This window comes from Protomyctophum bolini (genome assembly GCF_963924005.1).
Source record: "Protomyctophum bolini genome assembly, chromosome: 16".
Lineage (NCBI taxonomy): Eukaryota > Metazoa > Chordata > Actinopteri > Myctophiformes > Myctophidae > Protomyctophum > Protomyctophum bolini.
The window spans coordinates 18,846,575-18,917,988 of record NC_137877.1 but is presented as its reverse complement, the minus strand read 5'-3'; the positions used below and the strand labels follow the sequence as shown (position 1 = coordinate 18,917,988).

The 71,414-nt window shown below is 41.9% G+C and overlaps 5 protein-coding genes and 1 long non-coding RNA gene across 8 annotated transcripts in view; 3 read left to right on the top strand and 3 right to left on the bottom strand.

Moving 5' to 3' along the window:
• Window positions 1-4,288: 4,288 nt before the first annotated feature.
• On the top strand, window positions 4,289-5,148 carry LOC308330664. The gene is made up of 3 exons (XR_013965513.1): window positions 4,289-4,403; window positions 4,698-4,741; window positions 5,039-5,148. It is a non-coding gene; the product is annotated as an uncharacterized lncRNA (long non-coding RNA).
• A 7,042-nt stretch (window positions 5,149-12,190) lies between these two features.
• Window positions 12,191-12,562, bottom strand: LOC308330801 (microtubule-associated protein 1 light chain 3 alpha-like; the record flags this gene model as incomplete). Its single annotated transcript, XM_080785852.1, has 1 exon — window positions 12,191-12,562. The coding sequence occupies one exon, from the start codon at window positions 12,560-12,562 to the stop codon at window positions 12,191-12,193; it is 372 nt and encodes a 123-aa protein (XP_080641978.1).
• A 3,257-nt stretch (window positions 12,563-15,819) lies between these two features.
• On the top strand, window positions 15,820-43,319 carry LOC308330262 (glycerol kinase-like). Of its 2 annotated transcripts, XM_080785077.1 has the most exons (21): window positions 15,820-15,964; window positions 21,526-21,599; window positions 22,846-22,952; window positions 23,276-23,353; window positions 23,683-23,762; window positions 23,890-24,027; window positions 24,598-24,707; window positions 25,473-25,539; window positions 27,638-27,673; window positions 29,222-29,289; window positions 30,966-31,008; window positions 31,991-32,071; window positions 32,659-32,737; window positions 33,198-33,294; window positions 34,014-34,098; window positions 35,236-35,286; window positions 35,793-35,862; window positions 36,151-36,294; window positions 37,786-37,875; window positions 38,990-39,064; window positions 42,874-43,319. In XM_080785077.1, exons 1-20 carry the CDS (start codon window positions 15,908-15,910, stop codon window positions 39,061-39,063), a joined length of 1,629 nt encoding a protein of 542 aa, XP_080641203.1. In that variant the 5' UTR covers window positions 15,820-15,907; the 3' UTR covers window position 39,064; window positions 42,874-43,319. The 2 variants fall into 2 exon arrangements, with proteins under 2 accessions (XP_080641203.1, XP_080641204.1); XM_080785078.1 differs by lacking the exon at window positions 38,990-39,064.
• Window positions 43,320-48,594: 5,275 nt separating this feature from the next.
• LOC308330246 (uncharacterized protein) lies at window positions 48,595-53,842 on the bottom strand. Its single transcript, XM_080785048.1, has 5 exons — window positions 53,527-53,842; window positions 52,293-52,444; window positions 51,293-51,484; window positions 50,164-50,550; window positions 48,595-49,574 (listed from the first exon to the last, which is right to left on the bottom strand). The coding sequence occupies exons 1-5, from the start codon at window positions 53,711-53,713 to the stop codon at window positions 49,287-49,289; spliced, it is 1,206 nt and encodes a 401-aa protein (XP_080641174.1). The 5' UTR covers window positions 53,714-53,842; the 3' UTR covers window positions 48,595-49,286.
• A 1,910-nt stretch (window positions 53,843-55,752) lies between these two features.
• Window positions 55,753-68,058, top strand: ddx18 (DEAD (Asp-Glu-Ala-Asp) box polypeptide 18). 2 transcript variants are annotated; one of them, XM_080785414.1, is made up of 14 exons: window positions 55,753-55,917; window positions 56,766-56,921; window positions 58,420-58,572; window positions 59,158-59,293; window positions 59,728-59,828; window positions 60,952-61,151; window positions 62,795-62,909; window positions 63,843-63,982; window positions 64,199-64,360; window positions 64,727-64,879; window positions 65,108-65,221; window positions 65,745-65,801; window positions 65,894-66,071; window positions 66,600-68,058. In XM_080785414.1, the coding sequence occupies exons 1-14, from the start codon at window positions 55,800-55,802 to the stop codon at window positions 66,743-66,745; spliced, it is 1,929 nt and encodes a 642-aa protein (XP_080641540.1). In that variant the 5' UTR covers window positions 55,753-55,799; the 3' UTR covers window positions 66,746-68,058. The 2 variants fall into 2 exon arrangements, with proteins under 2 accessions (XP_080641540.1, XP_080641539.1); XM_080785413.1 differs by having other exon boundaries at window positions 56,763-56,921.
• Window positions 68,059-70,904: 2,846 nt separating this feature from the next.
• Window positions 70,905-71,414, bottom strand: part of LOC308330607 (uncharacterized protein) — a 3,852-nt gene continuing 3,342 nt past the window's right edge. Inside the window, exon 6 of the mRNA XM_080785547.1 lies at window positions 70,905-71,411. The gene's annotated coding sequence lies outside the window, so the exon portion shown is untranslated. The remainder of the gene's footprint in view (window positions 71,412-71,414) is intronic.

Below are 71,414 nucleotides of genomic sequence, written 5' to 3'. Positions count from 1 at the left end.
TTTACTGTGCCAATGTGAATCACAATTAGGATGTGTTTCACATTGGTGTTAGGATTATATAGGATTAGGCAATTATATAGGTCGTACATTTTATACCTTTGAAAGCATGCAATGGGAACATTCTGCATGCCAATGTGTTTATATGTTTAATTACTAAAGTACATTTTAAATATCGGACTTGTACTTGTAACAGACAATTTCTACAAGAGGGTATTGATACTTTGACTTGAACACTTCTTACATCCCTGATAAAAGGCCACTTTCCCCCATGTCTCCTGAAATAATTTTATCACTGCTAGATGGTTGCACACTTTTACGTCTCCTCAGCAGAAAATTGCTCACGTCTCCTCCAACTTCCAGAATCTGTCATTTAAATAGCAATGCGCCCAAATTCAAGCATATAGCTGCTGTAGTTCTTCAAAGGTATGGGAGAAGTCGCTCTGAATAATGTATTTGTAAGGAAGCCCACAGTGTTGCATTTAAATGGTAGCCTTTTGGGGGTGCTGTTCTCATTGCTTGCAGGTAGATTTTTGTACCCCTTTTTTTTCACCCAGTGTCAATTGTCTATGTAAACCTGGGCGCTACACTCCCTCTGCCAACCTGGGGAGAGCAACGGACTGACCCTCATCTAAAATGTAGATGATCTACTTCTTTATGGCACACAGTGTGCATGGTGAATAATCTCCTTCTATCGTACAATATGTCCTTAGACCTTCAGCTCCGTTGCAGCGAGCCAGTCCAGTGTGTCATTGTCTAGGCCAATTAAGCCTTGATCACCATTTGGTGGCCGGTATATGGGTCAGCTGGTCAGCACGTGTTCCACAGTCTGTAATGGATCCCCACATTCACAGTGGGCACTTTCTGTGAAACCCCACTTCTGCATGCATGCACCAAAGCGTCCCACACCTGTCCTCAGGCGATTGAGGGTTGCCCACTCCCTGCGGGGGAAATGCTGACCAGGAATATCTGTGGGATCCTCGATTTAGTGGTGAAGCCTGGAAGGATCTGCTGGGGCGATTCCAGCAAGGACCGGCAGTTGGTTGGTTGGCGTGGCTCGTAGGCATCCAGAGACAGTCCGTAGTGCGCTGTTGAGGGCAGCGTCCAGCTTTTGGACATGGGGGCTACGGCTTCAGACTGGGCCACAGTATTCAGCGGCGGGGAAAACTAGGGCCTCGGTGGATATGCGCAGTGTCTTTGTGGTGGATGTGGTGCCAGCTAGACGCCATGTGACAAGCACATGGTGAAGAATCTAAATCACTGCTTCTTAACCTGCGTTAGTGTTCCGTGAGGATATTCTAGCCGGATGCACCACGGTGGATTCAAACCCGCAGACTGGTGGGCAAGTACTTTTCCCACTACGCCGTTTTATATAAGGATGCCAGGTTATATGGAGTATTTACTATTTCATGATTCAAGTGAACATACTTATTTCACATGAGGACTGGCATATTTATGGTATGACCAAAACCACTTTAAAAACATGCAACCTCTGACTGAGCACTATTGCATTATAAATTATGTAACATCTGTGTGACTATACACTTTTGCAATGTAAAACATATCCCTTCCACTTTCAGATATATGCCAGCGTACAGTATTATGCCAGATATACTGCATGCCAGATATGCCGGCATGACTATGTCCATAGTGACACACTACAGATAATTATCTGTTCAAATTTTAAGAAGATATACACACAGAGTGAAATAAACACTGTGGGATTTTCCCTGCATGTTTATATACCCATCAACATGGCTGTTGAAAAGGGTCTATATGGCCTTTTAATCCAATTCAATTCCTTTTACAGCCCCCTTTATGCATTATTTTAACACCTGTGGCACTGGTGTGTGTGTGTGTGTGTGTGTGTGTGTGTGTGTGTGTGTGTGTGTGTGTGTGTGTGTGTGTGTGTGTGTGTGTGTGTGTGTGTGTGTGTGTGTGTGTGTGTGTGTGTGTGTGTGTGTGTGTGTGTGTGTGTGTGTGTGTGTGTGTGTGTGTGTGTGTGTGTGTGTGTGTGTGTGTGTGTGTGTGTGTGTGCGCGCACGCACGCACGTGAATCATGTGCCCCGCACAACCTAATATAAATCATGCATAACTCAACAGTACTTCTGTGGTGAAGAGGGAATTATTTTGAGGCCTTATAATCATTGTCTGCACTCCCAGACTTTGATGTGTGTTCCCAGCATACAGTAGAATCAACATATTCATGACGGTGTCTCTCTCGCAGACTTTTGTAGCCCTCTGTGCCCCCTCTCCTATGCTCAATTTATGTAAGTATGCATCGATGAAAACTTTGCTTGAGGCAATAGCCCACAATTCACAACGTTGTGATGTTGCCTCATGTTCTGTGTGGGGAAGTATACATTTATAGGCTATATAACAAATAAAACATGGAAGGAGCAGGAAAGAAGAAGTTCAGAAGAAAGAAATAACACCACGATACTGACATGATACTGATTTGATACTGACCATGATACTGACATGATACTACTGACATGACACTGATTATGATACTGACATTATACTGAAAATAGTTCAGAAGAAAGAAAAAACACTGCGATAATGATATGATGATGATACTGACTTGATACTGACCATAATACTGACATACTGAGATGATATACTGATATGATACATTACTGACATAGACATTATACTGAAAATAGCAGAATATAAAATAGCACAATATTATCATGATAGTGATTTGATAATATCATGACTTACTGTAAATTGCTCTGGATAAGAGCGTCTGCTACAGTATATGCCTAAATTGTAATGATACAGACATGATACTACTTACTTACTGACATTCTGACATGATACTGGCATGACACTGACCATGATACTGACATTGACCTTGATAGTAGCCGATCTACAAGCTATGTTGTGAGCTTGTAGATATTTTTTGACAAAACTCTGATTTTGAGGCACCTTTGCAAGTTGTTCCACGCACACAGAACATGCAGGTGATGTTAATGATTAAAGTGTTGTGTTTCAGTGTCCTGGGTAGACATCTGGGCTCATGTTTGCACTGAAACAGCCCAAACATGATTCTGTGTCAACTGAGTTTCTGTCAAAGGTTTTTATTTATTATTTTAATTTAGCTTACAATGTTACATTCATAATGATTAATAATTACAATCAACTTTATATTTGAGCAAATCTACAATAAACATTTGCATAAAAATTATGATCACACCATGGTTAAAAAAATAAAAAACATGAGGGCATAAGCCTTCCCTGACATTGACTGATCTAAGAGCGCCCTCTGGTGATAGTGAGAGAGAACACCTGCATGGAAGAAAATGTTGCAAATGACAGTATATTTTACTCAATCTCAAGTAGCCTAATGTACTGTAGTATAATTTCATTCAATATAGTAGCAAATGAGGGTAGTGTCACGGGGCAGCCCGTGTCCTGGCTATACACATACTATACACTGAGGACAATGTACGCTTCGAAGTACACAGCTTAGCTTCCATTTGACTAACATTGCCGGCCGGCTTTGGAAATGACTGTGTGGAAGTGTTCGTCATGGACAGTGGTACATCCTGATATTTCCCAATGCATTTTAATGTTTGAAGTGTTCTGTTTCTTGATTGATTGGTAACCTCACCTCATCAGTGCAGGTACGCCTCTCTAAATTGGAGGGTGCCAAGTATTGTAGAGGAGCAGGGGTGTGTTGTCTGTCTGTATTTAAGAGCAATATTTTGTACAATGTTGGGTGAGAAATGTAACTTATATTTATGTTGTACAACATCCTTTAAAGGTGAGGTTAGTCATAGGCTATAAGAATGTATAGCTTGGTTAATGACTGTTGATTGATTGCATGCCATGTGGTAGGATCCACTCCCTATAAGAGGGAGACTGCAGGGGCAGCCAGTTAGTTGTGCTTGGAGCAGCCAGCTGTAAGCACCTAGGGGAGAGCTGCCAGGGCCCTTGTATTGTAAGGGTGTTTATGTTAAACACTCAAGTTCCTATGTTTTCAGTATAGTTTAGTTTGCTGTCAAGTATTTGTTATTTTGGTAAAGTCATATTTTGATTTGTTATTTAAGGCCTTCACTATTTATACTGCACTGTAATTGTTGTTGCTTTATTTTCCATTGAAATGGCAATAACATTCTGTGATGCATTTATGCACTCTCCCTTTCTCTTGCAAACAGCACGTTATGTGATGGAGCACAGGGCACGGTTGACTCAAGATGTGTCTGCAGTCATGCCTATAGTAGACAGTCTAGGGAACAGGGTCTATTCTGAACTCTACACCGAGATTCTAGGTGAGAAGACAAGACAGCAGCAGATGAGGATACTGTATGTCCAGCTGCTACAACCAGGAACATCAACAATCCGTGCAGAATTTTACAATGCAGTAAAAGAACACCAACCCTTCCTGCTGGAGAAAAATGGTAAGATGTTCTACTATATTACTTTTTATTTTTAGAATAGGTATATAACTTTATTCTTTAATAAATAAATACATTTTGAAAAGCCTATCGAAATATTGTTATATGTAACATATAGTAGTTGGGGTCCATAAATGTCAAAATGTGTGGTTTGCAGAAACATACAATGCCAATTGCCAACGTTTCACGCCATGGCTTTGTTTGGAGGCTAGCCTAGCCACCAATAAGATAAGAGGGTCTTTTTGTCTGTCTATGTAGGCTACTGTATGTATAAGAAATGCCCACCTCTTTCAACAGCAGTGTCAAGAGAAGAGACCATGGACCGTGTGTCCTCGCAGCAGGTACAGTAAATGGCTTCAACCTACAGTAGTGCTGTCCAAAGATATTTTACATTATAAAATCGCACACCTTCACAAACATGTCAAAACTTGTTAACTTTTCTGTTAGTTATTTTTGCTTTTTCACATTGGCCCTTAGATATTTTTGCTTTAAATAGGGTACATAACATAACAGAAATGCACATTAATTTGTATTCCCTGCATATTTATTTCAACTGAAGCTTGAGTTCAGTCTCTTCACAAGGATGCATGCATTAAGTGAACAAAGCAGAGACATTAACCTTCATCTATTTGTACCAGGATTCAACCCTGCAGGGGACTCTCGAGGAACGTATCTTTGATGCTCTGAGCGAGCTGACTGAGAAGGAGTTTGATGATTTCCGCTGGTGGCTGCGAAAACCAGGACCTCTGGAAGGCCTGCAGCCGATCCAGACAGACCACCTGGAGAAAGCCAACAAGACAAGGACCGCCGATCTGATCGTGCAGACGTACACCAATAAAGGAGAGAAGATAATGGTGAATGTACTGGGGAAGATTAAACGCTATGATCTGCAGGGGTTTGGAAGCATACCCTAAAGGTAAGTGAAGAAGATCTGCTTCACATGTTCATGTTGATGTCTGCCTGCCTGCCTGCCTCTCCAGCTCTTTAGTAAACATGGTTTGAGAGATCTCATACAGGATACAGCATAAACAAGTACAATTGGACGTGAAGAAATGGGATTTTTTTTAACGAGCAGACAAAATTGAAACTGGAACACTATAAAATTGAAGCTGATGAATGGGTTCTTGGTTCAGATTGGATGGAATTGGCAACCCACCTGTATTTTATGTTTATTAAGAGCTGGAGAGACGGGGGTCACAGTGTGATCCCTTGTTGAGTCTAGTCAATAGCAATGATTACTATCACATTTACAAAGTATCAGCTGCTACACCTGACTTTAATTGTAACTGAAAACAACGCATTGACAATGAATGGATAATTTTACGTCAGTGTCTGAGCAAATCGGCTTAGTGTCTAATTTTGTCCTACACAAAGGCTGAGATTTGAAAGTTCGTAGCGGTCGACAGGCACTCGACAGAGTGCAGTTCTAGTTATTATTATTATGGGCACGGCTGGTGACGTAACCGCACGTCATGGAAGATCTGCATATAGCAGCCACCGACCTCACAGCACTCCATAACAAAGAAGAGGAAATAATTGAAAAAAAGAGAGGTGGAAATTTCCGGGGTTAAATGATGATCACTGAGAACACCACGGTCCACGTGGAGGTACGTGAGTTGGAGAACAACAAGGTCGATGAAGAGGAGGAGAGCCTGCTGGAAGGGGACGACACGTGGGGAAACAACCTGGTGGACGAGAGGGACAAGGCACTGAGGGAGATGGAGGTGAAGTTTGCTGCTGAGAGGGAGGAGAAAGGTAAGATGATGATGATATTGGAGCTGGAGAAGCTGAAGGTGGAGGAGAGAGAGAACACTACAGTTTGGGAGAAAGTCAGCCCCCTGGACACCATCCCTGTACCCGAAACACAGAGTCCCGGAGACCGTCAGCCCGTGGTACACAGTGGACCCGGGCCGGTGGGGGAAGAGAAGCAGGGGGAGGCAGCGCAGGTCAGCAAACCCACCACCCACCAGCTGTTTGTGGGGAACATCCCTCACGACGTGGACAAGGCCCAGCTCACGGACTTCCTGGAGCAATTTGGCACGGTCGTGGAGCTCACCATCAAAAAGTGCGGGAAGCTCCCCAACTACGGCTTTGTGGTGTTCGACAACCCAGAGACGGTGCAGCACATCCTCAGCAAGAAGCCCATAAAGTTCCGCGACAACTGCCACCTCAACGTGGTGGAGAGAGAGACCAAAGCGAAGGAGAAGGACACCGCAGACACCCCCGTGCCCGACAGAGACCAGAGACAAGGCGGCCGCCCGCCCGTGCACAGGGGACCCAGGCCGGTGTGGGAGGGGAAGCCCGGGGAGGTGCAGGTCAGGAAACCCACTACCCACCAGCTGTTTGTGGGAAACATCCACCACGATGTGGACAAGGCCGAGCTCACTGAGTTCTTTGAGCAGTATGGCAAGGTCCTGGAGCTCACTATCAAGAAAGGCGGGAAGAGCCCCAATTACGGCTTTGTGGTGTTTGACGACTCGGAAACCGTGCAGCAGATTCTCAGCAAGAGGCCCATAAAGTTCCGTGGCAACAGGCCTCTCAACGTGGAGGAGATGAAAACCAAGTCGCCGAGGAAGGGTGTTCCACGGGGCTTACTGACCAATTCACAGAAGGCGATCTTCGACAGCAGGCAGGGCGCACGCCAGGAGGAAGAGAAGTCTGTGGCACCTGCCAGCCCTGGGCCCTCGGTGGAAGGTCCAGGCCTCCACACAGCTGTGGCGCCCACAGACAAGAGCCCCAACCCTGACCCCACCACCATCGCTGCTGCCTACGAACAGACACCCCGTTCAGAGCCAGGGGTCCCTGCCGAGGGGCATGAATCTGCAGCGCCTGCCAGCTCTGAACCCTCTGCGAAAGCCAAGGACGAGGTTGTCGTGAAACTCAAATGTTCGTCAGTCCCCAAGGTGAGGATTTTTGATCAGTTTTGCAGGGAGCGACCCAGAGAGAATTCGACATTGGCACGGGTAACATATGATCGCAACACACTTTTGGATATCGAATTACGTCAAACTCACCGCTTCGCTGACTTGCTATCCACTACTTCTTCATGGCCGGCAGAGATTCTACGAGACGAGTACAAACCACAGCATTGTGCCTCGAGGGAAGTGAAAACAGTAACGGGGGAAAACGTGCCCGAGCAAGAACAAGGCTGATAATCCAGGTTCATCCACTTCCTTAACCCGGTAACCTGCATATAAACAGATCAATGTTTTCAAGCAGGATATCAGGTAAACATGGATGAATCTTTGGAGAATAAATTGGCTAAACATGGGAGCCCGGATTAAATACCGTCATCCTTTTTGCTTGGCTCACCACCTGGTGTCCGACCAAGGAAAAATGACGGATATTTGTCGGCCAGTAGGCTGTGTTGTTTTTTACACCGTGTCTCCTAGTAGACGGTGAACAGTCTACAAGAGGGGTCTGTCTCTGTGTCTTGTCTGTCTGTGCGCAGGCGGCTAATCTCGCAAACCACTGGAACGAAGTAAATCCCCAAATATTTTTCATATCATTTTTTCACTATGTCAAAAGTACACCGCAAGATGCCAGTGAGGGCAAGTTACATAATTTGACCAGTCACCAAATATGGTGTAATATTGCACCGGCGGCTGTGACATTTACTGATCTAAAGTACCATTATTGGAGTAAATTTCCTTGCAATGCCACGACCTGTATACAGTACATGAATCAGAATGCCAGAAAAGAAGAAATAGAGAGAGCTAATATTAGCGAAGAGTATAGCTACAGCCTAACTAAGCCTTGAGGATATTTTTCATGTTCATCAGTAGTGGCAGGATAGAGATCCTTTAGTAAAATGAAAATAATAATTAACTATTTTCTCTCCACAATGGACCAGGATAGGCTCAATAAACTGTCAATAATTAATACTTGCCATGAAGTGTGAACTTGTCTAAACAGATGAACTTTAAATACACAAGGACTTTACATCCAGAAAGATAGGGAAGATGGTTGTACAAGAAGCAAGACGAAACCATAATGGTAAAATATAAATGTATCCTTTAATCAATGCAGTAAGGTTGTCTCCCTGCTACAATTGGCAGGATTGGCGTGTATCTGGGCCGTTATAGGCTGTTTTCTCATGGAAGAGGATCTGTCTGTGCCAGTAGTAGAAGCAATTGTTTATAGTTTTTTTTAACACAAGGTCATAATGTCTAAAGTGCACCGCAAGTTAAGATACCAGTGAGGGCAAACTACAGAATCTAAACGGTTACTTACACTTCCCTGACATCCCTGTAGCGACTTCTTCAGAACTTCCCAAGCCTTTCATTTGACTCTTTCATGTCTGCACTGAAGAGACACTTTTGGCAAATACTGTCATTTGTTTATTTTTGTTAATGTACAGGTTTTTGAAAGGTACTTTATAAATTAAAGTTATATCTAAACTAATAATTTTAGTTATTATTATTATTATTAATAATAATAATATTAAACCTTGTCCCCTCTTCTCAGCCAGAGCCAAACACAATCTTGATCCAATTCTTTTTTCAAGGCATTGAAATCCAAGGGCCAAAACATTTTTGTACTTTAACTGCTTTATGTATGGACAGAAGAAAAGGAGTTTGGAATAAATAGGGATCTTGTTTTATACCAAACAGTCAGCTTTTGAATGGACTAATTAACTCCATAGTGATCGGGATTCGTACCCAGGTCTGTGAAGGTGGGTGATATCCCAATAAAAGATTTACAGCATGGCGTCTTTAGGATATTCACTGTCAACTAATTTTTGTTATATATTTAATATTTTTGTTTTACATATTTAATAGTATAATTTTAAACGGAAGTCAATGCGGTTTGGATCAGGCTGAAACATTGCCCACAAATGGAGTCTCCTATTAGACCTATTAGTGAGTGAGTACCTTTATTCCACCCATGTGTGTGAATATCTATATGTCTGTATATCTATCTATAGCTTGGCTCTACCACAAACGATGACAGATATTGCTATCAAACACTTGTTTTTGGCCTGCCACTAGCCCCCCAATATGGAGTTCCACCTGTCCATGCACTCTTCAGTTCATATTTGGACAAGATGGCGGTCATCAGTATGACAATTTATTCTTTTCACTGTGTGTGACGAGAGTGTGGGTTGGCTTCTCGCATCTTCATCGTTATTTGTTCCCCTTTTCTTGTCTGATTTATTTGTCGTTGCATCCATCTTTCTCTCTCCTGGCTCTCACAACAACCTTCCTCTGTACTTTTTATATTTTTTCTTAGATGTGTGATGTAAAAACAGCTACAATAGCTGACATACAAGCTCAGAACGCATAGTTGTGAGCTTGTATCACAATTTGTTAACATTGTTAAAGTTAAAGTGTTTAGGTCTGTGCAGGGTCTTTTATAAACTTTGCATTGTTTGACCAATGAAAAGTATTAATTAGGATCCATTAGAACCCATGGCTTTCTTTCCCTTCCTTTTGCATAGACAATATCCGATTCCTGCATACCCATCATGAAGATTCACCAGAGCGGAACAGTGTGGCGGTATTCTATGAGCAGTGAATATTGGCACGACAGACGATACTAAGTAATGTCCAACATAGTACAATATGTAATACATGTAGTGATAAAAAATAAAAGCACTAGGCCTACCGCTAGTAACAAGCAATAGATTAAGTCTATATAATAACATTGACATTGTGCGTCTGTGTGATAACAGGGGGTTAGATTGAGGAGTGTGTTATGATCTGGGGAAGGTCATCGCCAGCTTTTTGTAAATGTTTTAAATATTTTAAAGGAGCACTGTCGATTTACAATTCCTTAGCAGTGACATCATCGATGGGGATTCCAAAATAGAAACTACAGCCTTTCTCTTTCTAGAAAGTTAGCATGTTGAAATAGAAGTCATTGTTCTCGCATCAATAAAAAAGCTAATGTTTGACATGTTTGTAATGATTTATTTTCCTATTTTTTTGTTTTAAATTTAAATTTAGTTTAATCAGTTAGGTTTGCTAGTGTAGTTTTTATTTCTTGAGGGGCGCTAGCTAGCCCCCCCTGATGCATGGCTCTCCGAAATTACGTCATGTGGCAGCCAAGTCTATGTGGATTTGAATGTTTAGGGTAGTTTTGATGTAATTATTTTCCAGCCAAATCTACAGCCTTTAATGTTTGTGTTATGTACGTAATGTAATGTTATATCTGGCCGATATAAATACTGCCCTCGGTCACTGTGCCCCTCCCTTCACCAAGTGTGATTTTGTGTTAAGATCACCAACTTCATTCATGTGGAATGTATGCAGATGCATTTTTATATTGTTTATTCGATCGTCACTCCTGGTGTGCCAAGGACCATAGGTTTTACTTTTTTATTGCACCATGGATTAGTCAGGGACGAGAATCAACAAGCTAGAATACTTCTCTTCTATTTCTTTTATAGCTCTAAGCTCAGCTCAAAAATATTGGGATTTAAGCTCTCATTTAATCCTCTATGATTTGATTTAATTTGAGTTAATTTGATAAGCACATGAAGTTTCAGTTAGTTTTTTGTAAAGTGTTTTAATTTAGTTTCCAGTTAACTAAAAATATAGTTTTTGTTTTTCCCCTAGACTAGTATGTAGTGGTGTAAAGTAACTAAGTACATTTACTCAAAATAATCTTCTGCGCTGCCTTTTGGAACTCTGCCTTCCATGAGTTCCTGCAGCATCGCAGGCGTGCATTAATGACGGTAAAGAACACCCTCTCGTGTCATATTGCTTAACTCTGTAATGTTCCCGCAAGTGCTGGCGCATTTTACCATGAGCTATAATAGACACAATACCACTCCAATGTACAAGTTCTGTTGTATTAACACACTCTACAACACAAACTGGACAAAATAATACATTCTATTAATGCTGTTTTAAGTGGATAAATGTTTGAGAAAGTGTCAGTGAAACTCGTGAGTATGTCTGTCTTTGTGACTGAGGTGTAGATTGTGGGTCCTGCTCTGTCCTATCATAATGTCTCGTGCCTTTCCCATCCTTCTGGTCTACTATGGGCACACTGTCAGGGAACAAAAATTGTATCTTCACATTTCATCTTTTAATGTTTTTTCTTTATCATAAATGTAACCTGACTCCACCAGATAGGGCCATATTAAGTTCACTGTGAAACAAGAGTGACGCAAGCTTCTTCCATCTGGTGGAGTCAGGACCATTTCAGTGCTTCTCCATATTTATTTATTGCTTCAGTACCCCATTTTCCTGATTTCTGGATCAAAGTATACCCCCTTTAACCAGCTCTGGTTTATAACCAGAGTTATATTAAGCCCATATATGGGCATTCCCATATATGGGCTTAATATTGATGACATCATCCCTGATGATGTCACGTGATGTATTGAGGGGTTGAGGTGACCATTGCCAACCAACCAACGAAACATTTTATTTAGTTATAACATTTTTATTTAGTTTTCGTCTGTAAAAAGCCAGTAGTCTAGTTCCCTCGGTTTAGGTGGTGTCCGGTGAGAACTTAACCGGGATGTCTAAATCTCTGACACAACGATATCTGGGTTGTAAGGCCAACTATCGCTGTCTCGTACGGAAGGCAATGTAGTCTCTCACGAAGAGTGTAGCAAATGCTGCTTCCATCTACAATCAAGGGCAACAACCACTCTGGGTCGGCTGAATTCTTGTCACGATGACGATGCCAGTTGTTCATATAGTTTTTAGACATCAACACCGCTAGCAGCAGCAGAAAGTGTCATATATAGTTTTAGACGACGACATCAAGGCACCGCTAGCAGCAGCCGAAGGTGTCATATTATATAGTTTTAGATGACGACATCAACAGTGCCGTTAGCAGCAGCCGAAGGTGTCCTGCGAGGCGTAGACCATGTAGAGGAAGCCATCCTCTTGGTCCTTGCCCTGCTCGTAGACCTCGGCCATGGTCGAGGACATGGCCACCAGGGTGCGCTGGTCGACCAGTAGGTAGAAGGCCTGCCGGGGCCCCAGCTGGAGCCGGTTTCTGACGATGTGGCTCAGCTGGCTCATGCTGATGTGGTCAGGCACCAGGAACTTGATCTTATCCAGAGAGGGCAGCCTCTTCTCTCCCGGGTATCTCTCGATGATCACGGGGATCTTATCGGCATGCTGCTCGCGGATCCGCTGGACCTCTGTGCGCCGTTGTTCCAACGGCCTCCTCTGTTTGAAAGGTTTATCGGAAGGCATCCCCTGTTAGTTGATAATACAATAAAATTATATTATTCTATAATAATATTATATTGTTCAACTAAAAACAGTGCTTACAGTGTTATACTGTAGGCATAGAAAGCTTTAAATAGGCAGTGAGCCAATGACATCACTTTGACGTCAGCTGATTTCCCCTTTGCTAAGCCCCTTTTTGATAATGGTTGCTATGGAGACCAAACTAACTACCTGTATATGGATACTTTTACGTTACATCTCGCTCCCCATCGCTTCCACGTCTGTGCTCTTCAGCGCCACCCTGGTGTCTTTCTTACCTGCTGTGCTTCTGAGTGAGGATTGAGAAACAGAGAATCAAAACAGATGAAACTAGAACTGCACTCTGTCGAGTGCATACTTGCTTGTTGCACACTAGTAGGCCATAAATGGCCTACTAGTGCGCAAGCAGAGCGTGCAATTACTTTCGACCGCTACAAACTGTCAAATCTCAGTAATGACTACTTGTGCCTGATACGGCAGTGGTGCCAGATTACATACATGTATACATAGGAGCATTACCTTTAATCCTCCCAACACTAAAACATATCATCATTACGTCACCATCGAAAACCAATTACACTCTGGCATTGGGTCCTTTAATCCACATCTTTATTACGTCATCATTGAGAGCTAGTTATACATATACTATAATTTGTAAATTGATTAGCGGTATACTGTGGTTACTTTGCGCTGTATGCACCGTCCCAGCCGTCCCGCCAATTTTGCACCGTCCCAGCAATGTAATCTGGCACCACTGCCGTATCAGGCACAATTAGTCATTACGTAATTTGCTGGGACGGTGCATACGCATAAAAAATTGCTGGGATGATGCATATGCATCAAAATTGGCGGGACGGCTGGGACGGTGCATACGAGTCCCGGGCGAAACTAGTACTTGCGCGCTCTGCTTGCGCAAGTAATGATGACCCACAAGAACAAACACTAAAATCGGACAATCATGGTCTGTACAATCCACAATTTAGGCATTTAGCTGACACTCTTATTCCAGAGCAACTATACCCACATGACATTAACATGTAACCAGTAAGACGTGCAAACGCGGGAAGCGAACGCAGCTCGTACATATTTAAGTTAAGTTATTTTTAAGTTTTAACTCAGCCATAACCATATAAGGAGTCCCCAAAGCAGCTCCATATATGGGCACAAGTTGGACCACGCCATCACACTCATGTCACCATGACTCAGCCATAACCATATAAGGAGTCCCCAAAGCAGCTCCATATATGGGCACAAAAGCGTGACACACGGACAGACAGACAGACATGATCTGCTAGGTCTCATAGTAAGTGCTCACTGCATTCGCAACAAGTGTCTTAATCAGCTGTTGCCTTGTTAAATGTAATTGAAAAAACATAGTATTCTTTCAGTTCATCAATTCGCAAAACTAAGTCATATTGGGAAATCATCTGCTCAGAACATATTTAAGATCTTTCAAAATCAAATGTAATAAAATTTAATGAGAGACTCAAGAGATCAAAGTACAGTAAGAGTACATTTATTACCTGGTGCTGGTTGTGTTCTGTGGGCGAGTTACAGAAGAGTCTGAGAGAGAGAGAGAGAGAGAGAGAGAGAGAGAGAGAGAGAGAGAGAGAGAGAGAGAGAGAGAGCGCAGGTAAATTTTTGTACTTCCTTCTTTGATATTTGGTTTTGACCATCTTGGTAAAAAAAACAAGGTAATTGCATTTTGATATAGAATATTGCCATTATATTGAATGACAATATTTTATCACTACAGCCCATTTCAATTCACAACCCACGGTATCTCATAATTAAGACTCAGAAAGTCTTGATTATACTTTCTATTCCTGAAAAGTTGTAATGCGTTCTCACGATAATACAAATCTAAATCTTTTTGTTACAAAAATCAAGGTTTCTGAACTGCCCAGAGCGGCAGAGCCCGAGACAGAGTAGATAATCTTTTGCTATTTTGTCATGAACGTTATAGTGAGGACCAATTCTATGAAGAAATTGAAGATAGTTTGAAAAGTGGTGAAATGGTCCTTTAAGCATAATTGAATGATTGTACCATTGTAGTTTTAATCCATTTTCAAAGTATTCAATCAATCAATCAATCAATCAAAGGTGATGCAGTATCCTAGATTAGAAGACAATGGGAAAGTCTACTTGCAAAAGCATATTGATTTTTCACTCACCCCTTCTGTGTGTCCCCCCCCCCCAATTACATTCCCCAGGCCCATGGCATATCTCAATCGATTTTATTTTTATTTTTGCCCGATACGTACTACACACCACTTCAGCCTGTCGAATGTATTATAAGAACTGATTCTTTCATATGCTGAAGTCCAATCTGCAAGACTCCTCCCTGCTCTGACTCACTCTTCTCTCACTGCCTCCTACGATACTGTAGGGCAGGCCTACGGTTATCTTGGTTTGATAGAATATTTCTTTAAGACATTGAATGGTTAAACTATTAATTTAGCTTTAAGATAAACTGATATAAAATATTGTTTATAAATATTGAAACTTTACATTTTGCTTGGAACATTCATAAGTATAGGCTTAACAAATTCACGAATACGTAGTATTCCGTAGTAATAATCTGCAACACTGCGGCAATCAGCAATCAATCAATCAATCAATCAATCAATCAAAACTTTTTAAACATTTCATACAGAAAGTGCAACCCAATGTTCTTCAAAGATTAAAAAAATCACACTCGTGTGAAGGGAGCGTAAGCCTATGCCAAAGCGCCAGTGCTCGCCCAGCAGACTGCTGTCACCCAGGCGTATGCGTGGGTGCTTCTCGCCCTCGGGCGTCTTCATGGTCATCATACATCATCGTACATCACTGCTCACTCAGCCAATCAGCTGAGCACATTCTGTGCACAAATGGACAGACAGACAGACAGCAAAATAGGGGAAACATAAAAAAACAAAAACATATGGGATAAATAAATTCCTGCCTCAGAGGGGGCATAAGTTACCTTATGTCAGTCACCCCGTGGTGTTGTGTTGCCGTGCCCCCGGCTGTGATTGGCCAACAGTCCGCCAGCACCCTCTGACGACCCCACTACAACACAACCCAACGAACCATTCAATCCCATTCACTAACACCGGAACGGGGCGTTCCCACTATTATTAATGATGATCCTCCTCCTGCACACGCACATGATCTCTCTCTCTCTCTCTCTCTCTCTCTCTCTCTCTCTCTCTCTCTCTCTCTCTCTCTCACGCACATACACACACACTGTGGAGTGGACCGTCTCGCCGTTGTCACACCACACCACCACACGGAACCTAGGGTCCAGACGGCGTTCCAGTGACAGTGACCAGACACTGTGAAGACATCATGACGGACCCTCTGGTCGCTGCCATTGACCAGGGGACCAGCTCCACAAGGTTTCTGGTGAGGAGTTCATCAATGAACTAAAATATCCATAATGCTGTTCTGGCAGACTGGCACTATAAATGCACTATAACTGCGAGACGAGAGTGAGTCAGTTTACGTTATTTGGTTCTATATCTGCTTCCCTTTGGTTCCATGCTGCAGCTGTACACTGCTGGCTGGAGTAACACATACATTCATTTATTTAACACACTGACGGACGGGCGTCTGGTCTGACGGACACGCCGGGCCGAGGATTTATAGTACCAACAATGAACCAGGCTAGTTGGATTGAGCTCATGGTCAGCTAAGGTGATGTGATAATAGATGTATGGTGCGCCCTCTACCGGCTCAGCAGATACACAGCATGTAGTGTAAAGTGTACTGTAGTGTAGAACAGTGGTTCCCAATGTGGGGTCCGGGGACCCCTAGGCGTCCTTGAGAGAGTTCCAGGGGGTATACAAAGTGTACAAATGGACCATAAACTGGTTCCATTTGTACACATTTGTACAGTTAAATTAACATTGATTTTACAATATTTAATTGGGGGTCCCAGAGATAGAAATGCCATTAAAGACCCCCAGTCTGTGTAGCGGCTGTAGCCTAATCCATGTCAAACTGGAGGTAATTGAAATTAAACAGGTTGAGAATCACTGCTAGAGCCGTAAAAATCGTCTCTTATGGGGGTCCCTGTCATATATTTTCAAATGGGGGTCTGCGGGATAATTGGTGTCAATTTGCGGGTCCTTGACACGAAAAAGTTTGGGAACCACTGGTGTAGAAGACTTAATTCAGTGTAACGTGCTTTAAGTCTGACCTTTTTAAATACAAATTAGGATTTTGTTAGCCATGTTTGGAACCTCACCCACCGTGATAGTGGAGCTAAGATTTTGTGCAACTTGTTTAAAATGTTGGGCATTGATTGGTTAGTGGATTTATTGATTGATTGATTGATTGGTTGGTTGGTTGATTGATTGATTGATTGAAAAATGTATTTTCAGTTTGTAGAATGAGTACAGTTCAAACTAAAGGGCCTTTGAGGTGCATGGTATCCATGGGGTGCATCGTGCATGCATAGTTGAAGAAACCTTGTATGAGGGCTCCTGTTAGGGTCTTCAATGCATTTCTGTTGACCAGTAAGGAGATCCTGTAGGCTACAGGTGTAGAAGAGTGTAGAACACTCATTAATATTTAATTAAAAGTTAATTCGGTGTAAAGTGTTGGGTGTTTACTGTTGGCTACCAGACAAGGCACCCCCTCCTCCTAGTGTGTTAAATAGCTCTATATTCTGATAGTAATTGATTGATGTGAACTCATTGATTGAACCAAACTCATATACATAGCCTACAGTAGTGGTTCCCAAAGTGGGGTCCCCCAGGGGTCCTTGAGGGAGTTCCAGGGGGTCCCCAGCTACATGATGGTTTGGAACCAAATGGATCCTTATGGGTCTGTAACTCTGAGAGTGTACAATTGGATCGGGTCCATTTGGTTCCATTTGTACACTCTCAGAGTTAAATTAACATTGATTTTACAATATAAATTGAGGGTCCCAGAGATAGGGTCCCATTAAATGGGGGCCCGTAGAGACTAATGCATGTCAAACTGGCGGTCCTTGAAATTAAATGGGTTGAGGATCACTGCTAGAGCCGTACAACTGTTCTCTTATGGGGGTCCCTGGCATATCTCTTCAAATGGGGGTCCGTGGGCTAATTAGTGTCAATTTGGGGGTCCTTGACATGAAAATTGTAATTAGAAGTCAAGAAACCAAAATGTTTTTCTTTTGTCTTGAAGGGGCATGTTTTGTTTTTACCTCTGAGTCACTGACACTAAAATCTGATGTTTTAATTTGAGATTTGAAAAGAAAGAAGTCAAGAAACCAAATAAAGCGAGCAGATGCAATTGCAATTGGGGAGTTCTATGAAACTGACATCATCACATGAACAAGTATTTGCTTAAAGAGAAAGAAGTATTTATTAAAGAGCTGGAGAGACAGGGAAGACCTCTGTTACTGAACACTTTATAGCAATTATTAGGATATACTATCACAATATAATAGAGCTTTAGCGTTTTAACGAAACATTTTTGTCTTAACCAAACAACACCACTTACACCACCTTTATAATACTTCTCCTGAGCCGTATCTGTAGGTTACTGACCTGGATTTACCATTATCTTTTTTGAGTCCCGTGAAATTGTAAACATGATCTTTGTCGTTTTGAATGAAAGTCCAGTCCTTATAAGGGAAGCTGAAGCTGTTCAGTAGATTGTGGAAATTTCTCTTACATTTTGTCAAGTGGAAGATTGTCTGTTTTGACATTACAGCCAGACTGATATATATCTATCAGTTTGGCGGTATCTGTGCCTGTAGATTGTGTGTGAGATTGTAGATAAGATTCAGTTCATGTGTTTATTTAGTTGTTTGCTTGTGTATCAAACATGGGTCACATCGGCAATCAGTTGGTCCAGCTAGTCTCTTCAAAATCAAGATCGGCATCAGGCTCCGAAATCTGGCATGCCACCTGTTTGAACTCAGTGAAGCTCTGGTGTGTAATAAAGTATAAAGGTGAATCACGCACATCACGCACATCGACTGGAACAGTGTCAGTCCAGTCACATGACCTGTGCTCTCCTAAGGTTGTGCAAGGAGTCACAAGGTGTGTGTGTGTGTGTGTGTGTGTGTGTGTGTGTGTGTGTGTGTGTGTGTGTGTGTGACGTTTCGATGTATTTATGTCAGGGTACTAGGTTTGGAATACCCTGACACTGACAATTTAATTGACAACATACAAGAAGGTTAAAATGGTGTGTGTGTGTGTGTGTGTGTGTGTGTGTGTGTGTGTGTGTGTGCGTGTGTGACGTTTCGATTTATTTATGTCAGGGTATGAGGTTGGAATACCCTGACACTGACAATTTATTTGATAACATACAAGAAGGTTAAAAAGGTGTGTGTATGTGTGTGTGTGTGTGTGTGTGTGTGTGTGTGTGTGTGTGTGTGTGTGTGTGTGTGTGTGTGTGTGTGTGTGTGTGTGTGTGTGTGTGTGTGTGTGTGTGCGTGTGTGTGTGTGCGTGTGCGTGCATGTGTGTGTGCGTGTGTGTGTCTATTGGACAGCAGACGATAGAACACTGTGTTAATTCTCTGAGCTCATTACTGCAGAAATTTAACCTCATTAGTGTGTTACATCCTATTCCTTCCCCCTCATTGTGACAGACAGTTATCTGGTTAACCTCAGCAGTGTGTTATATCATATTCCTTCCCCCACACACTCTAGTAGGAAACCTACTTACTTTACTTGATTTGTTTATTTAATTTAGATGGGACAATGCATATTAATGGACATTACATAAATGCAGTGTAAATACACCGGATTTAGCAAAAATGCAAATTTTCCCCACATAAAACAAAACAAGGAAACAGTACGACACATTAGGAAACAAAGCATTTAAAAACGTCTTTATTTCATGGCTTATTCTCCTGAGTTGCAGAAGGATTATTTAACACTGAGGATTTGACTTCAGGCTGTGCAGGAAATATATTTTATATAGGCCTACTGTAGTTTGCTTTTTTTACAAACCTCACATTTTCTTAGCCTGTTCTTAATGTATTATGTATGTAACAGTCCAAAACAGGGAACGATCAGTTATTCATTCCGGTTAATATATTAGGCTATTATTGTCAGAGGTATCGGCACAGTAGATGTTGTGGGCCGGTAAGCCGGTATGTTGATAATCTGTCCAATATTAAACTTAGATATCTCTCTCCCGTCATGTGCTCATCATGGTGTTGTGGGTTTGAATGTCCATAGTGACCTTTGGTGGGAGCCATGAGGTCTTCATTTGTATTTTGGGTCTTTATTTAGACATTCAGGATGTTATGTGAGATGTGTGCCAACTCATCCTGGATTGATTTGCGTGCCAACTCTCCCTGGGTTGAGATGCGTGCCAACTCTCCCTGATTGGGTTGGCACACATTGATCTCCTGCTTTTGTTTTCTGTCCCTTTGCACTGCCCGTGTGTCTCTGATGTCTAATATATTGGTTCTCAAATATTTTCATGTCGAGGACCCTGGAGTCTGGCGTCTCTGGACCCCCACATTGATTATGTATTTGGCCACGGATCCCTATCTGAAAATACTTTGTGCCAGGGAGGGACCCCCAGAAGAGTTTTGTTTAAAATATGTTAAAAAATAGGCTATGAATAAAATAAAAACATATCAAAACACAACCATATCAGATATCACTATATCGCAATTGTGACACGCTGTGTAGATAGTAGAAGAATAAAATATGATTAGAGTGGTTAAACTGATTGTTCTATATTGGGTGTGTCGCGACCCACAGGTTAAGAACAACTGCTTTAAAATACTGTGATGTGCACTGTGAGTACAGCAGAGAGAGTTTTCAGCGAAGAGATTTGCTGTAGGGTGGGAAAATGTTTAGCAGATTCTAAGGTTTAAGTGGTTAATGGATGTGGATGAAGCACGTGCCATAAATGAACCGTGGTGCGATCACATAGCGGCGTGATCAAAGAGAGTCGTGACTCTGTCGATGGCCTCTCTGTAAACACACACAAGGTGACTCCAGTGTTTCATTGACCTCGTATGGCTACTCAGCAATGCAGTCAGTGGTTCTCAAAGTGGGGTCCGGGGGTCAGGGGCCCTGGAATTCTTTTTTTAAACATAGCATCAAAGTAGCCTCGGTCCCAGCCTTACTCATCTGCGAAGAGAAAAGCCTGGTCACAACCTAAGGCAGAGAGTGCATAGCCGGAAGTGTTGGGCCGGAACATCCATCTTTTTTCCCCCCGATACGATACACTTGTTTCATACACGGAGAACGTAAACAGATTTGTAAAGCGTCAACGTCATTTCCTTGAGCTATACTTCCGCCCAAATCCCGGTACTTCTGCCAAATTAAAACAGGCTCAAAAAATCGTCAGTGATGTTACCCATGTTCTAAATGGCGAGTTTGTACTTCTGCCCTCTGGGAGAAGATACAAAGAACCAAAGTGGAAGTACATCAGATTTAAAAAATCGTTTGTACCAGCATCAACTAAGATGTTGAACGAGGCTCTGAAACAGCAGTAACTGCGTGAGGCTAGATTATCCACATGTGTGCAATTGTGTAATGTTGTGTCTCCCTCTGTAATGTATTTTTGTTGTCATTGATGTTTTATGTGTGGTTGTAGCTGGGGTCAAAGCCCAAGATAAATTTCCCTTGTGGACAATAAAGTTTACCTTGACCTTGACCTTGAAATTCCAGCATTGCACTCTACAACAGCGTGGGTGTTGCCCAGCGTGGCATCAAAGTATTTTTTTACCACTTTAACCTTTAAATCTCTAGCTATTTAAAAAAGAAATCTTATTTAGGGGTACCTCACAATACTTTGATAATATTTGGAATCTATCGATGTCACTTCAGTTTAATCATTTAGACCCTCTAGACCTGAGTTAAACTGTACTTGGTGCATTCTTTTTCAGCCTATAGCATGGCAAGTCGGCTATTTTTGGTGAATGTTCCACTCAGGAATGTTGGGAGTGGTTAGTTATTAATACCAGTGCTCTCTCTACTCCTAACCTCTGTCCCCTGCAGGTGTTCAACGCTAAAACAGCAGAGCTGATCAGCCACCATCAGGTGGAGATCAAACAGAGCTTCCCTAAAGAGGGGTGAGTTCACACCTGTTGGCCTGGCCTAAAATGTAAATGGCCTAAAACATTTTTAAGTGGTGCAAACCACTTCCTTAAGTGAGTATGTGTGTGGGTAGCTGGCTGGCTGGCTGGCTGGCTATGAGCATGAAAACAGCATGGTTGTTTTTCACCACCTGTGCGCAACCTAACACACACACAAACACACACGCACATATTAACTGTATAGTGATTTCTGGTGTGCCAATACAGTACAGTACAGTAGAGGGTACAGTCGAGCCAGTTTCGGGCTCACCAGAATCGGGCCGGCACCCTGGGTGCGTTCCTGTGGGTCTGGACCCCCCCCCCCCCCCGGGGACCCCCACACAGAGTTGCACCACTTACTTCACATGGGTGTGATTTTTTCCCCTTCATTGAGTTTGACCTTTTAAGCTAGGTACTGTACAACAATAAGACCATTATTGTTATTACAGTAGTAAACTATTGGTCAAATAATAATGATGGTATCTTTGAGTTAATGATTCAACTGAAACATGTGCCCAAGGGGGCACGGTGGCACAGTTGGTAGTGCTGTCGCCTCACAGCTAGAAGGTCCTGGGTTCGGGACACTGTGGGCGCTGGCGGCGTGTTTCCTCCACGTCATCAGTGCCCATACCCGAAGACGGGGTTAGCGAAAGGGCCTTTCTGTGTGGAGTTTGCATGTTCTCCCCGTGTCCCGTAGGGTAGGTACCCTCACAAAAAACATGCTGGTCTCTAAACTGCCTCCCCCTGGCCAGCCGGGGCGCCTGATGGAGGGGAAAGGAACTGGTTGGAATAACGTGTTCCTTCCACGCGCTACGACGCTACGTCCAACCAGGGAAACTCCCCCCTGTCAGGTGCAAAGGAGGAACTTGGACACTCAGGCATGAAGGAAGCATGAGTTCAAGTCCGTTACTCCTCCCCAGGTTTGCGGAGGGTGTGTAGATCCCAGGATCACATTAGATGATTGACACAGGGGTGAAAAATGGGTTAAAAAATATATTTAAAAAAGAATGTGCCCAATAGCATTTGTATTGTCATGTATTGTTGTATTGGATGCTGTGTTTCTCTATATTATGTTTAAGAATAGAGCTGTATGACATGCATTCTCCCATAGATACATCCACACACAACACAACCTTAGTATTATGTAAATAAAGATCAAACCATTATTGCGTTTGGTAAGTGTACATCACATGTTCAATGTTTATGCGTGCGTGTGTATGCGTGCGTTTCATGTTTAAATCAGATGGGTGGAGGAGGATCCTATGGAGATAATCCAGTCAGTGTACGAGTGTCTGGAGAGAACCTGTGAGAAACTGGGACAACTCAAGATTGATGTATCCAATATAAAAGGTTTGGGGTGCGTGTGCATGCGTGCGTGTGTGTGTATTATAGTTTGTGTCAGTGTTTTACGACAGCTAGCAGTCTACAGTACATGTAAGTCGCTCAGAGTTCTCTACCTATTTATATGTCTAGTGACATCTATTTTCATTCAATGTAATGGCTAGAACTGGGTGTAAACAATGTTGGTCCCATTTTTAACCAGATGTTGAAAATCAATGTACCGTAGTAAAGTTCATGTCTTTCACTCTGTCCTTGCACTTTGTCAACCCATCTGTGTGGATAGCACGTTGTGTGGATAGCTAGATGTGATTGTGTGTGTTTTGTCTCCTCAGCGGTGGGAGTGACCAATCAGCGGGAGACAACCTTGGTTTGGGACAAGAAGACAGGAGAGCCTCTGTACAATGCTATCGGTGAGTCTGGGGGTCCAGATTGGGGCTGCCGTCAAATGCACATAATGAAATGCACATAATATGGAGTCAAATGGACATAATATTGAGTCAAATTCACATATATGTAATATATTTTGTAGATCTGCTAGCTTTGCTATTTTAGAATTTGAATCCTGAAATCCAAAAGATTTTCCACCTGACACAGACGATATACTGTATCTGCTGCTTATATTTTTCTGAATGGAAGTGACGTGTGTGTGTGTGTGTGTGTGTGTGTGTGTGTGTGTGTGTGTGTGTGTGTGTGTGTGTGTGTGTGTGTGTGTGTGTGTGCGCGCGCGTGCGCACTGCAGTGTGGTTGGACATGCGGACTCAGTCAACCGTAGAGAGACTCATCAACAGAACGCCTGGCAGAAACAAGGACCACCTCAAGGTTGGAATATCACCTTTTGTTCATTGTTTTTTAAATGATAGATTATTACCTGCTGTCGCAATTATTACATTGTGTGTGTGTGTGTGTGTGTGTGTGTGTGTGTGTGTGTGTGTGTGTGTGTGTGCAGCATAAGACAGGTCTTCCTATAAGCACATACTTCAGCGCAGTGAAGCTGCGATGGATGATGGATAACGTGGAGGAAGTGAGACAGGCGGTGGCGGAGCAGAGAGCCATGTTCGGCACCGTCGACTCCTGGATCATCTGGGTACGCAACGCAGGCAAATACGTCATTTATATATACAAAAATATATGTAGTCCCACACCACAACTGCAACGGTAGTGGGTGATCGATATCGTTTGATCCAAATGTGTGGCCAGGCGCGTGGCCAGAATGTTGCCTCTCGCAATTTTCAAATGCTTCCGTCATACAGTCTGAAGAACGGAAGCGACCATGAGTAAACGATAAAGCGGATGTGACACATCCCATCACTTGGTGCTGTGGCAAAAACAAGTCGTACTCAAAGCAAACTATCCGCGCACAAATAACATGAATCTCCCGCTCGTTTGACTCTGGTCCCGTCTCGTTTGTGTTTCCAATGGGACAACAGTTCCGTGAGCATCGTGATTGGTCGAATATCTTTCTGGTCTGAGCAGCAGAGACAGCTTCTGTTACTCGGCTCTCGGGAGCTGTAATTCCAGACTGTATATAGCATTCCGAGATATACTTTCAGAGCGATTTCTGACATAATTATCGGTTTTCGCTATAGTTAGCATCATGCTTGGTTGTGAACGCTGAACGGACCATATTAATGTGTCTTTTATTTTGCATATTCAGTGTCTGACAGGAGGCAGAGACGGAGGGGTCCACTGTACGGATGTCTCCAACGCCAGTCGTACCATGCTCTTCAACATCCATGACCTGGAATGGGACCCCGAGCTCTGCAGGTATCCTACCATAGAGCTATAAAGGATACCGAACCGGAGCGTTAGCCCCCCATCCCGAGCGGAAGTTTAGCCTAGCCCCGGCAGGGCTGTAGCTGACGTTTTTGTTGCCCTACGCACAACTATCTTCTACTATCCTACAGATATATTAGTGGTTCCCAAACACTGGTTTGGGACCTATTTGTGGGTCGAGGACACCTTTTTATGGGTCCCTTTTATTATTTTGTTCGTTTCCTTTCCGTCTTAATGTATTTTTAGTACTGCTTTAATAAAGGTTAGTAGGTACCAAGTGCATTTACTCAAGTACTGTACTAGTTTTACTTTACATGTGTATGTCCTTTTTCAATGCTCAATGCTTTTACTCCACTGGCATCAAAATATTCTTCAATTTCTAAACATAAAAGTGAAACGCTTTCAAATTAATTCATCAAAATCCTTCAAAATATGATCTGATCTACACGCTCTCAACGCTTTGTGAGCTTGTACTGCAGTACAGACGTGCCATTCCAACTCTTCCTGCTTATATTTTCCTGAAGGTGTTCTGAAAATGCATGTTTTCCCTGCCGGTTTTATTCACTGATTAGCTTTCCTATTCTGCTGCTTTGCTACTGAAAGGTATCCAGCAGAGGAACTCTATTTATTCAGGGAATCTGAATAGAATTAACATAATAACACCTTGTCAGTAGGCTACTTTAATAAATGTACTTAATAGTTACCTTCCAACACTGGTAATAACACATAGTAACAAAATAATATGTCTGTTTTCAGATACTTTGATGTTCCCATTGAAATCCTCCCTAACGTTAGAAGCTCTTCTGAAATCTATGGGTGGATGGTACGTTCATAAACCCTCGTGTGTGTGTGTGTGTGTGTGTGTGTGTGTGTGTGTGTGTGTGTGTGTGTGTGTGTGTGTGTGTGTGTGTGTGTGTGTGTGTGTGTGTGTGTGTGTGTGTGTGTGTGTGTGTGTGTGTGTGTGTGTGTGTGTGTGTGTGTGTGTGTGTGTGTGTGTGTGTGTGTGCGTGTGTGTGTGTGTGTCTCTGTCTCTGTCTCTGTGTCTGTCTGTTTGTTTTGGGGACAGATTCGCATGTGTTTGACTTCACTACATACTTCCAACCACCAGCGTTTGTTGGGACAGGGTTGTCAATCACTCCAAAATTACGTCATTCAGAACTTTGTTTGACTGTTCCTGCACATCCGAAATGTTCTTTTTTTTGTGACCAACTTTTTTTTTTTTTTTTTAAGAACCCGGGGTTAGCACAGACATTACAGGAGAGGGAAACAACAATGATGTATACATCATACATAATACATGTTTCTTTTTCTAACAAAACAAATATGATGGAATCCAAAACAAAACGTGGCAATGATGTTGAAACAGACAAACATGGATGGATCAGACTTTGTTTACAAGTACAAGTACAAGTATTCAACCTAACGGAGTCCTGATTTAACCTTCTGTGCCGCTGTGAGTAGGGCTTGGATGGAATCTGTCCTTGCTCCCTGTGCTCGAGCACTGGAAACCTCCAAACTCAAGACGTCATAGAAGGATAACTTCCAACGGTGGATACTGAGGTTATGGGGCGGTTTCCATCTCTCACATCCGAAATGTTCTGACTATCCAAAAGAAGTTTGGACGGTGTGATTGGCCAGCAGTTTTCAGACGTTCAAGGTTGCCACAATAGTCTTTAAAATTGTTTTGTTGCAAAGAGTAGTTGCATTGGTGTGGTTTGGGCCTAAGATTTTGAGTCGACTAACACTAGACTAAGAATATATATAAATATATATTCACTTTAGTATTGATTATCTCTGTGAAGCATGTAGTGGCCTTTGGAGGAGGACAGTAAAGTCTCCAATAAGGAAAACAACATTTTTTTTTTTAAACATATGTTTATTCATTTTCTTTATATTACACTTATTATTATAAGTATTTTCAACAATTGACATATATTTCCCCCCCCCCCCCCACATCCCTCTGGCAGCACAAATACAAACAAAATCTTATCACGAAATGAATTGACAATAATAAATACAAAACAAAAATAAATAAATAATGACAAAACGAAAAATAAAACGAAAAACGAAAATAAAACACATTACATACAGTTAAACAAACAGATTCACAATGTCCATCACAGTTCCCTACCCCCACCCCCCAGCTGACTACTCAGTTCAGCTGACTACTCAGTTAGGAAAACAACATTATGGTTACAGTGTCATAAAATAAGATGTATCTCATTAACCCTGTTCTGAACTGATAAAGACAGTAAAGATTATAAAAGACTGTAAAAGTCTGACCCAAGAAGAAGTCTAAAACTCCTTTGATCTGTCAGGGAAATTAAATGTTGCTGTCAGGCAACATCTTGTATAACAACTTGTATGTCGATATTTCGTAAAACGAACACCCTATTAGCTTTAAGTGAAAGTAGTTACGTTTGTCTGTGGGTTTTACAAATATTTACTTCTGACTAAATGCTTTGGAACACAGGTTATTTCATAAGCTATCTGACTTTTTTTCTGAATTATCTTAGCAGCAGACCTGAACTGTACTCTCCTGTGGTTTTTGATACAAACTGTAAATAAAGTTTTCAATCAATCGCACGCGACGGTAAACGAATGTTCGCAGCGTTTGTTTATTGATGTGTGTGTCAATAAAAAAGTGAACATGTTGAGTACAAGCTCAACATTTCTACAAGCGAGCTTGTAGATCTGCTATTTTCAAAATATTTTTATACATTTGAAAACCTGAAATGGGACATTCTGCACAATGAGTATTTTTACTTTTGGTGCTCTTAAGTACATTTCGATGCCAATAGTATTATTTCTATACTGCAGTATTGATTATTTTACAGTACAGTAAAACATTTGGGTACAGATTCACTTTTACTAGTTGTTTTTTGGATCATTCACTGCGTTCCTCTGTTTTCTTCTTGCAGAAATCCGGTTCTCTGGAAGGCGTTCCCATCTCAGGGGTAAGAGAACGTCTCATTTCAACAAATTTCACACATTACATAGTGTTGATTTTGACAGAAAACTTTGTTATAGTTTTAGTCAATTACAGAGGAGTCAAAAAGGTTTGAGATCCACTGGTCTAGGTGACCAGTCTTGTGTTACTTTCTAGGTAGAGTACAGATGTGTGACAGTGCATACTGTAGGTAGAGAGTAAAGATGTGTGACAGTGTCTAGGTAGAGTACAGATGTATGACAGTGTCTAGGTAGAGTACAGATGTGTGACAGTGTCTACTGTAGGTAGAGAGTACAGATGTGTGACAGTGTCTAGGAGGTAGAATACAGATGTGTGACAGTGTCTAGGTAGAGTACAGATGTGTGACAGTGTCTAGGTAGAGTACAGATGTGTGACAGTGTCTAGGTAGAGTACAGATGTGTGACAGTGTCTAGGTAGAGTACAGATGTGTGACAGTGTCTACTGTAGGTATAGAGTACAGATGTGTGACAGTGTCTACTGTAGGTATAGAGTACAGATGTGTGACAGTGTCTAGGTAGAGTACAGATGTGTGACAGTGTCTACTGTAGGTATAGAGTACAGATGTGTGACAGTGTCTAGGTAGAGTACAGATGTGTGACAGTGTCTAGGTAGAGTACAGATGTGTGACAGTGTCTACTGTAGGTATAGAGTACAGATGTGTGACAGTGTCTACTGTAGGTATAGAGTACAGATGTGTGACAGTGTCTAGGTAGAGTACAGATGTGTGACAGTGTCTAGGTAGAGTACAGATGTGTGACAGTGTCTAGGTAGAGTACAGATGTGTGACAGTGTCTAGGTAGAGTACAGATGTGTGACAGTGTCTAGGTAGAGTACAGATGTGTGACAGTGTCTACTGTAGGTATAGAGTACAGATGTGTGACAGTGTCTAGGTAGAGTACAGATGTGTGACAGTGTCTAGGTAGAGTACAGATGTGTGACAGTGTCTAGGTAGAGTACAGATGTGTGACAGTGTCTAGGTAGAGTACAGATGTGTGACAGTGTCTACTGTAGGTATAGAGTACAGATGTGTGACAGTGTCTAGGTAGAGTACAGATGTGTGACAGTGTCTAGGTAGAGTACAGATGTGTGACAGTGTCTAGGTAGAGTACAGATGTGTGACAGTGTCTACTGTAGGTATAGAGTACAGATGTGTGACAGTGTCTACTGTAGGTATAGAGTACAGATGTGTGACAGTGTCTAGGTAGAGTACAGATGTGTGACAGTGTCTACTGTAGGTATAGAGTACAGATGTGTGACAGTGTCTAGGTAGAGTACAGATGTGTGACAGTGTCTAGGTAGAGTACAGATGTGTGACAGTGTCTACTGTAGGTATAGAGTACAGATGTGTGACAGTGTCTAGGTAGAGTACAGATGTGTGACAGTGTCTAGGTAGAGTACAGATGTGTGACAGTGTCTAGGTAGAGTACAGATGTTTGACAGTGTCTACTCTAGGTATAGAGTACAGATGTGTGATATGGTCTAGGAGGTAGAGTACAGATGTGTGTGTGACAGATGTGTCTTCTCGTCGTGACAGTGTCTAGGTGACCAGTCAGCAGCTCTGGTTGGTCAGATGTGCTTCAACAACGGCCAGGCCAAAAACACGTAAGCTATCCGACTGACTCCATTTATCTCCCTCACAAGCATTTAATTCCAGTACTGTACTTAAAAACATCATCAGGGTGGTGCTGCCGACGTATTTCAGCAACGATTGTACTCTATTTCAGTAGTAAAATAAGGCGCCCCCAAGGGGGTGCAGGCGTTTATCCAACATACCAAACATCCGACAGTCATTAGTCCGACAACATGTCGCTCCTGACATGCGTTGCCGGTTACAAATCACCCATGCTGCGGGTTACAAATCACCCATGCTGCGCGTTACAAATCACCCATGCTGCGGGTTACAAATCACCTGTGGTGTCCGTGTGCGGTTAGGGTTAGGTTAGTGTTTGGGTAGGGTACTCTTGGTATGTCGGAACAAGTGTGTTTGTGTGTCCATGCATGCGAGTCCATTACCATTCCTGCTGAATGTTGGTAAAGACGGCTGTCTGTTTACAATATAGGTGTGTTGAGTTGAGTTTCTATCCTGTAAGATGATGACTCGAGTTATATTATTTACATTAAGACTTGAATTTTTTATTTTTTTTATTACTTTATTTGACAGGGACAAAGCGCATTAATCAACATGTCAGTTTTCACATCAATGTAAATGGGCCAGAGTTAGCCGAAGCTAAATTTCATCTGTAGTCCCTGGGCAGGCTCTTAAAAAAAAAAAGAATGATAAAAAAGAAGAACAAAGTGTAGGGCGCCTGCACACAACACCATGCGCTGATGCCATGTGTGCATATGTGCAAGCACCCAACACTACGTCCATACAAAACACAATACAATACAGATAAAAGAAGGACAAAGTGTAGTGTGCCTGCACACAACACCATGCGTTGATGCCATGTGTGCATATGTGCAAGCACCCAACACTACGTCCATACAAAAACACAATACAGTACAGGAACAGATCGACATGGTACAGGGGACAGAACAACGGCAAGTGAAGTGAGAAATGACACCGGTGATGAATACTAAAAAGTGCTGATAGTTAGTTACTCATGATTACAAATTTGAGTTGTTTTTAGCCACCTTTTCAGGTTGGATTTGAAGGTCAGATAGTTGGAGGTCTCTCTTAATTCTGTGGGGAGACTGTTCCAGTGATGGGAGGCTCTAACAGAGAAGACTGTTTTACCAAACACACTACGTCTGATTGGCACTTTACAGTCCCCTCTGGTAGTTGCCCTTGTTGTTCTGTCACCACTGTCCGTTCGATCTATGAACTGTTTCAGTGGTGGAGGTGCAAGTCCATTTAAGATCTTAAAAATGAGGCAGGCATCTGCAAAGTGTTTAAAGCCGTCAAAATTAAATAAATTGTACTTTTTAACTATATGGCAGTGGTGGTAACGGTTGGGCTTTTGATCCAGTGTTTTTAATGTCTGTCTGTAAAGTGATTCTATGGGTTTTAAAGTTGTCTGATTTGTCTGTGACCAGGTTGTGAAACAGTAGGTTATGTGTGAAAAAATCATAGCATGCATGAAGAGTTTGGCTGCATCTGTTGTTAGATATGGTCTTATGTGTCTGAAATTGGATAAATTGAATTTGATTTTATTGGCTACATTTTTAACATGCTTTTTAAATGTCAAGTTTGAGTCTAGTGTAATTCCAAGATATTTAAATTCTGATACTACCTGAATAACCTCATCTTGTCTGTCTGTCTGTCTTGTTGTGTGAAGGTACGGGACCGGCTGCTTCCTGCTCAAAAACACAGGCACCAAGGTGAGACACAGTGGTGGAAACAGTAGGCTACTCACACATTTATCAATCAATCAATCAGAAATGCAATGTAGAAACTCTACAAGTAAAGTAAGAGTAAAAGTACAAAGGTATTAGGCTATGTTTGTCTCTGAGGTGAAGTGGAGTAGAAGTAAAAGTATAGAACATTGGAAATACTCCTGTAATAAGTAAAAACTAAGTAAAAATAAAAAAATCTCAAACTTTTACTTAAGTACACTACTTAATTACTTTATACTGGTGAGATGTATCGACTCACACACACATAAAAACAATAATGTTATTATTAGTGTAAGTGGGAGTTTGCTGTGATTTTGTGCAACATGTTTCGAAGTTGGACTACAAACATGGCCTCTTTCCTCTATGCTGTCCCCTTCCATTTGACTGCAAACATGGCCTCTCTCCTCTCTGCTGTCCCCTTCCATTGGACTACAAACATGGCCTCTTTCCTCTCTGCTGTCCCCTTCCATTTGACTGCAAACATGGCCTCTCTCCTCTCTGCTGTCCCCTTCCATTTGACTGCAAACATGGCCTCTCTCCTCTCTGCTGTCCCCTTCCATTTGACTGCAAACATGGCCTCTCTCCTCTCTGCTGTCCCCTTTCATTTGACTGCAAACATGGCCTCTCTCCTCTCTGCTGTCCCCTTTCATTTGACTGCAAACATGGCCTCTCTCCTCTCTGCTGTCCCCTTCCATTGGACTACAAACATGGCCTCTTTCCTCTCTGCTGTCCCCTTCCATTTGACTGCAAACATGGCCTCTCTCCTCTCTGCTGTCCCCTTCCATCGGATTGCAAACATGGCCTCTCTCCTCTCTGCTGTCCCCTTTCATTTGACTGCAAACATGGCCTCTCTCCTCTCTGCTGTGTCCCCTTTCATTTGACTGCAAACATGGCCTCTCTCCTCTCTGCTGTCCCCTTCCATCGGATTGCAAACATGGCCTCTCTCCTCTCTGCTCTCCCCTCCCAGCCTGTGATGTCGGAACACGGCCTGCTGACCACGGTAGCCTACAAACTGGGGAAGGACCGGCCAGCATGCTACGCACTAGAGGTGTGTACCAACCTACCCGGGTACCAAGTTTTGATGTTGTTCCTGAAATGTATCATACAATTTGAATATAGGATGAATCTACAAATCTAAGCTTGTCCCTGGCATGAAATATTTTCAGATGGGGTTCGGTGGCCAAATACAAAACTAATTTGGAGGTCCTAGAAACGATGAAAACGTTTTGCGAACCACTTAAATTAAAGGGTCTGTCCTGAAATCAGGATCTCACACCCATAGACATAGAAAGGTAGACGCCTCCTTCGGCTCTGGGGTTTATATATGTGCAAAAGTGAGGGCAAGCTTCCGCCATCGGTGCTTCACTAGTCTTGCGTAGCTAGACAACAATTGCGAGAGGCAAGCGTCTGGCAACGCGAGACTAGTGCTTCACAGAAGCTTCCGCCTGCATCACAGAGCAGACGTCCCGGAAATGACACGCTGTAATGATTGGCCACTGGTCACTTGAGTGGCAGCATGGCTTCCGCCCTCACGTCGATACACATGGCTCAAACGAACTACAGCGGCCAATGAGTTACCGCGGTAACAAAAAGCCCTAGTTGTTTCAGGGTGCTGACCTGTGATGGTTGTTTTAGGGTTCTGTGGCCATAGCAGGGGCTGTGGTGCGGTGGCTGAAGGATAACATGGGGATCGTCCAGTCCACCTCAGAGATAGGTAACTAACTACAATTTAGCAGAGATGTCCCCGATCATGTTTTGTTTCTCCCGATCTGATTCCGATCATTTGATTTTGAGTATCTAGCTGATACAGATTTTTCCCTATCCGATATTTATGTTTTTATAGAACACTTGTGCCATATTACAATAGTACAATATCCCAAATCACAGACGATATTCAGTCTAATATCATCAAGTAGGCCCTGATTTCCGATCACATGATCGGATCAGGAGAATCCTACTCTTAATCCAGAGCGATTTACAGTTAGCAAGAACAACACAAGGTAATACATAAAATGCTCCTTAATTTGTATCATCATAGATTAGTTTTCATTAGTCGATTAGTTTTATCAACAAAATCAATTCTGATTCATATTAGAAGACAATGATTATAGATTCCCCTCCTCCTTCTCTCTCTCTCTCTCTCTCTCTCTCTCTCTCTCTCTCTCTCCCTGCAGAGCAGCTAGCAGCAGCAGTAGGAACGTCGTACGGGTGTTATTTTGTCCCAGCGTTCTCTGGACTGTATGCGCCATACTGGGAGCCCAGCGCCAGGGGGTGAGACAGCTCAATCTCTGCAGATGACACAATTTACACACAGTGTTGATTTCGTCTACTGTCTGTGATGAAAAATGTCCATTCAACAATGGCTTCCATCAATGCTAACTTTCCAGGAATGTAAATCCTGCAGTTTCTATTAGCTTGGATTCCCCCATCGACAATGTCACTTGCAGGCTGGTTTCTGAACTGTCCACAGCCCTACTCTGAGACACATAACAGAGTAAACGGTACCATATATAATGAGCATTAGTGAGGACCAATCAGGTGAAGTAAACCTTGAAGATGCTTTGCTACAAGCACAATCTTCTAGAGCTACTTACAGGTGTTGCAAGTTCCTCCTCTTGCTGGTAATCCTTGGTGGCAGGATGGTCTGAGCATTAAGAGTACCAGCTGGGAGCTGAAGATACAGTATGTTGAAAATGGGTGAAGTCCTTTAACCCATTGGTTCCCAACTCTTTTATACTGAAGTACTACCTAAGAAAATATTTGGCTCTCCATGTACCACTTGTGTGTGACACTATTGTATGATAGTAGTAGGGCATTAATTTACAAACAAACAAAAACAATTAAAAAATGTAATAAAGTTGAAACATGAAGATATTGCGGTTTGCGTCCAACAGCAACAATATAGGATAGTTAAAATCTACAATGACGCCTTCCCAGATTGAATGGTATAAACTATAAAGTAAATAATCAGGGCACTTCTTCTCGTGTAGGATCATCTGTGGCCTGACCCAGTTCACCAACAGGAACCACCTGGCGTTCGCTGCGCTGGAGGCCGTCTGCTTCCAGACCAGAGAGGTGAGTTTAGAGACACATTTACACAACATGGAGGCCGTCTGCTTCCAGACCAGAGAGGTGAGTTTAGAGACACATTTACACAACATGGAGGCCGTCTGCTTCCAGACCAGAGAGGTGAGTTAGTTAGAGACACATTTACACAACATGGAGGCCGTCTGCTTCCAGACCAGAGAGGTGAGTTTAGAGACACATTTACACAACATGGAGGCCGTCTGCTTCCAGACCAGAGAGGTGAGTTTAGAGACACATTTACACAACATGGAGGTCGTCTGCTTCCAGACCAGAGAGGTGAGTTTAGAGACACATTTACACAACATGGAGGCCGTCTGCTTCCAGACCAGAGAGGTGAGTTTAGAGACACATTTACACAACATGGAGGCCGTCTGCTTCCAGACCAGAGAGGTGAGTTAGTTAGAGACACATTTACACAACATGGAGGCCGTCTGCTTCCAGACCAGAGAGGTGAGTTAGTTAGAGACACATTTACACAACATGGAGGCCGTCTGCTTCCAGACCAGAGAGGTGAGTTTAGAGACACATTTACACAACATGGAGGCCGTCTGCTTCCAGACCAGAGAGGTGAGTTAGTTAGAGACACATTTACACAACATGGAGGTCGTCTGCTTCCAGACCAGAGAGGTGAGTTTAGAGACACATTTACACAACATGGAGGCCGTCTGCTTCCAGACCAGAGAGGTGAGTTTAGAGACACATTTACACAACATTGATATGGCCTTGATTGGTCGCCCTTACTACTTTGGAGGGGGTGAAATCCAGGCAGATTGGCAGATTTATGGCAGATTTGTCTAGTTTCCAGGTTAGTCAGATGGGTGGGCTGCGTGCATTTTCATAGCATGTTCACTTAAATGATCAATCTTGGTGCATTACAGCTTTTCACCTTTTCACCTCTGTTATGAGTCTGTCTGTCTGTCTGTCTGTCTGTGACACTTTGTCCTTAATTACTCAGTACACCGTAACACCATCTAGTCGAGACAACACACGGCCCTGAGACTTCATATATGACTCTATAACTTTCACATATTGCTCCATATATGACTCAATGTCTGAGATAATAGTGCAATTCTGTTGGTCAAAGGTCAGGAAGTTTGGTTATTGACTAACTCGTGTGTGTCTCAGATCCTAGATGCTATGAACCAGGACAGTGGAGTTCCTCTCACTCAGCTGAGGGTGAGTTTGTGTGTGTTCTTCTGCATTTTCTTATTTGACCTTTATTTAACCAGTAAAAACACATTGAGAGACAAAATCTCTTTTTCAAGTGAGAACTTGCCAATCCTTGGTGGCAGCATTACGAGGCAGTAATACAATTTTACTTCAATGCATCATCGTGATCATCCATGATACACAATAAGTATGTACACAAACTTCAGGGGACTTTCCAAGGCCAATTTGAGTCTGCTCTGCGACCAGGGACCCGGAAGCTATTTATATCTTAGACCCTGATGTAAACAAGTCTTAGTGCTTTTGTTTGGTCTCATCCTCGTAGCATTTTTGTATTGTTGAATTGTCTCCATTCTACATACTGTGAATACAATGTAATACTGTCTGTCTGTCTGTCTGTCTGTCTGTCTGTCTGTCTGTCTGTCTGTCTGTCTGTCTGTCTGTCTGTCTGTCTGTCTGTCTGTCTGTCTGTCTGTCTGTCTGTCTGTCTGTCTGTCTGTCTGTCTGTCTGTTAGGTGGATGGAGGCATGACGAGTAACAAACTGTTAATGCAGCTGCAAGCTGATATACTATGCATGCCTGTTGGTAAGATTCAAGATAACACACACACTCACACACACACACACACACACACACACACACACACACACACACACACACACACACACACACACACACACACACACAAAAATGAACATGAAATGGATGCATAGTTACGCAATGTAAAAAAGCAGTCCCAAATCCCAATAATGTTGATGTCCTCTATGTTGAAGAATAGTAAAGAAACGTGTGTGTGTGTGTGTGTGTGTGTGTGTGTGTGTGTGTGTGTGTGTGTGTGTGTCTGTGTGTTTTTGCATACGTGTGTGCGTGCAGTTCGTCCCACCATGGCAGAGACCACCGCTCTGGGTGTGGCCATTGCGGCGGGGTCGGCGGAGGGGGTGGAGGTCTGGAGTAACAATCCTGATCATCTACCTGACGTAGACACGGAGAAATACCATCCTCAGATCAACCCTGAAGGTAGGACGACACCACCACCTCACTGTACAGTGTCACAGACACCGCCACCTCACTGTACAGTGTCACGTCCTACAGTAGAACATGTATATATTTGTTTCCAGTCGCTCCAATCGCTTCACATTGGTCGCACAGGTCAGTGTTGGCGGTCAGTTCAGTTGGAACTGGATGAATAAAACCAAACAGCCATAACATTTCTGGGGTTCTGGACAACATCAACGCTGATTTTCTGTCAGGGCGCGATGCCTGGAGTTGGGGGGATGCGAAGGTCGCTTCAGTTGGATTTATCCAGCCAGGGTGAAGATACCAGGCGGCCGTTTGCTTCGTTTACGTCGCCCGGCTTTCACGTCTTTGGGTCTTTGTATGTAATCACAAGCTCTAACTATTCAAGTCTGAAAGCAGTCTGAAGGTATCACAACACCACCTCACTGTATACAATACCAGTCTCAGATCAGTTTGATTACTAAACTAAACTATGACAATAAATGCTGGTTGACTACCTTTTTTCACTAATGAAAACTAAATAAAAACTAAGCTATGACTAAAAATATTGTCTCCACTTAAGCCTTCGGCCTGGTGCAGACAATAATGGATAGTTGCAGACCATGCCAGACAGTGTTCACAAGCCTGGCATGGAATTACATGGTTATTGATCCAGTAGCTCACACTACCACCAAGTGGAAAGATTTAGTCATTAAACTATCTCAGCATCATGTAGATTTATAGGATCCACAAACCAGATTTCAAAGAATTGTCCAGATGACCGTGTGTGAATTCAATATGTTATCTTAAAAGCAGATAATATTTAACATTTCCCAACCTGGGAGAAACTTTGTTATTGTTATTTGCAAAGTTTTGCGTTAGTGTCAAAACTTCCTGCCGTAGTCTGAAGTCTAACCCTAGCATACAAGCCCCTAGCACTTCACTCTCCATGATCCCTTTCTACCACTTTTGACTGACCAAGATATGGCGACCAAGCAGACATGTGACTTGGTCACTTGTTCTCGTGTCTTTTGTTTGTTTCTTAAGTTTGTTTTTCTTGACCACAGATGTGCATGTTATTTAGCCAGATGTGTCATCTGTCTCTAAACTTTAGACAGATGCAGAGGCTTATTGTTTACCTGGTATCCTATATCAAATGTACAGGATGTTATTTAGATCAGTGGTTCCCAAACTTCTTCATGTCAAGGACCCCCAAATTGACACTCATTAGCCGGCGGACGCCCATTCGAAAATATATGCCAAGGAAGCCCCATATTTAAGAGAAGATTTTTACGGCTCTGGCAGGGATTTTCACAGATTCTTTGTTTCAAGGACCCCCCGGTTTGACCTGAATTAGGCTACAGTCTACGGACCCCCATTAAATGGCATTTTAATGTCTGTCTGTCTGTCTGTCTGTCTGTCTGTCTGTCTGTCTGTCTGTCTGTCTGTCTGTCTGTGTCTGTCTGTCTGTCGGCCTGTCTGCCTGCCTGCCTGCCTGCCTGCCTGGCACAGAGAGTGAGTTCCGGTTTTCTCGATGGAAGAAGGCTGTCCAGAGGGCCATGAACTGGGAGACCACAGAAGAGCCCTGTGACTCCAACAACGGTACAAACACCACCCACACAACCCTGTTACCCTTTACTACGAGAGTGTAATGTAATGATACATCCACGCCCTGTTATGTTAGCTTAAATCATGATAATATATTATTCTGTGTTCTCTTCAATAATAATATGGTTGCTGTCCAAAACTGTTACTTTTCAGAAGTAGTTATTATTTTTGCTCCTCTCAATACTTTTCATTGATTCATTATTTGTAAACCACTTTCATTATTTTTGATACTTTTGTGCGACACTCTTGTGCGACAATTTATTTATGAAAAAAGTTGAAATATGGAGATTGGAGATACAGGGTTCCTGCCCGGCAACCGCGATGTTACTGTTTTCATGAGTCATCACAGCTTTGACCGTAGCCTTAAGAACACATTTCTTATCATCACAGCTGTGACCGTAGCCTTAAAGGAGAGTTCCGGACAACTCGTTGTATTACTGTAATATGATGACGATAATCCATTGATCACTGGAAAATTAGCAAAAGAAAAGAAAATTAATCCATGCTGAGCGTTCCTCAGCGTTTTACCCGCACGGGCGGTCAAACGCTAGATCTCTTCTTTGGGTTGTCCGGAACTCTCATTTAAATACACATTTCTTATTAAAGGTAGGGTAAATTATATATATCATTTACCCTATATTATCTGTATAATAATTTTATTTCTTTTAAAGGTTAAATCACTATATGATAGTAATCATTGCTATAGAGTATTTGTTCAGTAAGATCAATCAATCAAGACAGAGTAGCCATTTATTCTATTTGTTCCAGCTCCAATTGTGTCTGCTCCTTTCGTTGTGTCATCACCAAGTTTATCTGTATCCTGACTGAGTTCTCTATCCCGATTGGATCAAATTGGAGTGTTTACTCTATAGCAATAATTACCATCAAAATATAGAGATATTTTAACACGGTTGCTGAACAAACACTCTATAGCAATGAGTAATATCACAAATGTATACGTAGAGCTTTTTAACACTTAATTTTAACCACAGAAAATCACTTACCCTATCTTGAAGAACAGTGGGTGAATGAGGCACTATTTATTCTTCTTCTGAATCATAATACTAATACTAATAATCATGATCATAATCATAATAACCATCCGCAGGTTTAGCAGAGAAGGTGACCGGCTCTCCGTGGGGGGTCCCCTCCAGGCCTCCCTCCAGCAGGGTGGACCACTAAGGTCCGATAATTATAATTATGAATAAACATGCATGCTAACAACGTCACCATACTAACGTGCACCGCTGGACAGTAGTACCTTTACTCTTTTGTGTTACCTTTACTTTACTTACTAAATCGGATTACTTCTTCAACAGAAGACACATTAGCAGCTAATGTGTCTTCTTAACCCATTCAAACCAAGGAAGCTTAGAGAAGGAAAGGTCATGGTCACGTGACTGTGCTGCGCCAAGACTCTTTCATGGGAGCCAAATCTCGCACCGGAAGTTACATGAATACATGGCAGTGAATGGAGCCAGCTTCACCAGCTCAACATGAACCATTGAGACCTGTGTCATATAATCGGTTCAGGAATATGAAAGAAGTCACATCAAAGTTTGTTTTCTAATCACTTGCTTTTTGATGTGCACAGAGTGCACAATACATCATTTTATTTGAGGATCTAAACAGCAGCAGGTATTGTTTCTGTTTCGGAGGTATCACGAGATGTGGCTGCCAGACAGGAAACGGCAGACAGTCTCGCGATACTTGGCACGTTCAGAAACATACTTTTTGCTCTTTAGATACCTCAATAAGATTACACAGTGTACACATCGAAAATGAACACAGCAGACAACAATGTGTTACAATGTGTTACATGTGTTCATTCATGAGCTGGTCTCTCACTGACTCCAATGCATTCCACCGAACTTCCGGGTATAGTTTGGCTCCCATGGTGCGTCGAATCTGCCGTCCAGAATTGCATGATAGCGAAAATGACGTTGGTGACCTTACCTCCATTCCATCTACCTTGATTCAAACCAGGAAAGCACCTGTGTAACTAACCTGACTCTGCCAGATGGGGGCAATATTGAAGTAGCTTGTGAAACAAGAGTGAAGCAAGCTTCTTCCATCTGGCGGAGTCAGGTTACTGTGTAATCAACCACTTATTCGAAAATAGCAGATGTACAATCTCATATTTTTGTGACAAATCTTTGTTTGTAAGTTTTCTGAAAAACAAAAGGGTTTCCTGTCCATATAGAGCACTTCGCCCATTATCAACCATGGTCCTAACCAATGCTCAGTGGTGGAAAAGGTACTCCATTTCCATACTACATTTTTTATTTAAGTAAAAGTATACATTATTTCAATACTCAATACTCTGTTACAAGTAGAAGTCCAGAATTTGTTTAGTAGCCTAATATTCATTTAGAATTTGTTTAGTACTAATTTTGCAGAATGTCCCATTTAAAGTTTTCAAATGTAATAAAAACCTTTGAAAATAGTAGATCTACATCATGTCACGCCAAGCACATTTTAAATACCGGACTTGTAACGAGAAGATGAGTATGTCTAGATTGTGGTTTTGACAGCTCAGTACTTTTCCCAGCACTGCTAGGTTGTCTAAACTGTCCACAGCCCTCCTCTGAGACACAGAGTGAGGAGACAGGTTTTATAAACTGTCCACAGCACTCCTCGGTTTTCTAAACTGTCCACAGGCCTCCTCTGAGACACAGAGCGAGTAGACAGGTTTTCTGAACAGAGTGAATAGACAGAAAAGGGTGTCTTCATTATACTGAGCTTAGTGAGGTACCAATTATATATGTTGAAAATGGGCGAATCGCTCCCTCGAGGATTTGGCTTGTTGTTGGCCGACGGTTGCATCACTGGGCATAACTAACTCTGTGTGTGTGTGTGTGTGTGTGTGTGTGTGTGTGTGTGTGTGTGTGTGTGTGTGTGTGTGTGTGTGTGTGTGTGTGTGTGTGTGTGTGTGTGTGTGTGTGTGTGTGTGTGTGTGTGTGTGTGTGTGTGTGTGTGTGTGTGTGTGTGTGTGCGTGCTTGCATAAGAGTACACATGGGCATGCATGTTGCCCCATCAGCATGCTTCACGTCGACAACATATTTAATGCTGCAATCTTGTATGTCCTATACCTGGTATTTGAACCAGGTCCCACATTTCTACCGTTACTGTATACACACGACTACAGTATGGTCTATTGTGCTTAGACCTTCATGCAATACGTCTTGTCAACAACCTGTGTCCACAGCATATACTGTAAAAGTCTTGATAGAAGTTAGTTATAGTGTATACAAAAACAGTTATTGACTACATCTATGTAACGTCTATCCAGGCTTGTGTGTGCACTAGTACTGTGCACCCCAGACAGTTTTTAAGTTGCTTGACTCAATGTCTATATATTTTATATAAATGTGATCAGACACGCCCATGTACTTCCTATATAAACCTGTTCTTCTACTTAAAACTCTGTTTTAACCATGTTAAAGCCAGTCCGAACCAATGCAACTCCTTGCAACTGCAATTTTGGGATAATGGCTGCAAGGAGTTGCATCATATGGCACGTTGCAAGCAGTTGACTCATCGCATGTTGCAAGGAGTTGTATCGCAAGTCATTGGGTGTGGAGTATGTGGACTGTACAGTTCTGGTGACTGTAATACTGTCCTAATGCTAAGTTTTTTATCTTTTATGTAGCCCCTCCTATGTCCAGCTTTAAGAGTGCGTGTAAACACAAACACATTGTCCTGACTCCACACACAAATATTAAATGCCATTGATAATGAATGGCCAGTTTTGAGTGTTTGTGTAAAGACAAACATTGCGTAAACACAAACATTGAAGACGAAGGTGAAGACGCAAATTCTAATTGGCCAGAATTAGATGATGTATGGTGATAAGAGCGCCCCTCACTTCACATGGGTGTGATTTTTTTAGGTAAAAAATGAAATGCCAACTAAAACTAAAAATGAATTAATAATGATCACCTCACGCATTAGAAGGATAATATCACTCACCAGAACCAGGGACGTAGGCCTATGTTTCAATGTGCCTCGCATGTTTCAAATGGAGTTTGATGTTGAATGGGCTTAGAGCAGGGGTCTTCAACAGGGGGTCCGAGACCTCAGTGTCAATGTTACTAGAGGTGGGCCGCCAATATTTGTGTGATAGGATTTCCTTTTATTTTCTTATTTGTTTTAGGGACCACCTGCATTGCTTTGGAAGATCACATCATATGGCAGCCTAATCTATGGACTTTGAGGATATAATACAATGTTTGTTTAGAGCACTTATGACGTAAATCGTTTACCAGGCAAGTCTAGGGACTATTAGACAGAAGTCTAATGTCCGACTATTGCTCAGTGGGATGTTTGTTTAGTTTATTGACGGTTTAAGTGCATAAATGTCTTAAAATACACATCAACATGAACCAACACTGAGCATAGTGCTGTCAAACATGTCCATGAAGCTATCTATGAAATCTAATGAAAAAGTGAAATCTGCAACACAATTTTATAGATCGATTATATCCCTCCTTGGTCTCTCTCTCAGCCAAGGGGGTCCCTGCTTCATCTCTCTCTCAGCCAAGGGGGTCCTTGCTTCATCTCTCTCTCAGCCAAAGGGTCCTTGCTTCATCTCTCTCTCAGCCAAGGCGGTCCTTGCTTCATCTCTCTCTCAGCCAAGGGGGTCCCTGCTTCATCTATCTCTCAGCCAAAGGGTCCTTGCTTCATCTCTCTCTCAGCCAAGGGGGTCCTTGCTTCATCTCTCTCTCAGCCAAAGGGTCCTTGGCCTGAAAAACGTTGAAGACCCCTGGTTTATTAGGAAGGGGGCGTGTCTATGAACATCAAATGTCTAAACATTTAATATAATATCTAAATATTGAATCAAGCATCTTGTAAACCATCTGGATTTGCACACAAAAGCCAGAGTATGTTAAAATTATCCCCAGAAGTGTTTAAAAGAGAAACACCACTTTAATTGATTCATATCACCCAGCCATCAGGTTTGAAGTAACTTCTCTCTCCTTTCTCCACAGATCACCAGAAATAACACCGTCGCCATGGACACATGGAGGATTATTATGGGATGTTTACTGGAAGTGAACAGTACTCTATTATCTACTGTGATACTTAATGGCTTCTGTTGAAGAGAAGCTTGACACATTATTAGTATTATTAATTATTATTATTATGCCAGGATTGACACTGTGCCATGACCCAACTTGTGCCATCTTCAGTTTAACCACTTTCACCTTGGCGTCCCAGTTTTAAGGCCAGTCCACGACGATGCAACTCCTTGTAACATTCATCCCCAATGGCAGTTGCAAGATGTTTGCATTGCCTTAAAACAGTTTTGTAGCAACTGCCATTGGGGATAGTAGTTGCATGTTGCAAGGAGTTGCGTGGCGAATCCTTGGTGCGGTTTGGGCTTAAAACAGGGCATGAATGGCTGAAGCTCAATGAGCTTCTGAAGAAATAACCATGAACTGGGTTTGGATTATTTTGTTTCGTTTTTTCTGGAAGAATCTTCTGTTCTTGGATAAAGGGATGGGGGGGGGGGGGAATGCAGATTTTGTTTTCTCATCGGGAAGAAAAGTATGAATTGATGATCTGGTCTGTTGTTGAGAGATCATTTCAGTGATTCAAGCACATGAAGCCTAGCTTCCCTATGGGGCGAACATTCTGTGAAAATAGCAGATCTGCAAGAGGCTGGTATTGCCCCTGAGGGACTCCAGCCAACAATGTAGGCTTTTAATGATTGCCGTTAAGTTGCACTGATTATTCAAAGATATACCGTCCCGTTTGAAATAATTTGATCTCTTCTGTATAGTTCGTGATTTTCTTTTAGTTTTCATTAGATCCGACTCCGACATTGCTTGAATGTTGGGCTTGACTGTGAATGAATGACGTGCTGCTGTTTATCGCATCACGTTCTGTGACGTTCGTGAGAGTCAGAGACGTTTTGTGAACTTACCGTACTGTAGAGAGCTGTGGTCCTTTAAGTAGTTCATTCAAACTAACGGATTCGAATGAAAATCAACCGATAATCACCTTACCTTATCGACCTACTGCATGTATACTGGGAGCCTACTGGCTGTGATTAGGAAACGTTAGAGACGTCCGACGTGGCGTTGGTCAGTTTTAACTGGCCATGTATGTCCCCTAACCTCATATCAGGTTTAACCGGCCACATAAGTCCCCTAACCTCATATCATTCTTAACCAGCCACGTAAGTTACCTAACCTCATATCAGTCTTAAACCGGCCACGTAAGTCAGTAGGCTCTCAGTATACCAGTAGGTTGCTTATCAAGACGATCTTATCGACCTACTGGTTGATAAGATTGTCTTGATAACCAACCTACTGGTGATTATCGGTTGATAACCTTCGAAGCGGGTGTTCAAACTGTATTCATATAAGTTTGAATCCACATTTATGTTTTGTGTCTCGAGCTGAAATGTTTGGGAACACCTAGCCTCGGAAACCGCAGGCGTTTTGTTTTCAAAGGACACAAAGCCACCTATACCTACCTGACAGAATCGCCAGAGTTTTGGAACACAGTTCTTATATTTTTACTTTTTACTAAAAATAATATCTATGGGATTTTGAATGGGAAACAATCTTCATGAGAAAAGGATGGAAATTACTGAATTAGAGGCCTGAAGAGATTCAATGTAGTACAAAAGTCATGGTGAACATTTCTTAAAAACTGTAACTCATTCTTTATTATCAGAAATCAAGAAATCAGAACTCACTATTATTTGTATTATTTTGTATCTTATTTAAACACGTCCAGTTGTCTAATGTTCTAAAGGGAACATGTGAGGTTGATTAATTATTATATTATTAATATATATTGTTAATTCTCAAACTGAAAGATTATCTATGTAATATAAATTAGTGCTAATCTTCTTTGCCTGCCTGACCTTTTGTTTGTATTGTAATTTGATCAAATATTTCTCCTGTATATCCTGAAGGTGTACTGCAATGGTCCCCTCAATATCGGTGAAATGTACACAAATGAAATGCAAATTTACAATAAACCTTTTTGAAAGTCTGTCTCCTTTAATGTACAGTATGATCACTAGCAGTCGACTGTTTATTCCTGTATTGTGCTTAACCCATTAAGACCGGGCGGGAACGCACCTGTGTCACTTTAGCTTTCAACCACTTTAACCATTATTTTAAAGTTTGGTTATAGTCAAAAATAGCAGATATACAAGCTCATAGTGCGCCACTATGAGCTTGTAGATCTGCTATTTTTGAAAAATGTGTGCAAATCTTTGAGAGAGAGAAAATAAATGGGGGGTGAGTTAAGTACTTTCTTTTTTGTCTCCACCAGGCCGAAGGCATGGGGAGAGAGTATGTTTGTCTCCACCAGGCCCAAGGCATGGGGAGAGAGTATGTTTGTCTCCACCAGGCCGAAAACATGGGGAGAGAGTATGTTTGTCTCCACCAGGCCGAAGGCATGGGGAGAGATTATGTTTTGCACTCTGTCCCTGTGTGCGTGCATGTGTCCGTCCGTCCGTTACCAGCTAATCTCCAGCACCGTTGGCCCGATCCAGGCCAAACTTTGCACACACACTCCCTGGATGCCAACGACGAACCACTGCCCCATATATTCCTCAACGGCCTGTAATAGCGCCACCATGAGACCGATTTAGGCTAAACGCATTTCTGTAGATTACTCATACACATTTTATCCATACATCAAACAATTCGGTATACACTATCTCCATAGTCATATGATCAACACGGATCTGCACCATTTCCCATCCCTTCCATCCTGATTGGTCACATGATTGGTCCGTTTCGAACTAAATGCCACAAATCACAAACGGTGTGCAATTTCCGTGAAATTATACACGCACATTTCCATTAGGCCGAGGACAACATGCCACTCATTTTCTTCCAAATCAGCCTCACGGTGGCGCTATAAAAAGGGAATTCCTGTTTTACCCATAACTGCATCGATCTGGCACTCTCTAGAGGCCATGGAAAAACATTTTCCCTACATCCCTCCACAACTGCTGGTTATAGCACCACCATGAGGCCGATTTCTGCAAAACACATTGTTTATGTTAATTGCACAGATTTCATCCAAATCTTAACCGAATCGGTACACACGATCTCTGTAGTCATGTGATCAAGACGAGTGTTGGATTTATCAGATTCTACACTGAGTGACTAAGATTGCCTTCCAAAGTTTTCAGGAGTGGCCCGTTTTGTGCAAAATGCTGCACATGTCCTGCTCATCCAGAATTCTATTCTCAGAGATGCTATGAGTGATCTGGCTATTTTCTATTGCTATTTTATTGCTTATACCTTTCGGAAATGTATATGTGAACATTGTGTGTGTTTGTTTGGGTACATGGTAATGGTAAATGCATGGTGAGATAGTTCTGTTTGTCTGGTTCAGGGGCAGGCTGAATTAGGCTCACCTATGCAGCTAATCACCTCATTTCCATCAAGCCCTGTGAGTAGAGTGAGGCAGCATTAAATGGCACCTGTGTGAGCTGGCTCAGGCAGAATGAGCTGAACTCAGTCAGAACAAGCTGACTGAGTGGGGCAAGGAGCTCTTCCCAGTTAAAAAGAGTGTCCTTAAAAGTAAATATAAGAAGTAGCTCTCCTAAAATAAGCTGCAGAAGGCGCACACGGTACGTTGCATGTTGGTGTTTTCAGTGTTGTAATTCTGTCGCTTGTTTCATTTGTTTATACTTCATTGTGTTTGTGTACATATTGTTTCAGGGACATTCATTCAGACATTCATTCAGACATTCAGACATTCGCTGAATTATTATAAGGATTGTGTTTGTGTACATATTGTTTCTTTATATTATAATAATACGGACATCATTATTAACTTACAACAAGGACATTCATATTTCATGTTTCATTGTGTCTAAGAGAATGTTGTATGTTTTTGTTACAGTTTTTCAAGTTGTCTTGGGGTAAATAAACAACCTTAAAGATATCAGTTGGAGCGTCCGTTCATTCTGCTGGATAGGGGCAGTTACAGTTCATATCTGCTTTCTTAGTATTTGTGTTTTTGGATACTTGACTTTCACTTTCAAAGACAAATATATTGTGTTTTTGACTTACTTGTGTTACTTTGACTTACATTATGAATGAACTACTTAAATCCACACAAAATAGCAGGTCTACAAGCTCACAAGTTAAGTTCAGTGTCTTGAATGAGATGTGCTGTGAGTTTGCATATCTGCTATTTTCCAGCATAGGACCGTTGCACAGTGAAGTATAAACAAGGCTTTAGGATGTATAAGTCGTTTTTAGAATCCTCCTCCTCAGGAGCATATCCACGGATATCCCAAGCCGTGCATATCCACGGCTTCCCAAGCAGTGCATGCCTATTCATTTCCCACTATAGGCTGAGGAAGAAATGCCACTTTACAGTTTTCAAATCAGCCTCATGGTGGCGCTACAGGCCAAGTGAATGAATGCCCACATGAACAAACTGTTAAATCTGACTCCAGTTAAAAGGGCCACAGATGTGATTGCATTACGCAAACTGTATGATGACATTGAGATACAACTTTCCCATCCATTATCCAATCCCTCAGTAGGCTACACCGTGTTTGAGAGAGCCACACACTCGCTGCTGGGGCGTTGGTCGTCCGCGGCTGGATTTGGTTTTATGATTCCTATTATCTAGTAGGCCTATTCTAAGTGAAGAGCAATTTCCGCAATTACCATTTCCGCAATTTCCGCAATTTCCATTTCCGCAATTTCCGCAATTTCCATTTCCACCATTTCCGCAATTACAATTTCCGCAATTTCTGCAATTTCCATTTCCAACTATTAATGGCAGCTGGGTTTCATCATTCAAATAAAATAGAGTTCTGTCCGTTTAGCTATAAAATTATGTCAGGGAATAGGGATACACAGTATATGTCTTTCATTTGCATTGCATCTCCCCCCCCCCCCAAGCTTTTATTTTCATTCGAGTAATAGTACAACTCTAATAGTATTACTTATAATAATGTAATTAAAGATAACTTCATTCAGATTTTTTTATTTTTATTTCATTTTCCAGATTTATTTTTATTTTTTTTAGATTTTCATTGGTGGGCCAGTCATAATGGTCCCGCGGGCCTGATGTGGCCCGCGGGCCTGAGGTTGAGTATCACTGTCCTACATGGTTCCCTATAATGACTTGATGCTAGCATCTGATTCTGAACACCAGTAAACACTGACCTCTCTAAACTGTTACGTGACAGTAACAGTTCATACTCCCTGAGCCTTGTGTTCTGTGCCGAATACGAGTGTTTATAAGTTCATAAGCAGGAATAAAAGTTTAAAGATATGATGTAACAAAGAAACCTTTATTGGTCAATACCTTCAGAATCACACACACGCACGCACGCACACACACACACACACACACACACACACACGCAAGCACGCACATACAGTATGTATTGGCTTGTTTACACATGAATGGCAACTCATTTTGAAATGACCTCATTGTACAGCATATGTTCTGTTTATAGTCATTTCTGACTCACATTTTCATGTATGTGTATGTATGCATGCATACATACTTATATACACATGCATTCTTTGGATGCATTTTGACAAAAGAATAAACAAAGGACAACTAAAGCAATATTGGTGGACCCTGCTACGACTCAACTAAATTCACTCTAATATATCCTATCCAATACTATCCTATCCACTAATAGTATGTTCTTAGATGATACACTTGCTTGCCTGTCTGTCAGAGCATTGATTTCTAAATATTACAGTAGTTTTATAAAGCATTGAATGAATGGTTTAGATTTAGAGCCAACATACATGTGGAGAGATGCAGTGTTCAGGTTTTGATAAAACTGCAGGTCTGCTGCAACTCATTCACAGGTACAACAAAGATGATTACCTTTCTGTCTGCCACTGCTGTTTAAGGCTTTCGATACATTTATTCTGCTGCACTGTAATGTTATTCTCTTATCCGTTTCATTTCAGCGTATTCTTTATATTCTTAACTCTTTAATAAGCTTTTAATTTAACTCATTGTCCTTTTATAATGTGTTTCCTTTAAGCCCAAACCGCACCAATGATTCGCCATGCAACTTCTTGCAACACGCAACTACTTGCAACCATTATCCCCAATGGTAGTTGCAAGGAGATGCATTGGTGGGTGCGGTTGACGTTAAAACTGTTTTGTAGCGACTAGTTGCAAGGAGTTGTGACTGGCACGGTGTTGTTAATGTGTTTTTGTAAGTTAACCATGAAAATCATGGTGGTTTCTTTAATGTTATGATTATTGATTTGTGTCTAAAGCACTTTGAATTGCCTCATTGTTGGAAATGTGCTACAGAAATAAACCAGCCTTGCCTATGACATGTAAATAAACACTTAAAAAAAAAGGAAAAAAAACGTAAAATTGTTTTTTTTTTAAATGGGACACAACGGTCAAGGTTTTGAACATTTCAGACCAGCGGTAGCATCTCTTCCTCTATCTTAATCATCTGAGGCTCAAACTCCGGTTTGGTCTCCAGCGCCTGACTGGCGGGCTGGGAGCTGGCGTCGCCCAGTCTCTCCTGCTCGTGGTGGTGGTGGTCTCCCTGCCCCTGGAATCCGCCTCCTCCAGGTGGTGGGTGTGGCCTCTGACCACGCGTGGCCACTCTCCTCATCATCTCCCACTTCTGGATCCTCCTCCCTATGCCTCGGTTCCTCCTCTCCAAGAACCTCTGACGGCGCGAGGGGGACGCGTTCATCTGCAGACAGGTAAGCATGGTTAACGAAAACTAATGAAATAACCAAATTATTATAACCAATAAATTATTATTGAAAGAAAAAAAAGTTAAACACATTTTCGTTAAATATAATAAAATAATAATAATAGATAGATAGATTTATTTATGTGTCATGCACCAGAGGTGCCCACTGCCCAGCCTACATAGACTTATAGGACAAACAACATATATAAATCATCCGCTGTACTAGTTTTACACCAGCTTTCGGCACCACCAAAGCACCTTTCGGTCCGTGCACTTGTTTACAATCTGACAAATAACAACAATAAATACTATACTACTGTACTAACTGGCCTTGTGGTTAGTGTCTGCCCTGAGACTGGGAGGTTGGGGTTCAATCCCCGGCCGGGTCATACCAAAGACTAAAAATGTGACCCAGTGCCTCCCTGCTTGACACTCAACATCAAGGGTTGGATTGGGGGTAAGACAAGTCCCTGCGACATACTAGCGTCATGTCCAGGGGGTGTACGAACTGAATTCGAAAATATAGATTCAATTTCAAAACAAACTAAAACTAAACTAAGAATGAGAAATCCAAAACTGTTATAACCTTGTAATTCTGTAGACAGATGGCGGCGTCCTGCGCTCTGCCGTAGCCGTGGAACTGATGTCCGCTTTCCCCCGAGGCAGCGGTGGCGGCGTGAGAGACGAGAGACGCCCGGCCTCCACGTCGCCTCAGCAGCGTGTCCTCCTCGGCCGCCTTGAAGACCAGGTCCGTGATGTCCCGCCGCAGACGCATGAGCACCAGGGGGTCTCGGATCTGACGCATGTCAGACAGCATCACCTCGGAGAACTGATTGAGCACGTCGTGGTGTTGTCTGGGTGCCGCCGCCGCCTCTTCCGTCGTCCTCTCCTCTCGCGATGGATGGACCGCGATGTTGTCGTCGCTCTGGTGGGTGTTCCCGGAGGAGGCCATATTGATGACCGCCTCTGTCACCTGGAGGGTTGTCAGTCACCATCATGAACAATGTTGATGTTCATACGAATTATTGCAGTCAATGATTTCATCGTTTTTTTGGCATTGAACTTTTCAGGGCTAAGTATAACCAGAGTCATGTAGGATGAGAGAGTTGCGACCATCTCCGTTCAGTTCGAGTAGAGAAGGCAGTAAAGGCATGAACAAATATATTTTTTAATGACTGTGACCTTTTTAGAAATAGTCGATTTAGATAAATGAAAGAAGACATATCAGGTTGTTTTCGGATACCTTGTTTTCTGATTTGTAAACAATATAATTATATTGGCGTCTCCAAAGAGCACAATATAAGTTTCTGCAAAGCTGCAGCTCTGAGTGGGCAGTATCGTAAAAAATACTGCCCGTGAAAATACTGCCTTTCAGTTACTTCAATGAATGAAAGGCAACAGCCCAGCTTTAATGATCTTAAATCACTTTATTTTAGGTAGATTTTTAGTAATAATAGTATAACATACACAGAGACTTTAGTTGTCACTGTACAACAGTTTAAAACAGTTGTCATGTTGCACACATACCTAAAATTGCTGATATTTGCACCACCCTCATTGAAAACAATGTATTGTCACGACGTGACCGCGTTGTTTTCTGCCCCCTCAATGGCACAACTCTCTCATCATATGACTTTGGGTATTATAACAAAGAACCTTTAATAGACAAAGAAATGGCTGACGGTACCAATAATAATAATACAACTATTAGTGACCTGGGGTTGAGAGGGAGGACACAGGAGCTGCGGGGTGACGCTGGGAGTGGAGTCCTGCGAGCGGGCCTCGTAGACGGGGTCCGGTCCCGAGACGTCTGCGTCCAGCAGGCTGCCGAACATGCTGCCGGTCTCCTGGTCGATGCTTCCCTCCGTCTCTTCGCCTTCATCGTCGTCATCGTTGAAATTCTCCTCCTGCAGAAGGACAGCGGAGAGACCACGTTAATTCATACACATAGATTTGCTGAGGGTGGGGGACGGTTAAGGGGGTCCTTGCAAATTAAACATTTTAGCACCACTAGTACTAGTTGGACTCCTAATGTGCCATTGTGTCGTAGTAAATAAGTGTCCTATACATATTCGATACATATCGATATATACTCCAGAAGATATGTGAATTGATACAGAGGCTGCTAGATCAATGCAGTTTTGACATATAAACACAGGTGTAGGTGCAATGCACAATAAAGCCACGAGGTGGCTTTTATTTCAATTTAAAGATACAGAATGAAAAAGAAGAGCTCTTGTAGTAAATATATCATTATTTGGAATCAACGTATAGTATCGTATATCGATATAATATATCGTATCGTGGCCTCTGTATCGTGATACATATCTATCGTGAGGTTGGCCCTTTTTTACGCTCCTTTTATTCTCCCTTTTTATATTCTTTACTCTTAAACTGGAGGACTGAACAAATAGGAATGAAATATCACATTCACCTGTATTCGTGTTGTGACAATGAAATGTGATCGTGTGTGAACTGTGAAACAGTGTTGGATGAAGTACTCGCATTTCTTACTTAAATTATCAATACTGCAATATAGAAATACTCTGTTCATTTAAAATGTACTTGAGTAAAAGTACAAAAGTATTGGTATCAAAATGTACTTACAGTAGAAAGTACTCATTATGCATAATGCAGAATGACACATTTCACAAATGAAATGTGATCGTGACATGAGTGTGAAAGTCACACACACACACAGACATGGAGTCTCACCTCGCCTCCTCTCCTGCGGATGATGTACGGTTTGAGGAAGTCCAGCTTCTCCTTCAGCATGGTCTGCTGGAAGGTCTTGATCCTGTCGGGTCGCCACAGCAGCCTCCCATACTGAGTCCGCAGGGATCTGGACCGTCTCTCTACATCAGACACTGCATGATGAGAACACAGTTCTGTTAATACCAATTCAATCAAGTGAATTGATTTATAATATATAATTGTATATATGCGCGTGACATCATCATCATACCGGGAGGTAATGCGTGAATGCCTACTGAGTGGCAAAAACAACTTTCTGCCTGGCCTTGACAGCCCATACATGATCCAACAGAAAAGTCCCATCAGCCAGTTTCACATGTAAGTGATCTTTGCGAGCGGTTTTGAAGGAGACAGTATAGGGATTCACAGTTCACACTCCTTTATGACTGCTGGTATATTCCACATTTTTGTGGCATAATAGCAGGAGAACGAATTTAACACCAAATCTGTGCAACAAAATATAATGTGCAAGTGGTTAATCAATTCAGTGCCTATACAGTAGGCTACATAATATTTGTAGGCCTAATGGAAAATAGGCTACTCCCTGATTATCTAACTTATTGTCTGTCTGTCTGTCTATCTATCTAGCCTTGGATAAGAATATAGGGATGCACCGATGTATCGGTCACATAATGGTATCGGCCGATAGGCCTATTTGCCGTTATCATAGACGTAGACCATAAGTATACATTTTGCATTGGCTATGTTGGTGTGTTGGTTATCTCCAGCCTCTGAACATTTATTTCTTGTATTGTATTGAATATGTAGGCTATTTGTGTCCCTGGCAGAAAAGCAGAAAAGGGAGAAATAAAAACAACTAAAAATAAATAATCATAAATTCATCAGTGTCCCTATCGGCTTTCGACTAAATTATAATTTTAAACATCGGTATCGTCCACGAATTTCCATATCAGTGCATCCTTACAATAAGTCATCGTTCATAAAATATATATCAGGCTATAGACAAGAGACAGTCACATAGGTAATAATAACCTTGTTATTACTATATGTCACTGGTGAAGAAGTGAAGACGATAGTGTCAACAAACAGTTCAACTTGTCTCATCTAATTATTAATAACAGTATCACTGACATATAAGTATTAAACTAGACAAAGTGTTATAACAGCAGCCATGCAGGCTATAATAATTACCTTACACAACAGTAGCCTACAATAACCAGTATAGGCTACTCACCAGGCTTGCCAATGGACTGGGCGAACTGGGACCACAGCTTGGTCTTCAGGTGCTTGTCATAGTAGGACTCTATGGATGAATTAAACAGACAGTCGTGCTGACGCCAGAACTCGATGAGCAGATTGTCCATGGTCGGTCCCCAGTGAGGTCCGCGGATCTGTCCTCGGAAATGTGTCATCATCATCATTATGACATGGTTTTAATTTTTTTCTTTTTGTAATAAATGAATGTTTTAAATCATCACTGAAATGACGTTTAAAAATGGTCGTGCGTACAGTACAGTAACGCAGCTTGACACCATTTCATCTAAAACATAATCCTCCTGTCCCTCTTCCTTGAGCAGCGTTGCCAGATATTGCGAGAGAAATAAGTAATCAAGTCTGGGAGAACATGCCTAAAGGGCAAAGGATATGCAGTCACCATCATGCAACTCCTTGCAAGAAGTTGAAACTCCTTGCAACATTTAAAGCAGTGTGGTTTTCAACCTTTTTGATGTCAAGTCCCATTATTTATTCAGCATTTGAGCCACGGACCACCATTTGATGACATTTAGCCTCTCCAAAAATGTTGTTGTTGGATAGGATGTTGTCCTCAATTCCATGCTGTATTGATGTTGGTAGTGGTACCATAATAGAGATAACAGACAAACATTGATCAAAATAACAATTCTTCTACATCTAATTGTGTAGACTTCTTGTAAATGAATGAATGCAGTGTTTAACAATAATTTAATTCTTGAAAGCATATAATTTTCATTTTCAGGGTCCAAAATGTACAAGCAAAATGTAAAGGGACTAAATTAATTTCGCTGCTATGCCACCAAAAATGTGGAACGCCCTACCATCAGCCATTAAGATATATAAATCCCTTGACTCCTTCAAAACCGCACTCAAAAGGCTGCAATTCGAAACTGCATGGCCCCCGTCTGAGTTCCCACCACAACCTTCTCTCCTTACTGTATATGTTTTTACCTTTCTACTTCCTTTATATGATGATTTCCTGTTTTTTTTATTATTATTTTTTTTTCTTTTAGGAAGTGTATATTTGTACGTCTCTAAATCGCCCTGTTGTAAACAAGTGTAATGCTTTAGCATGGTGTCGTCCACAGTAACAGATTTTGTATTGACTTGTGCTTTCGTTTGAAATGTAGGCCTACCTGTTACGAAGGCTTTCACTTAGAGCTCCATATATGGGGATAACGGAACCTTTAGTCCCATATATGGAGACAACGGCGATATGCAGCACTGACATCATATTAATGTAGAAACCCCAAAGATGGATATACACATGAGTGGTGACATCATCGTGACACTATACATGCACAGCATGAAAGCCAGATAGATCCCAGCTCCTAAACTTCTGATACCAACCAACGCCCACGGTATCTCCAACGATCTCAAATTCCCAGTCCCAAGCAAGACACAAGATACAGAAGACTGAAGACTGAATAAAGACTGAACATCACCTCAACTCAACACATATGAACCAAGGTGTCTGGCCTTACAACCCAGACCCCTTCGTACGAATCGTACCGTATACGACTCCTACACTCCGAGGTATCTGGCTTTACAATACCTTGAATAGCTTCACCAAGACCACCATTCCAATTATACACTTGTTAAACATCCCGGTTTAAGTTCTAATTAGACACCACCGAGGCGATCCCTAAATCTAACCTTTGAATAACAGTCCTTATCGATCCTATTTAACAGTACCCTTTCTGCATACTGTGAAATAAAAATCAATCAATCAATCAATCAATCAATCAATCAATCAATCAATCAATAAAACAAACAAACAAGCCCAAAGTCACTTATAATGACCAGACATGGCAACAATGTCCTGGTGTTCTTCAAGCATTATATGCATGAAGGAGAAGACAAAACGTCACGTTATATTTCGTCAGGCCCTTTAGAGACGGAAGTTCCACGGAACGCCCGTAGAAAGTCGGGTTTATCCTTCATTTTATAATCCTTGTGTCCCCAATACCTTAGATTAATACCGCCAGTCCGCCACCTACTGAATCGGACTGATTGTAACATTTTTTTCTCATGGTGCAAAAAAAGAGAAGAAAACTAAATATGCTAAATCAATGCACGCAAAAACAAGTACTACAAACCACAGATTTTAAATATATTCCATGTCCTTTCTTTTCCTTTCAGGCGAACGACAGCGCCGGCCTCTTCCAGCTGGCGGGGTCCTTCGATCTCACAGCAGCGACACACGTGTACGGTGTGGCGTAGAGTATTGCTCAGTAAGTATTAGTAATCATCATGGACCTTCCCATGAAACTCCTCAAGAAGAAAATCACCAAAAGAAACGAAAAGAACAAAGAACGAAAACTCAACAAGCTGAAACAGCAGCAGCAGGACCAGGATGACGGAGAACACGGTGCGTTTTATCTGTGTTTTTAAAGACTAAACACCAGTATAAATGCTAGGCTAGCTGTCAATGCTAAGTGCTAAGCCCTTAGCTAGCATGCATGCTCTAAATGTGTACGCCACGGCCGTAATAGTCAGTCAGTACCACCATATATATAATTTTATAATTGTCAATTATGTCATATTAATAAAGATAATAGGTATGTCCTGTAATGTGTGAAAAAACTAAACACGAAATTACTCAAATTCATTATTGCACAATATATGTAGGCCTACATTATAGCCCAAAATTTATTTCGTCAGAATCGAAAAATAATCTACGAGTCCATCAATAAACATACTGACATACAAACGCACACCACAGTCTGACCAGTAACGTGGCAGCCACCTGGCTACCGTGTTAAGTGGTCAAATGGGTGGGCCGTGAACACAGTTGCATTTTTCCAGAGGGACTCTCATTTATGACAGAAATAGTAAGGTACAATGCCTTTAGTGTTGCCTGTTCGTTTTGTGGTAATGAACAGGGTGTCAACTAAGGCAGACAGTGACTCTTGTGGTATTCGATGAAAGGACTCTATCAGTGATTCCTGTCTAGAATTATTACAAGGACACACCGGCTTTGGAGCTCCTGAGATTGACTTGATATTTTCTCTGGCCTGTAAACACATTTTTGTAATTGACAAACAAGCTTACATGTTTCAGCTATGAAAAAAATGTAGAATAATTGATTTCAATTTCATCACTCAAACTTAATTATTTTTCATTAAAATTGATTATCAATATTATATAATTATAATGCTTTAGTTTAACTGCCGCAGGCTCACAGTCCTAATTTCATATTCGTTTTTGTTCCAGAAGAATCCAGTGTACCGGAGGAGGAGTGCTGCGAAGAGACCGTGCAGGAAGCAGAGAAGATGAACGACGTTGCAGAAGAAGATTCTGTGGCGGAGGAAGATGCTGTGAAGAAGAAAAAGAAGAAGAAGCGGAAGCTCGGGGACGTTGCTGAAGCAGCAGGTACACATGGTGACAGAAATGGAGATGTCCCCGACAGGGACGGATTAACCCCCATGAGTGCCCCTGGGCCGGTAATTTTTGCAGACATTTTTGTGTTTTTGTCATCTTTTTGACCTAAATTTAACTAAATCTATGGCCAATGAAGGGCTCCAGAAGCCCTTTTCAGGGCGTCAAACCTAGTACCGTGCGGTCCAATTTCCTCAAAGGGCCACTGGCCCAATGGCTAATTTGTCCCTGCCGACTCCATACCAGTATCGATATTGACTGCCCAAATGTTATCGGCCAGTCTATGCCAATCCGGATCGATACAACTTAATGTATCAGATGACGACACATCATTTATAGTAAATCAATTCAGTTGAAGTTCCACTCATAATTTACTAATAATAATAATAATCATCAATGCTTTATATTTATAAAGCTTATAAATCAGCATAGCAGGCAACAATGTCATGGGACCTAGCTAGGCTAAACTATGTTAAAACTAGGTAAAAGAAAAAATACGAATGCATTGTCTTGTCTTTAGTTTATATTGTTTTACTAACTAAGTTATTTATTCCCAGATGTTTTTGATACACATTGATTTTCGGACGAGTCGCAAGTTTTTGATACACAGATCGGGGGACAGGAAAAATTGTATCGGGATTCGGGACATTTCTAGACAAATAGTAATTGTACAAATGATTATGCATAAATGCCTTTAGTGTTGCCTGTTCGTTTTGTGGTAATGAACAGGGTGTCAACTAAGGCAGACAGAGACTCTTGTGGTATTCAATGAAAGGACTCTATCAGTGATTCCTGTCGAGAATTATTACAAGGACACACCGGCTTTGGAGCTCCAGTGAGATTGACTTGATCTTTTCTCTGGCTTGTAAAAAAAATCATAAATCATATTTAGGGCTGCAACTATTGATTATTAAGTGGTCAGATCAGATGTGTGGGCCTCACACATCTGATCTGAGCTTTTCAAGTGGGCTCTTGCTCCAGAAAAGGTTGAGAACCGCTGGTGACTTGTTTTGCAACGTCTGGCTTTCAGATATGAAAAAAAGTCACTCGTTTGAAGTGAGGAGCGCACTTATCATACATCATCAAGAATCACATTCCGTGCTCAGCCAATCAAATCATCACAAATGTCATTCGGCCAATCACTTTTGGCATCTTCACTTTTCTGCCCTCACTTTTATCTTTAATATGTACTTTGTTCAGCCAATCAAATCATTGCTGTGGGGTGATCAGCCAATCACAAGCCAGAAAGCCTGGGTATAGGAGGGCCTAGTGCCCATCAAGAACAGAGCATGACGTGACGTCATGTGGCAGCCAAGTCTGTGGACTTTTAATGTTGGCTTTAAGCAGTGATGAGTGTGATTATTTTGTTTGTTTTCTATTTAGCTCTCCTTACTTAAATGTATATCAATGACAACGTTGAACCAACACGATATAAATACACTTGTATAAGATGTAACAATACAAATCTTGTGGGTCTTTTAATTTTGTCTAGGAGGAAAAAAGCTAAAAACAGACGCGACAGAGGAAGACATCACAGCTGAGGATGAAGATGGTGACAGCGATAAAGAGGTGGAGGAAGGTGACGATGAGGACAAGGCTGATGATGAAGATGCAGATGGACCTGAACTACCAAGTGGTTTGACGGGTAACGAACTCTTGCTAATCAATGAATTACCAATGGCTTACCTGTGTTTCGGCAAAAACATTACAGATCTACAAGCTCACAGCGCCTTACGTTGTGAACTTGTAGTGAGTATTATCAGATTTATGTCGAGGGGGCCCTAGTAGTACAAATGATTATGCATAATTGCCTTTAGTGTTGCCTGTTCGTTTTGTGGTAATGAACGGGGTGTCAACTAAGGCAGACAGAGACTCTTGTGGTATTCAATGAAAGGAGTCTTATCAGTGATTCCTGTCAGGAATTATTACAAGGACAACAGCTTTTATTCACCAGTAAGCCAGTCGGGAACGACAACGTTTAAAATGGGGCTTAAGTGGTGATCATGATGTATTGTTTTGGTGATCGTTTGAGGAGATGCAACAGTCTATAAACACACAAGATATGTCTAAACACCTGAACGTGGCCGGAATGCTCCGTCTTCTAGTCTGTGGAATGTGAAATTAGAGCACTGTTGAGCAATAATGTGCCGTTTAATCATAGAGCCCCAGCAAGTTAAAATAAATAAATATATATATATATATATATATTTTTTTTGTTCATTCATTTCAGGGGCGTTTGAGGACACGTCGTTTGCGTCCCTGGAGAGCCTGGTGAGTGAGAGCACACTGAAGGGAGTGAAGGACATGGGCTTTGAACACATGACGGAAATCCAGCTAAAAACCATACGCCCTCTGCTGGAGGGAAGGTACGTCGACAGCACATTCTCTCCCTGTTGGGTTGTGAGTGTGGAGTATGAGTTGGGTTGTGGGTAACTGCACGCATGCACACACAAGAGGTTTGGGGTTTTTATGTGAACGTGGGGTATAAGTTGGGTTGATGTGAATGTGGGGTATGAACTATGAAGGTGCCTAGTTGGAAAAACTAACTAGGTCATGTTGCTGGACTGAAACAATCTCCTTTAATCATTTCTCCTGGCCATCACAAACTTAACATACCCATATAGATTATTAATTTATTAAAGACCACTTTAAACTATATTTCCAGGCTTGAAAAGCTCATAAATGACTGTGACTGTTCCTGTTGTCACTTCAACCACAACTATATTGTGTATTGATTGTCTTGTCTTGTCTTGTCTTGTCTTGTCTTGTCTTGTCTGTCTGTCTGACTGCCTGTCTGCAGGGACGTCTTGGCAGCTGCAAAGACGGGTAGTGGTAAAACATTGGCCTTCCTGATCCCCTCTATAGAACTCATCAATAAACTCAAGTTCATGCCCCGGAATGGTACGTATTTCACTTTATTAGCATTATGATTCATTATTGAAGAACCCTATAGCAGATCTTGTGAGTTTGCAGGTGTGTGCGTGCATGGCTGCATGCACATGCATGCCGTCTCAGCTTTTGTCACATGTAAGAAGTCAGGGGAGTGCTCATAAGAACCAACGTTTTAAGAGCCACTGACTGAAAGGTCACCTGATATGTGCTGAGTTTGCCACAGTGTCAACTAAAACTATGACGAAAACGTAACAAAATCTAAGCTTGCTAAATTTAATGACAACTTTATTCAATAAATAAAAACTAGACTAAAATGTTAGGGATTAGAAGAGATCCAGTAGAACTAAAATACATTTTATGTTTGGTTGTGCTTGGGTGTCTGCAACGGGTTGTAAGCTTGTAGATCTGCTATTTTAAGCATTGAACCAAGCGTAAAATCAGGCATTACAACGCTATCAAGGCCTGCCAAAATAACGACAAAATCCGGGACATCTCTAGACAGAAATAAAAATTCTACAAATGATTATGCATAAATGCCTTTAGTGTTGCCTGTTCGTTTTGTGGTAATGAACAGGGTGTCAACTAAGGCAGACAGAGACTCTTGTGGTATTCAATGAAAGGACTATCAGTGATTCCTGTCTAGAATTATTACAAGGACACATGATTGACTTGAAAAACATCATAAATCATATTTAAGGCTGCAACTATTGATTATTAAGTGGTCAGATCAGATGGGTGGGCCGCAAACGCTTTTTTTGAGCTTTTCAAGTGGGCCCAAGTCCACAAAATCAATCTACAAGCTCTCAATGAGCTTGTAGATAGGCAATTTTCAGAAGCATCATCCATAAAATCCAAGGTTTAAGCGTCAATCTGTGATTTCTTAACCTGGTTGGTAGTATAAAGAACAGCAGGAACAATGTTACTAGAAAATCATCATTTTACATATTGTGTTAATTGTTTGAGAATCAGTGCTAGTGTGTTGGGGGCTCAATGCTTCACAAATCGTACATTATGGACTTGATCATAGAAGCATTCATGAGATTAGATTTTAGCTTTAATCCATGAAAACATGACTAAAACTAAATCAAAAAGTTGCTGTCAAAATTAACACCGGTCTGCTGCTTCCAATCAGGCACGGGGGTGGTGATCCTGTCCCCGACCCGTGAGCTGGCCATGCAGACGTACGGCGTGATGAAGGAGCTGATGGAGCATCACGTGCACACCTACGGCCTCCTCATGGGCGGCAGCAACCGTTCGGCCGAGGCCACGAGGCTGGCCAACGGGGTCAACATCATTGTGGCTACGCCGGGGAGGCTGCTGGACCACCTGCAGGTGACCTGGGAGTGGACACGCAAGCATGCCACGCACGCACTCACTCACACATGCACCACGTGATTGTATTAATACACTTGTGTGTAGGGTTGGGACCCGGAACCGGTTCTTTTTCAGAAGCGGTTTCCGAGATTGAAGAACCGGAATCGGATCCATCGTGTTTGGAACCGTTCTTTTTATTTATTTATTATCACACTGTCAGAGCTGGTTATGTGGACTTGATGTCTGCTATGCAATTACAATAAAGTTGGTTCTTTATTTCACTCTGAGAGACCCAGGGTCCATTTGTGTGGCAATTTATTTTCTATCCCTAAGCCTTAAAGGAGAATTCCATGCTAGAATGCTTTCTTACCTTTCTTTGTACCGGAGTTGTTACGTCCCCACCAAAGAGGTCCAGGTGTTTTTTTGTGCAAAAGCTCCTTATTGGCTATTTCCCCTACCATAAGTGCTCAATGAATTGCATTGAATTGAATGGGGCTATGGGGTGTTGTGCTAATTTGCTTATTTCCATCGAAATAAGTAGTAAACTGCTTAGCCCCATTCAATTCCCATTCCATTCAATGCAATTCATTTAGGGCTTATGGTAGGGGAAATAGCCAATAAGGAGCTTTTGGACAAAATAACACCTGTACCTCTTTGGTGGGGACGTAACAACTACAAATAAAAGTCTTCTAGCATGGAATTCTCCTTTAACACATTGAGTACGCCAACGTGCATCAAAATAAAGGCCGCTATAGTGCCAGAGTAGTCTGATCGCTTTTACTCTGAAAGCCATGAACCGGAAATACTTTCTTAAAAAAATTGACTTGACAAAGTGAGCTCATAATCCCCGATCATCTTAATATATTTATATAAACTCCAAAAAGCGTTCATATTTTGCGGGAGAGACGGATGAGGAGCAGAAATGCAGCGCCAGCATATCGATCCATTCATCACCACGGAGAGCGCCCTGGATGAGGAGATACGAGTCATTCTTTCCGCCGCGCTAACATGGGAGTCAATGACAAGCTAATATTTGCACAGAGCGTTAGCATACGGCAAGCGAAAAGCGAAATGCCAAAAAAAGGAAGGAATAATTCTGAATATTATTATCTCGCCCCGCGTCGTTTGGACGTCGCTAGGACGTCCACAGACGTCTAAGGTATTACTCGTTTCTGATCCTTATGACGTTTCCAGACGTGTTTTGTACAGAATGTGTTAAGCTGAAAATGGCAGATCTAGATCTAGAAGCTGTTGTGGGCTTGTCGATAGCTATTTTTGTTGCCCGACACCGGCTTGCAACTACCTATAAATAAGGAATAGCCCTAACCTCTAAATGTAGGCCTCATTTTTAAAGCACAGCTCAAGACCGGCTTCTTCACTTTTGCTTTCCCTTTTAGTTGAGCTTTTAAAATCCTTGTTATTCATGTCTTCACTGTATTGCCTTAAACACTACTATTGTTTTAATGTTGTTTTAGGGCCTTGCTTTTCTTTTGTCATTGCTCTGCAAAGCACTTTGAGCTGCATTGTTATGAAAGGTGCTATACAAATTAAGTCATTATACTTTTTTGGCCTCACAAGTGTGTTTTGGTGCGCCTCATGTCAGGAAAATGTTGATTTGATGCTTTGAGATTGTAAACTTGTAACTGTCCTCCCGTGTGCAGAACACTCCAAACTTCATGTACAAGAACCTTCAGTGTCTGATCATAGACGAGGCCGATCGCATTCTGGAGGTCGGCTTCGAAGAGGAACTCAAACAGATCATCAAACTTCTGCCCAGTGCGTATATCTGACTGTACCAGTCACTTCACTTCAGCTATTTTCAACCTACTCACTAATTGTCATAAGATAGCACCATTTTTTGTCTACTGTGTCTCAGATGAGTGCAGGGGACAGTTCAGATGCCTGTATACCTGTGATTGACATTCTTCGCATATTTGGTCATTTCAAACAACATTTCAAACTTACGGTAGATTTTTTTCAGCATGCCATCAACGTTCAGTAAGAGAAATGTGTAGTTTCTATCAGCTAGGAATCCCCGTCGATGTCACCATCGACAGCTTTCTGAACTGTCGAGACACAGTGAGTAGACAGAAATTGTGCCATCTTATAATCATTAGTGAGGAATAATTACATACAAAAATGGGTTCTCCTTTAGTGCTCCTTTAATAACTTATAACATTTTGATTCTGTACTTTTATTATACTTGTGATACTAGTGATTCAGGCTGGTGCGGAGTATCGGACCCAAACATCCCAGTGTGTCTTAGGATAAATTAACTGTGTAGCTGCACTAGTAAATGCCTTTAGTGTTGCCTGTTCGTTTTGTTGTAATGGACGGGGTGTCAACTAAGGCAGACAGTGACTCTTCCAGTCTTCAGTGAAAGGAGTCTATTGGTGGTTCCTCTCAAGACGAATTGAAAGAACACATCATCACATTGTAGATTTGATTCTGAGTAGAGGTGCTCCGATAGTTCAGTGATCGGCAATTTACCCTATCTGGAGAAACCGATCTTTTCTACCAGTATAAAGTCAATCAGATATACCGGTAAGTATAATATAACAATCTGTGATCGGGATTGGTCCCAAAAAGCCTGATTGTTTGGCGTGGGCTGCGTGGCGACATGAGCTTCCTTCTCCTGAACTGGTGTTTTTAAATGACTGTTTGCGTCGGAGAGGAGATGCTGTTCTGAACTTGTGTTTTTAATGACAGAGAGGAGACAGACCATGCTGTTCTCGGCCACGCAGACGCGCAAAGTGGAGGATTTGGCTCGTATTTCCCTGAAGAAGGAGCCGCTGTACGTGGGAGTGGACGACAACAAGGAGCAGGCCACAGTCGACGGACTGGAGCAGGTACTGGATCAGTCACTAGTAGATTTAGGGGGTTTCGTTTTTGTGAATTTATTTATGCTTCCTCATGCAACAATTTGTGAAAAATTATTCAGAATTGTAGCTTTAAGCATCTCTCCTAGCAAGGTTTGGTAGTGGATAGGAGGATGTTTAAGGTGGTGTCGGTGAGTTTGACCTCATGGTGGTTGCTTTTGTTGCGTTTGTGCCGGTGGTGTTCAGGGCTATGTGGTTTGTCCGTCGGAGAAGCGGTTCCTCCTCCTCTTCACCTTCCTGAAGAAGAACCGTAAGAAGAAGATTATGGTGTTCTTCTCCACATGCATGTCGGTGAAATATCACTACGAGCTCCTCAACTACATCGACCTGCCCGTCTTGGCCATTCATGTAAGTCTGTGGTTCGTCCTTGTCCTGTCTGTGGTTCCAGTTCTGAACCAACATTTAGGTATCTAAATTCTAAACCAATTCATTTGGTTCAAAGTTAAGCGGGGGGAAAAGGAACGGAACCGGTTTAACCCTGGTGGAATAGGGGGCATCTGTAAATCATGACTTCCTTTCATCTACTTTCAACCTAGCATCAAAAGTTTGGTTTTTATTTATTTATTGTAATTGTAGTTTTTGCTATTCATATAATATGTGTGCATAGTTACACACGTCTCAGCTTCTGTCAGATGTAAGAAGGGGTGGGGGAGTCTTCAAGTAAAAAGGTTGGGAACCACTGAGATGATCTTTCCGTGTTTGTGTCCATCCCAGGGGAAGCAGAAGCAGACAAAGCGAACCACAACGTTCTTCCAGTTCTGCAACGCTGACTCTGGCATCCTGCTGTGTACGGACGTAGCAGCCAGAGGGCTGGACATCCCTGAGGTGGACTGGATCGTCCAGTATGACCCCCCTGATGACCCCAAGGTGGGTGTTATGCTCTGTGTGTTGGTAGGACTCTGGAGTCTGGAGTACATTGTGTGTGTGTGTGTGTGTGTGTGTGTGTAAAACAGTCATGCAACATCAACCAAAATATGAAATACTCTAAACCAATACCAGCATCTTGAAAAGTATCGGCAGCTTCTCCGATACCGATATCGGAACAACTCTTCACCTCCACAGTGTGTTGACGGCATTGTGCTGTTTCGTTTGTAGGAGTACATCCACAGGGTGGGCAGGACGGCCAGGGGTATAAACGGAAGAGGACACGCCCTCCTCATCCTCCGACCCGAGGAGCTGGGCTTCCTCCGCTTCCTCAAACAGGCCAAGGTAACACGCACGCACGCACGCACATACACACAGATTTGTATTACTATAACCAACCAACATTTTAGATCTACAAGCTGTATATCTGCTGTTTCCGCAACCAAGTGAAGTATAAGTATCATTTTACCAGAGTCTGGAAGATGGGTGAGTTTTTGAGCTGATCATTACAATGGCCTTATGGGAAAGAAAATATTTCAAAAGGAGAAAACGTTCAAAATCTGTTAAAGATATTATATTTTGATCGGGTGTCAAAATTATGGCACTGTAAGGTTGGGCGGCCTGGTAGCGGAGCTGTTCTCGCATCACATTATTTCAGCACGATCGCCGAGCGTGCGGCTGACATCACCCAACCTTAGTAGAAATCCAAAGTCTTAGTCCGGTGTCGCATAACTTAGTTACTCTCCTTTGTCTTCTGGAATGTAGGGCAGCAACAACATAGGATTTAAACTCCTTGCTGCTAATATTGATCATAGTATGTTGTGTGTATATATGATCTCATTATCTTAAAGGTGTCTCTTTTTTTTAGGTTCCCCTGAGTGAGTTTGAATTTTCCTGGGCTAAAATATCCGACATACAGCCCCAGGTAAGAAATCCTTTCAGGTTGAATCTCAACGGTTTAATTTCTATGGTTAAATATTTTAGTTGTTTGACTTGCGGAACTGTTCTGTTTCTCAGATGGAGAAGTTGATAGAGAAGAACTATTTCCTCCACAAGTCGGCCCAGGAGGCCTACAAGGCGTACGTCAGGGCCTACGACTCGCACTCGCTCAAGCAGATCTACAGCGTCAATACCCTCAACCTCCCCATGGTGGCGCTGTCCTTCGGCTTCAAGGTCCCCCCTTACGTCGACCTCAGTATCCTTTCCCCGGTCTGGGGGCACATGTTTTGTGACGGCATGGTCCACTCCCAATGTTTGTTTGAAATAAGGCTGCAACAGTTAAACAAACTAATCGATTTAAACAATTATAAAAATTACGTCTATAAATTTTTTAATTCATTAATAATCCATCCCATCCAATGACGCATGTCGTAGGCAAAACGTTTCAAAAATATTTCAAACTAAATTGTGAAAATGGCTCATCTGCTTTTTGTCTCCATTTTTGCTGGCGATAAAATAAATGCTAAGAAAATGTTTGATTGTTGCAGCAGTGTGTATTTGTGTTTTTAAATCAGAGTGTACAAGTTTAGATCAGATGGTACAAATGGAAACGAATGGACCTGTCTTAGAGGTCCATTCGTTTAATTTGTACCGTTACTACGAGCCCATTTGGTTCCTTGGCGATACCGAGACCTGCCGCTGAGAAGCAGTCGACCAAGGAGTTTTTTCCTGCAAAACAAATGCTTTCAATGGTGGTGTTTTCCTCAACCAGCCTTCCTCCCAGATGTTCACGTCAGCAAAGGAGTGAAGGTGCAGAAGAGAGGAGGGGGAGGGGGCTTTGGCTACCAGAAGAACAAGAACGTCCACAAGTCAAAGATCTTCAAGCACGTCAACAAGGGCAACCGAGACGGCAGGCAGTTCTCCCGCTAAAAGCTGCTCGAATGAACTCATGTAATTTCTTCAACTGCAATCTATGTTCTATGTTTAGATTTACCGTAAATCCTCCAATAAAGTAATCCTTTCTATACATTACTGTGCCCCTATTAATCACCAGGAATGGCGCTGAATAACACAACAAAGTTAACTTCGGGAGAGAACGCCAATAAGCACTGTTCATGGCCTCGGACAATAAAACTACCAGTAATGAGAGCAGCAGTCTAACTGCGGAGGAGGGAGTAAAGTGACACAAAACCAAGCAAGTGAAATCTATCCCACAGCCTACTAGGCTACTACAATGAGTGAGTACACGATGTGCTGCGCCCCCGCAGATCTGCCCTTCATGCAACAAACGTTTTATAAAACGACAGATCTGCCTGCAGCAGCTCCATGCGCCTAGTAGATCTGCCATCTATCATGGATCATGGAACGAACGTGTGAGCGTAGCTTGTTGCTAAGCCCCCCCCCCCCCCTTGAAGCCTTGTTCAAGTGTTGCACTCTTCATATAAGCTTGCATCTGAACTTGTCAGTAGCCTATCTTAAGGCCTATACATATATTTGACTGTGCAGTAATATAAGATGGACCACAGTAATGTAGTAGGAATCATAGCTTCAAATTGACATTGGTTGTTCAAGTTAAATTGATGCGTTGATGTTATGGTATTTACCATAGGCAATATGCCAATATTGGGAAAAAAAGTTCAAATGACCAGTGAGCACTTGCAACTGCACTGTATAATATTCCATGAGGACTTGGTTTCAATACATGTGCCCAGCACATTTTACTGGGTTCTAACTGACCCTAAATGTGATGTATTCATTATGAGCGCCGCGGTTTGAAAAGTAGAAATATAGGCCTCCTCCTTATAGCTGCCTCCTTCCAATAAAAGCCTGATATCGGTTGAGACAAATGAAAGCCCGGGTTTCTAAAAGAGGATTTACGGTAGACCCAAACGTCATTATTCCACTAACTACATATTGTGCTAATTGTTAAGGAAACGCATTTGCAATGTTTCTAATTTCAGCTGGTTTGAGCTGAAGCTAATTTCCGCAGTGGGAGCAAGTAGGTCAATATTATTAATGTGAAGTACTCCTTTCACACTGAACTTGGCCAAACAAAACAATGTTTATTTGTTTTTGCTTGCATTTTGTACTGTATATAGTCCATTGTTTATAGGGTATTGTGTTTCTTCAAACCTAATTTTGTTCTTGTGAGTTGGAACAGGTATTTTGTAATTGTCACTTATTGTAAAGACGGACCCTGTATTCTTCACTGTACCGGTCTTTATTAAATATATTTACTTTGAGCTCTTTGCGACTGATTAAGCGGGGGTTGGGTATGATAAGGAGGTTCCACAGGGGTTGACACTAGGGTCTCAGATTGACTTGCCTGTCAGACAACTATACAGGTCATGTTCTACTTGCCCAAAGGTCGTGCCCACTTGCCTGGAAAGTTAATCGTCCATTGTGAAATGATAGGTAAAATGTTACGCTTGTAGAACAAATAAATCTTAAATCCACTCAATAGCTTCATTCTTAATAAAGCAGAATGATTGCAACTGCTAGTTGTAGAAAAGGTAGCATTACATGAATGGCCAATATTGAATGAAGACGGAATGCACTTGCCTGTCGGGCAACCTGAAAGCAAACTCACTTGCCCGAATTTTGTATTTACTTGCCACGGGCAGTCGGGCAAAAGTTAGTGTCAACCACTGTTCCAGTCTAAACGAGATTGCTGTGTACTACCCACCCAGATGAAAGAATCAAATAGGGCTTTATACAATCCTTAAGGTTCCAGTGAAAATCAAGAAAAAGGCCATAACATAGTATGACGTTTTTCATGGTTTTCACCATCAAAAATGATAAATCGTGAAAAACGTCATACTATAGTACGACATACTATAGTTAACCGTTTTCAGCAACATACTGTAGTATGTTATTGACGCCTGGTGCAACCTATACGTTCTACCTTTGATGCCGGCACTCTCTCTGTCTCATCAGCTATTGCTATACATGTAGCAACATAACTATTTAAAAAAAGAATGAATCAGAATTTGAAGGTTTTCAGAAACCTTTAGGTCGGGCCCTAGAAAGCCTTCCCAGATTCGGCCTCAGGCATCAATGGGAAAAAAACGACATACTATAATCATGGTTTTTCGACGACATGGCACGGCAGGGGTGCCCAATCACCAGTGATGGGCAAGCTACTTGGAAAATGTAGTAAGCTACACTACCAGTTACTCTCTTTTAAATATAGCTCAACTACAACAAAGCTATCCCCAGATAATTATAGCAAGCTACACTATAAGCTACATGGCAAAAGTAGCTAGCTACATGGACACTACTTTTTTTGTAAATATTTTTTATCAACTTCATGATCAAGTTTCCACCAAACAAATAGCCTAATAGGCAGGCAAAAATGCTGAGTTTGGTTGTTTATTAAAAAACAAACTGGAAACAAGCCCTCTGTCTGGCTTTTGGTGTAAACTTTTTCACATTTACTTGTATTAATGTACCTTGCGGTGTGGCTGATTCATGTGTTCAGTGTTGGGAAAGTTCTTTTTTTTATTAACTATAGTTCAGTTCACAGTTAATTTTTTTTAAAGGAACTAATTCAGTTCATAATTCAACATTTTGAACTAAAGTTCATGGTTCCAAAAAATGAACGATTTTAGTTATTTTTTGTTCTTTTTTTTAATTATTATTATTGCCACAGCCTAGCCATTTGCGCACCAGCTGAGAGACAGGGATTTAGACTAGAGAATGCGGGTGGTCTGTTTGTTTGTGTCAGACTCTTCTTATCTAAACCAACCAATCATGGATTTCTTTCCAGGGATTTTTCCCCCCACAAAACTTTAACAGTAAATTTGTAACTTTGTAGCTTTTGTTGAAAGCTACGTCACTACTTGGGTCTAAAAATAGCTACACTACAAAAAACGCTACTTGGTTCAAAAGGAGTGAAGCTACCATCAAGCTACTGATAAATGTAGTAAGCTATGTAGCTTCGCTACTTGTAGCTAGCTACTGCCCAACACTGCCAATCACTAAGGTGCAGGAAGACCACATGATATGGCATAAAACGTAATTTAAATATAAAAAATCACCCGTGTGAAGGGAGAGGCACACTTATCATCATACATCATCTCATTCTGGCCAATCACAATTTGCGTACTCTTGCCTTCAATGACAAACACTCAAAACTGGCCATTCATTGTCAATGACATTCAATGTTTGTGCCCCTCAAAGAATAGCAAAAATAGCAGATCGACAAGCTTAAAACGTGGCGCTTCATGCTGCGTTTCAAGCTTATGGATCTGCTACTTGTTATGCATTTGTGTGACGTTGTAGTATGATCGAAGTATGCAAAGTTTTTCAAACTGGTAACAACTGATGAGGTACTCAAAAAAACTGAGTGCCCTGCAACCCAACAAGGCCACTGGCCATGACAATATTCCCTCCAAATGTCTCTATGGAGAACCAGCCATCTCCATAGCTCCAATTATCACCCACATAATAAACCTCTCCAACAAACGGGGACTTGGCCATATCACCTGATGAAGGCCTACTATGGCCGAAACTTATTTCTGTTTGTGGATGCCGGTGTGTCCACAGTAAGTGAACTTAAATAGGTTTCAATGGGGTTTCTAGGTGTAAGTATGTAGGACTAGTAGCATGCCAAAGTGTGTGCTATTGCCATTGAGAAAACATTGGGCATTTAAGTTAAATAACTACAAAACATTTCAAAGTAAAAAGTTCCAGCATGTGTGCCCACAGTAAGCTGAATTATAAAAAGTGTGAATGGGGTTTCTAGGTTTAAGTATGTAGGACTACAATATTGATATTCCAAAAATAATAAACAATATATATTTCTGTTCTGGAGGGGAACAAACACTCTTGGGTCATTGCAACGTCTACTCTTGCTTTTGTGTGCACCCCAGACAGTTGCTTGATTACATTTTTAGATATTTGATATTTATTTAATTAGACACTCACCATACACTTAAAGGACGACAATGGAAATAAGCTTGCAAGCTATTGTCTTTCATCCTTTTGACAGATATGTACAAATATGCATTGTATCAATCACAATGTCAATCTATCAAAAAGAAAAGAAAATAGGAGCTACAAAATATGATAAAAAGGAGCACTTCAGCCATTTTCAACCATCATTCATAAAATCCTCATTAAAGACACCATTTCTATCTATAAGAGGAGGGTGTGGACAGTAGAAACCTGTCTACCAGTGACATCATCGGTAGGCAGGTTTGGCCATTTCAAACACTGACGTAAAATTATCCAGTCATTGTCAATGAGAATGTAATGTTTGTGTAGGACAGAAATCTACACTAATAGCTGAATATGGGAGGGGCTGGCGCCCCTCAAAAATAGTAGTAGACAGAGGAAAAAGAGGTTGTGCATGGGAAGAAGTTATGAGGGTGGTTTTAAAGGAAAAACGCAGCAGTGTGCACTGTGCAGGGACCTTAAAAGTACAAAAGAATTGTGATCAAAATAACTGATCTACAAGCTCACTATGTGTCGCCAATGCAGCGTGTTACTGTTGTGACATAGTGGTGTTGATAATTGTAGGTGGTGAGTAGTATTAACCACAAAATCTGATCTCTGCATCTTACATCTGATTCGTGCCGCTGCCTTGGACGACCTG

Excerpts from the sequence above, each read along its gene's own strand:
- LOC308330262 (XM_080785077.1), top strand. The coding sequence starts at position 15,908 with ATGACGGACCCTCTGGTCGCTGCCATTGACCAGGGGACCAGCTCCACA. Across the intron at positions 34,099-35,235 it reads TCTGCTTCCAGACCAGAGAG|ATCCTAGATGCTATGAACCA; the intron begins GTGAGTTTAGAG and ends TGTGTGTCTCAG. Across the intron at positions 36,295-37,785 it reads TCCTCAGATCAACCCTGAAG|AGAGTGAGTTCCGGTTTTCT; the intron begins GTAGGACGACAC and ends TGCCTGGCACAG.
- LOC308330246 (XM_080785048.1), bottom strand. The coding sequence starts at position 53,713 with ATGATGATGATGACACATTTCCGAGGACAGATCCGCGGACCTCACTGG. Across the intron at positions 52,445-53,526 it reads CCAGTCCATTGGCAAGCCTG|TGTCTGATGTAGAGAGACGG; the intron begins GTGAGTAGCCTA and ends CTCATCATGCAG. Across the intron at positions 50,551-51,292 it reads GTCCTCCCTCTCAACCCCAG|GTGACAGAGGCGGTCATCAA; the intron begins GTCACTAATAGT and ends ACAACCCTCCAG.
- ddx18 (XM_080785413.1), top strand. The coding sequence starts at position 55,800 with ATGGACCTTCCCATGAAACTCCTCAAGAAGAAAATCACCAAAAGAAAC. Across the intron at positions 59,294-59,727 it reads CGCCCTCTGCTGGAGGGAAG|GGACGTCTTGGCAGCTGCAA; the intron begins GTACGTCGACAG and ends GCCTGTCTGCAG. Across the intron at positions 61,152-62,794 it reads GGCTGCTGGACCACCTGCAG|AACACTCCAAACTTCATGTA; the intron begins GTGACCTGGGAG and ends TCCCGTGTGCAG.